Source organism: Centroberyx affinis, unplaced genomic scaffold (genome assembly GCF_046629955.1).
Source record: "Centroberyx affinis isolate AG114_WGS23_722 - 3 ecotype Tasmania unplaced genomic scaffold, CSIRO-AGI_Caff_v1 ptg006371l_1, whole genome shotgun sequence".
Lineage (NCBI taxonomy): Eukaryota > Metazoa > Chordata > Actinopteri > Beryciformes > Berycidae > Centroberyx > Centroberyx affinis.
Window position 1 is genome coordinate 1 of NW_027283234.1, and position 72,089 is coordinate 72,089.

Below are 72,089 nucleotides of genomic sequence, written 5' to 3' on the forward strand. Positions count from 1 at the left end.
GTATTAATTTATACATTATTTAGTAGTCATCTTTTTAAACTATTAAATAATGTATGAATTAATACCTTAGTTAACATGAACACCATTAGTAAATTACACATTAGTTAACTGTTAATTAAGGGTTAGTTAATGCTTATTAAGCATTAACTAACCCTTAGTCAGCATTAACTAACCCTTAACTTAGTGACCCTTATTGTAAAGTGTTACTGAAATTATTCAGTGAGATGCTGTGGACTGAACCGAAGCCTGAGTCGGGGCAACGTCAGCGTGGAGCTCAACAAATCACTTGAGCTTTCTGGAGGCTAATTCAACTAAACATCTGTGGGGGGAAGTGCCTTGGTAACCCTAATAACGTCCCCACCCTGACTCACCCCCTCTCTCTTATAATATCCAACCCAGGTTTCAGTGGTGGAAAGTAACTAAGTACATTTACTCAAGTACTGTAATTAAGTACAATTTTGAGGTACTTGTACTTTGAGTATTTCCATTTTATGCTACTTTGTACTTATACTCCACTACATTTTAGAGGGAAATATTGTACTTTTTACTCCATTACATTTATTTCACAGCTATAGTAATAACTAAATAACTATAAAATAGCATTGTTATAGATTAGACTACCCAAAAGTATAGCTAAATTGTTAAGATTAGCTTCATGTTGACAACTTTAAAATGCTGCTTACATGTACATGTACATCAATAAATCAGTATTAATATTCTAATAATTTATGAAAAATATAACTCTCTAAATGGGGACAGTTTGCATAATGAGTATGTTTACTTGATACTCTAAGTACATTTTGCTGCCAATACTTATGTATTCACTTAAGTAAGATTTTGAATGCAGGACTTTTACTTGTAATGGAGTATCTTTACATTGTTGTATTGCTACTTTTACTTAAGTAAAAGATCTCAGTACTTCTTCCACCACTGCTAGGTTTCCACGTAGGCACTCACTCTAAACAACACAAGGCAAAGGAAACATCAGATCCTGTGTAGTGGTAAATAGCATTTGTCCATGCAGCCAGATTTCATTTCACCTCACATAAATAAATATTGGAAAGGAGAGCCTTCATTTATAATTAAAACACATCTCATCTAAAAGGCTCACTTCACGCGATGACTTTTTAAAGAGGGTTAGCGGTCTCAAACCGTGTGATGAATCCATAAGTCTCTGAATTGAAATGGAAACGAGCCCCAACCTAGATTTCTACTGCTGTGTTCAGGCAGGCAGTTTAGATTTTTATACAAATCACAGAAGCGTTTCAAATGAGTTTTACTGCTGAGTGAAGAGGAGATGTCTACTGTGAATGGCTCCGTATGTAAGACGATCAAGGGTTTAATTACCAGATAAGAAAGAGCATTAATCATTCAAATCAATAACCTGAACACAATGCAACTTAACTTCTGTTACGCTGAAATGTCTCCTGTGCAAGTGAAAAAATAGCAATGTCTTTGGTGTCCTCCAACCGTTTCTTCAGTATCATCATTCCCTTCAACTCCATTGGAGAGGTGAACACATATGAGGAGGATATATAGTGTATAAAAATGTACTGAAATGGTATCTTCCTCCCAGCAGGTCCACTTTACAGTCTGCTACAGTGGGGGAGTCTGAAGTGAGGAGGGGATTCGTCCCTCATGTCGATCTCAGATAAAACTCTGATAGCTGCAGTTCAACCGCCTCGTCTTTACAAACAACCAAAAGAACAGTCCGCTGGTGGTGTGTGTTTTCTGTCCTCATTGTCTGTATCACACACACACACACACACACACACACACACACACACACACTGCTAGGTTTTCACCAGTGGCTGTTCTGAAATGTCCTCCGGTGTTTTCTCTCCTTCACGAGACTTTTTCCTCTTCTTGTGACCTGAGAGGACAAGGAGATGGGAATCAACAGTCAGTCAGTCAGGGTGTGATCACCACCTACAGTTTGTTTGCTTTGGTCTGAATCATAGTGGATATGTTTACTCTGTTGTATTTTTGTATTTGGTTCATTTAGTTTCACACTCCCCAATTTCAAGCAAACTAGGACTTGTAAACAAAAGTCACATGACTCACAAGCAGCTTGTTCATTGGACAGAGTTTTGGTCACCTGTCATCCTGCAGGTTAGAGATTTTGGGGAGTCAAACAAATCAGAATTAAAAGATGATAGAGAGTTGAGACAGGCTGAGTTCCTCAGGCAGAGGGAAGAAAGCAGAGACTGGAAGCTGTGAGGGTGCCAAGTGTGTGTGTGTGTGTGTGTGTGTGTGTGTGTGTGTGCGCATGTGGTTGTGAATGGAAGCCAAGGAGGTCAGAGAAGAGCTTTTGGCAGAGAGAGAGAAAGAGAGAGGGATAGAAAGGGTTCAGTGAAAGAGTGGTTGCTGGGATACCACTCTTCCTTAAGCAGCTACACACACACACACACACACACACACTCATTAAAAAGTATGTGAGAGGCCCTGTGTGCGTGTTTGTGTCTGTGTGTGTGTGTGTGTGTGTGTGTGTGTGTGTGTCAGACTCACTGAGTTTGAGCAGGAGTTTCTTGCCCAGTGTGTCCTCTGAGCCGCTCAACGACAGGGTGCTGATGAAGGGAGACGTGTCCGTTTCTATGGGAACAGAGGCCGACTCTGAGAGAGAGAGAGAGAGAGATTTTAGATTTTCTTGACCCACTTCAATTTCTGTTGGGGGGAAAGATAAAAGTCCTGCATGACTTGCAACTCAGTTTGTCTACAAGGCAAAATAAGTACAAACAAGGCTTACAAACAAGAAGGCCCATACATTCTGTACAGTCACATGATGCATTTGCACCAATAATGTAAAGATTTTTCTGAAAACAAGAGGATTGTGGGAGCTGTTTTAAAATTTGCAGCTAAAATGTGAAGATTCCTAGTTTAAGTTACATTTTTACAATAGTAGAGCCTTTACTTCCTTTTACTAAAGTGGTAACCAGGACAATTCCTGTTTTGTTTTTGTTTTTTGTCTCCATCTTTGGTACTAAGCGTTCATTGCTGCGGTGTTTCTGCACTGCACTGCACCTGTCAATCAAACAGTGTGGGGGCGGTACTGTGATGTCTTTTTCCCTGAAATGATCTGAGTGTGAGTTTGAGTGTCTCTGGGTGGCGCTCTCTCTTCCTGTGCACCAGAGGATTTTTCCCAGGAAAGAGCTGCCAGACAGCGGCTGTTTAGAACAGACAGTGGAAAAGCTTCATGAACTGGATACAGGCTGAATCACTATTTTGTTATATCAATCTGCAATAGAGAGTAGCAAAACAAATGTCACAGATTATTACTTTAATTAGATGCTGCTCATGTAAACCTTGATGAAGTTTGACAGTTCCCAGCTAAAAAGGAGTGAAGCATCTCATCCTGATGACCAGCTATCAACATGCCTTTGTGACAAAAAAAAAAAAAAGATAAGATCCTCATCTAGCCAAAAAAATTGGCCTAGCAACCATTTCAACACGGGGAGCTATGCTTTATTTATCATCAGCACAGCTGGAGCGCGTCTTTTTGACCAATCAGATTGCTTGTCTGAAACCAGCCGTCCTACCGGTGTTTCCATCGCTCTCTGAGCGATCCTCTCTGATGTAGGGGATCTCATCCATCCTCAGAAACACTGAATCACTGGGACTCTTCTGGCCGTCCGACTTACTGCCTGCAGTGGAGACAGACACACACACACACACACACACACACACACACACACACACACACACACACACACAATTAAAATACATGTGATGACCTTATATTGGCTACATTCAAACCCTAGCCACAAAACCTCAACACTACATTCTTAACTTTTTACTATTACTGTTACTATTTCCTAAATGGAAATGGAAATAGTAACAGTAATGTCACAGTAATAGTAAGAATAATAATAGTAAGTAATAGTATTAGTAATAGTAAGAGTAAGAGTAATAATAACAGTTATAGAAATAATAGTAACAGCAATTATAATAGGAATATCTCTAACTGTAAAAGTAATAGAACAGTAATAGTAACAGTAATAGTAAGAGTAATGACAACAGTAATAGAAATACAAATAGTGATACAATAGTAATAGTAAAGTAGTGTAAATAACACCAGTTCTCTGTCAGGGTCCAGGTGACTTACGGACGATGCGGTTCTTCTCGTTCAGCAGCGAGGTGCTGTGCGGGACGCTGGACTGCTGCCCCCGGGTGCGGGCGGAGCCGGGCCGGCCGGGCTCCCTGGGGGGCATGAGGGTGGCGTGGTGCTCCGGGGCGGGGGGGTCCGGGGTCGGGGTGCCGCCCTCGGCCGCCCGGGCGTCGGCGTCCGGCGTCTGAGGAGAGCTGTCCATCCTGGTGGCCGTCAGAGCGTTCTGGTAGTGGCTCCGCGTGATCTGATGCACAGGAGCAGAGGATTGTGGGTATTATCAGGGGTGGAAAGAGTACCGAAGTAAAATGTCATACGCTCCAATATCGATGATTTTCATGTTTTAAGTTCAACTGAAGGATCACATGGTCCTCGAACTTTGGGCTTATGAACACCTTCCATTGGATAAACTCAAAACATGGTGGTCAGGTTAAATACAAGGCTGTTTATTGTTTATTGTTTATTGTTTATTGTGGATCCCCATTAGTCGACGCACAAGCGGCAGACTAGTCTTCCTGGGGCCCATTTTAAAATATCAATACAAAACAGTCAAAGTTATTGTATGTACATGTACAGTATTGTGCAAAAGTCTTAGGCACATGTAAAAGAAAAAAAGTAAAGCGAAGATGCTTTCAAAAATAATTAAATGAAAAGTTTCTAAATATCAACAAATGTACTATAAAGAGCAGTCTACTGACACACTAATGCAGAAAAAAAAAGAATAAACATCTAAGACATAATTTATATAAAAACTCTTTGGTGCCTAAGATTTTTGCACACTATACTAGATTTTTGTACTGTATATACAATTAGAATTACCAATTACAACAAGACAACTGTTACTACCATAGTTACAGCAAACTTATTAGGACATACAGAGTCCTTCAAACTGTGAGAGACAATACACTGAAATCACATAATATAGAATACAACACGAAACTTGAACACTAAAAACCCAGTACACAAATTTTAAAATGAACAATGGCAGGAGTTTGGATAACTGAATAGTAGTGTAATGGTAAAAGAGGTGCAGACTAGGTGCAGTCTCTTAAATTCTATCTTCCCAGGAATGTTTCGAAGATACAGAGGAAGTTTTTTTGTTTTTCTTAGCTCTTGAAATGTTGACATTTTGGAGATTTTAAGTGTGAACCTGACAGCAGCGATATTTACATATTATTGATATGATCTTTCCCATACAATGCAAAAAAAGGACGACAGGACAGAGATCAACAGGTGGATTTCACATCGCTGATTAGACCAGGGGTCCTTCAGGGCATTCCAGGGGGTCCCCAGCAAATTGATGAATTGTTAAACTTCATTATTTCATTTATAAGAACAATTATAGAATGTAGAAGAATGACTATTTTGATCAGAGTTTCACTGTTATCTCTCTACCTACAATTCAGATAGTCATGAAATTCTGGACAAAATATTTAACAATAAAAAATATTCTCAGATTTGGGTCCAAGAGAGAAAATCTCATCAAATGGGGGTCCATGGCCCTAATGTGGACTAAATTAGGGGTCCTTGATATGAAAAAGGTAGAGAACCACTGATGTAACACACCCTCTGGCAGCCATATTGGAGGTCCTCAGCTCAGACACGCTAGACAACCATAGTAGGTGGTCAGCTTACCATTACTGACTTGTAAACACATCTGAATTGCGCACTAGTAAATCTAGTATCTAGTAGAAGCAAGTATGTTAACATTAAGTTAGAGGTTGAGAGTGTCTTGAAGTGGCAATGGGGAGTTTTTTTTTCCCAAAACAGAAAGTGCGTTTTGAGATCTCAGCAGCTGGCAAAATAATTGTTGAGTCACTGGTATTGAGTCATTAACCCTCCCAGATATATTGTGGTCATTTTGTTCTATGTGGCAGTGAAAATCTCATTGCCCCATTTGGACAGTAAAAATATAATATATATAAATAACAGCAGTGCCTCCTAGCTGAGGTGAAGTGAGGTTTAGGCGTTACCTTGATGACCTGCAGGTGTGTGAGCTGTCTGACAGAGTAGTCGGGCAGGTAGACGCTCCCCCCTCCGTTGAGCTGGCCCATGCTTCCCCCGTACAGCATGGAGTCGGAGCGGTCCAGTCCACTGCTGCGGGACGGGGATCTGTGGACTGGAACAGAGACACACAAACCAAGAGATGTTGCTTCATTTCCACTCCTCTGGAATGGGTTAGGGTGTATGGGGGGGATGCTGCATTCATGTCATGTGGGAATAATCGGTTGACAGTTACAAGAAACAGTTTTTCTCACACACTTTAACTCTTTGAAGCTGTTAAAATGCCATGATTGGAGATTTCTGTAGACCTTTCACCCTTACTGTAGTAAAGATCCCTATTTTCTTTCATTTTTCCACTTCCTTTCCTCACCTGCCTCACTTCCTTTAACTCACTTCCTTTACCTCACTTCCTTTCCTCATCACAAATTGTTTCAGCCTTACCTGATTGAGTTCACCTGATCACTCCTTATTTGAAGACTGCACTCCCTCTCAGAACTTTATTCATCCTTATTTCTTTAAGATGGACATGTGAGACTAATTTGACCTATTGTGTTAAGTTTTAATCTTGTATTTGTTTTCTTTCAGATTCAAAAGCCCATGTGTGTTTTTTCTCCCTTATGTTCATAAATGCAATTCCTTTGATTTTGGAGAAATGAAACCTTGGTTCAGAGGATTGAAGTTTCCTGGCTTTATTTCCATGCATTCTGATCCGATGCCCACGATGATAGTCAACTTTTCATTCTGAACCTCCTAATTTACACTTAACATGCATGTATGAATGATGTGATGAAATGTGTGCATTTTGTTTTCTTTTGTTTTTAATGAATACATCATTCCCTACACCTGAATACAGGTGTTTTCCTTGTTGGTGACGTCAGAATTGAGAAAGTCGGAGAAAGTTGGGTTCCCAAATAGTGATTAGATGTGAAAAAGGTATTTTCAAATGTCTATCATCTTTCTCATATGACATGAATTCAGCATACGGTCATAAGTCTGTGTGAGCATCATATGGTTAACACACGCCTTTGTTAGATTTCTGCTCAGCTGTGAACACTGAGAATAATATTGCATGCATCAGGATCTATAAGCACTACAAAGAAGACTAACAAAAAAACTGACAAAATATCCCATTGTTTTTCATGTGATATTGAGATAGCCGTGGGTTGATTTCATTGTACAGTAACCTAACTATCACATAAAGTAATGTAAATCCAGGTTATTGGTGGAAATCGCTTTAATTCAAACCGTGTAAACGCTTTAAACAAGCTATCACCTTAATCTGATTACTCACAGGAGTCATGGCTTTGTGTGCATATACAGTAAATGAACCCAGTGATCCTGGTATTCATGCAGATCCTCCCTCACAAACAGGCACACATAATGTGCTCACGCCTGCAGCACACCCACACACACACACACACACACACACATATATTCACCCACAAGCAGTAATTCTGTCTTAAAACATATTTAATCTGTTTTGTTTCAGTCTTTATTTTTGTTTTCTTCCTTCTTGTGTTTTTTACTAATTTGTAAAGCACACAGTATGATGAAATGAAATAAAAGCCCTTTAGAAAAGGTGAATTTAATTTGGGTTTGTGTGTTTCTGTATGTGTGTGTACGTTTGTGTATATGCGCATGCTTTTGTGTGTGTGTGTGTGTGTGTGTGATTTATATGTTTCTGTCCTTATGAGAACCACTTTGAGTTTTAGACCTTCGGCGTGCGGATGTTTTAGTCAGTCCTCACTCCTTCAAGGGGCTAGGGGCTAGGACTAGGATTGGATTGAGGGTTAAGATTTTAATTAGGATTAGGTGTAGAGTTATGGTAGTGGTTCCCGGGCGTCCTGGTGGCTCAGCTGTCTAAGGCATGTACCATGTAAATGCAATTTCCCGGGCTCACATTGGCTCATTCCCAATCTTTCATGTCTATTTCTACTTTGAACTGTTGAATAAAGGCAGAAATGCCCCAAAAATAAGCCAGCTCCAGCCCTCAGGACCCCGAGCTGATGGTTGTCATTCTAATTGTCTAATATGGACTGATTTACACCAGGTGAAGGCAATTAACTTAAGATGGTAGGATAGAAAACCATAGTTGGGAACTACTGGATTAAGGTTAGGAGAGGGTGGAGGTTAGGATTAGGGTTGGGTTTAGTCAATGGAAGGTCCTCATAAGGATGCAAGTACAAGGATGTGTGTGTGTGTGTGTGCATACCTGTTGGCATGATGGCAGGCACCCCATAGTAGGCAAACGCTCCGTTCTCGAACCTCAGCGCCTCCTTACCGAACTCCACCTCAACTCGGCCCTGAAAAACACACCGGAGAAAAACCACATGAAGCCACCAGCCTGTCTGCTGGAGACTATAAAGACTGTTCCATGAATGAGTAAAGCCATTTGGGACAAGATGGGGAACTTTTCTCATATCGGCCTCATTCTGTGCTGTTTAATATGCGGCCATATCACAGACTTCACTGATAGAATGATGCCTCTCACCGCTGCGCTGCTATGCCATTCATTTGTTTGTCTATGATGATCGTGTCTGAGACATCACTGATTGGATTTTGACAGAATTTGGGGAAATTATGAATCTCACTGCTGCACTCCAGCAGGGGCGCTACAATTACAGGTCAAAACAAGGTGACATCTGCTGCTGGTTGGCCCAGAGGGAGTCTGGGCCAATCAGTCTGGGCCAATCAGTCTGGACGTTTGTGGGGGACGACATGTTTACTGTTGCCTTGCTTGAACATGAGTCAAAGTGACCAAATTGGTTAAATCAAGGTTAATATAAAGGAAATAATCATTCTACACACTTAGGTCTAGGGCTGGGTATCGCCACTGATTTCCCAATTCAATTTGATTTCTGATTTGATTCGATTCGATTCAATATCGATTTGGTTAGGGATATTTCAGTTACAATATCAGTTTTGCTTGGATATAAAAGAGATTCTCAGAGAACTAATGCTGTAAATTGTACAAGGAACCCTCTAACCTGGTGTATTATTAAAAATATTAATGTTTACATTAAGAATTGACCCCAAAGCAGTTATATTAATGTACATGACCAACACACTATAGCAGTCAACACAATATAGTGGAAGTTATGCAACTCTACAGACTCTACAGGCATATATTGGGCATATATTAAGAGATCGACCTTGGGATTTTATGAATCGATATCGGATCATTCAAATGAAGATCGATTTGAATCGGAAAATCGATTTTTTTAAACCCAGCCCTACTTAGGTCCATGCATTTTTATTGCAGATTTTTTTAGTCTAGCCATCCTTCGTCAGGATCTAAAACCAAAGCTTATAAAAGCAATAAAATTACATTAAAAACCACATGGATCAAAAGTTCCATTACTTTATTATAAAGTTTACTGGACCTCTAGGCACCATACACAAAGTTTGGCTGGGTGAGCATTAATTATTCTACTAAACAAAACTTTATGAAACTAAGAAAGTACAGGTTTCTAGTGTTTTGCAGCAAGGCGGCCTAGTGATTAGAGATAGCATCCCATAATGGAAATGCCACAGGTTCAATCCCCCAACAGCCAATGTCCATCAAGAGCTCCTGTCCAAGTGTCCTTGAGCAACACAGTGAACCTCTACCTGCTCACTAGTTGTAATTCCCTCTGGATAGGAGCGAGAGTCAGATAGATGTCTAATGTGCCGTACCTGCAGCACCAGGATGAAGTAATCCACCGGTTTGTTGCGTTGGAACAGGAAGTGCTGCGGCGCTCGCTTGTTCTTCTCATCAAACTTGAGCTCCTGAACCACGCTGGGGTGTTTGATCAACCGCAGCAAGATCTTCTCTGACAGGTGAGCCGGCTTAAAGGGCTCCACCTCTGATGGAGGGAGAGGAGAGAGAGAGGGAGAGAAGAGAGAGAGAGTGAGATGGAGGGAGAGGGTGAAGACACGTACATATTACTATGTTTGTGAGGTCCTTCATTGACTAAATTCATTCACTTACCCCTAACCTAAACCTAATCCTAAATCTAATCTTAACCTCTTCCACTATCATTACAAACACATGTTGTGCGGCCAAGCTTTGCTCAAACCCACAGAACTTTATTTTAAATTCTAGTCAAGATCCCAAGGTTTCCAAAGATATCAAACATGTCAGGCTGAATTACAGGAAAATGTGTAGAAAATGAAGCACAAGACATCTAGATTTTTTCCATTTGCTGTAATGGTGCAGCCATAAAACAGTGGGTTTGAATATTTTTCTCAGTATAAGCATGCTATAGTTTCAATGAGGCGTTGGAATGAGCAGATTCAGAATATATGTGACATTGCTGTACAGTATGGGAAAATATTTAAGGGGAAATTTAAAGGGAAACTCAGGGTGCGAGGGGTTAAATCTGAACCCAAGTGCTAACCCTAAACTAGCTCCTTAAAGAAGTCACTTTGGAGGATTCCTTTCCTTACAAGATAAGACTCACAATGTGCATCTAAAAGTGGGAGTATTTGTTGTGTTCTTTTATCTTTCTATTTTTCTTGATTTGATTCTTTTAATGCAGTGCAATTTGCTTGTTCTTTTATATGAATTTGATCTTTTTATCTGTCTTCTATCTGCCTTCTATTGATGTAAAGCACTTTGAGCTGCATGTTGTGTATGAAAGGTGCTATACAAATAAAGGTTATTATTATTATTATTATTATAAGATAAGATAAGATAAGATAAGATAGCACTTTATTAATCCCCTTGGGGAAATTAAGGCTATCTCTCTATCCTTGTGAGGACATTTTAAGTAGAGCAATACTAGACCACACACACACACAAACACACACACACACACACACACACACACACACACAGAGAGAGCAGCGTGCTGATTGGTTGTTACCTGTGGAGAGGAAGCGGTGCGTGGCCAACAGAAGCTGAGGAGAAATCTTCACTTTCATCTCGTTCTCTGACAGCTTGAAGATGGAGAAGTCCTGCTGCTTCCGCTCATGGTGGGAAACACGCCGCTTCGTACGGTTATCAGCTGACAGGACGGACACACACCAACACACACACACACACACACACACACACACACACACACACACACACAGTGAGTGTGTTCGAGTCAAACAGCAAACATTTTGACGTTGAATACACATTGATGGGACAGCCTGCACCAATGGTAAAATGTATGTAAACATAACAGCAAAATGAAAATCGTCCACAGCTGCTACATGCATAGTTTTGTATAACTGGGACCTAAAAATCTCTCTGATATCAGTTCAAAACAGTTTCCAAAGCTGCTTTAATGTGAATTAAAACAGCTTTGGGTTTAATGTGAATAAAAACGGTGCCATAATTGAGGTTTAACTCAACCAGTGAGATTATGTCAGAGCAGCTCTGCCTCTGAGAAATGTTTGTAGAACTAAACCTCTAATCTGTGTGTGTAGAGGGAGTGTGAGTGTGTGTTCATCTACGCGTGTGTGTGTGTGTGTGTGCGCGTACTGTAGAGGTCGGTCTCGTCCAGGATCTCGGACTTGATGATCTCCTCGATGACGTCCTCCAGCGTGACGATGCCCATCACCTCGTAGAACGGGTCGCCCTCGCCCTCGTTGTTCACCCGCTGCACGATGGCCAGGTGGGACTTCCCTGGACACATTTTACCCACAATGCATTCATGTTACTGCAAACTGTATGTCTAGATCTATATTCTACGCCAGGATCCCACGTGTTTGGATGAAACTGAGCAGATGTGGTTATCGATTTTAGTATCGCAAGGTACATTTTCATTGCAACTTTGATTCACTGTGGAGATGATTTCATCACATCACAGAAAGCCAGCAAAAGAGAATAATTATGCATGAGATGGATGAAGTAATTTATCATTTATGAGTCACAAGCCAAAAAGGTTGAGAACCACTGATTTAGGAAATAGCGTGGCAGTGTGTCTGAGTGGCTGCTAACATCCATAAAGTCACAGGTTCAATTCCTGCAACATTAACATCCAGAAGCAACTTACAATGCATGTAACAGTAGAATAAGCTTCAATTCCTAACCCTAACCCAAAATTACACGCAACCAGTAGTAAGGAGGTCAAGGGTCAGAGCCATAATGCCCTGACAATATCCCTGCGATCCTTAATTGGTCATGTAATTGAAGGCAATGTGCACGACAACAAACCGCTGATTCCTCTGGCGAAGTGTGTAAATGTGTCACAGAGCTATATCGTGATTTTAATGCCCTAAAAACAACTGCATATGGTTTTATTCCAAAGTGAAAAATGTGAAAAAAATGGCAGCCTTAATGAAAGTAAATAAATACACAAGTTATTTGCCTATCACCACAATAGTTTTGCATATTAACTTTTGCATATTGCATATATGCTTTTGCATATTAAATGTATTCATCCAGGGACGGTTGACTGAGCATGCTTTCTCTTTTTCAGCAACAATCTGCTTCACATTCATACAGTAACACACATTCACACTGGGAGCTTCCCAGTACAACACAGTCTTCTGCTGTGGGCCACTGAGCAGCTCCACTGCAGCAGTTATGGTTAAGTGCCTTGCTCAGAGGTACCTCAGCAGTAGTTACTGAAGCAGGTGAGAGTTTCTCATTCACTTTCCCCACACAGATTTTTCCAAACAATCCAGAATTCAAACCAGCAGCCATTCAGCCAAACCAATTTCAGGAATATATACTGTATGTAAATGGATGTTTTCTTGCATTTCAGGCAGCACTTTTTAAAAACTGATATATATGATGTAGATGTAGACATAGACATACATATTTCCAAATGAGATTTTCATTTTCCTCTCACAAATATGACTCACAGATATGAGTGTGAGTGTTAATTAATGTGTGAGTGAGACTGAGCAGATGTGCAGCTTGATGTTCTATAAATGGAGCAACAGCAGGAGGTGAATGGTCCGGAGCAGCAGGGAGGTTAGACAGCTCAACACAAAACACACAGTCTGAACATGCAAAGACACATAACATAAATATAGATACCTTCAAGTTTTACATCCAGGTTTCTACAATGCTACTGCTTAGGGCTGGGCGATATGGTTGAAATCAATATCATGATAATCATAAGGATTTTTCTTGATATCAATATATATCACGATATGGTTCATGTATGCAAAATCACGTTAAATAATCAAACTAATGTTCATCTCATCGAACCGAATGGTAATGTGATGTCAAACAAAACAGAAATATTCAAATAATATTCCTACCATACCTCATTTTATCAGAGTTTTTAAGTAAAATTTGCTTGTCATCATCAATTCAGACAGCAGAAATGTGTGTCACGATATTAAAATATCTTCATATCATCACGATATGATTCCACTGAAAGACAATAAACGATAATATTGAATTATCGCCCAGCCCTACTACTGCTGTATTAATTTTGACGATGATTGAGTGTGTTTTGGGAGGTAAAATGCAGGGCGGTTTTAAAAGATAAATGGAATAATTAATAATCCATGCACTGCTTGCAGCAAAGCTCCCTCCATTCAGGAGGAGATTTTACAGAAGAAGAAAAACAAAGAGGCTGTTTCCAAAACAGCTTTTACAGGATCTGCAGTAAATAGGATTTAGACATGAGGAATGGAAGGTGGGCTGGTTCAGTAAATGGGGCTGGAAAGTCAAGAAGGAAATGGGTTAGCGTGTGTGTGTGTGTGTGTGTGTGAGTGTGTGTGTGTGTGTGTGCGTGTGAGAGAGAGAGAGACAGCCAGAGAGAGAGGGATAGAGAGAGAGAGAGAGAGACACTGCACTGCAGGCACCAGCAGTTGTAGATTGCATCATCCATCCAGTTACATAATTCAGAGCTCCTTTACAGTTGGGAAGTGTGTATACGTACGCACACATACACATACACACATACACTCAAACGCACATTCTCAGACACATGCATGTTCACACACACGCACGCACCCACCCACACACACTCACACACACACACACACACACACACACAGAAAACACTGTGAATCCTTGTCGGTATTCACTCCTCCTCAGCAGTTTGGCTCAGATTCAACTTCCTCACTGACATTCTCTCTCTCTCTCTCTTCTTCTACCCTCTCTGCCTGCCAAATAGTACCTCAGAGACATTACCCCCCCCACACACACACACACACACACACACACACAAACACACACACACACACACACAATTCTGGCAGCGCTGCAGATAGCTAAATGGGTCAGCCTTACATACAGAATAGACAGAGAGAGAGAGAGAGAGAGAGGGAGAGAGAGAGAGGGAGAGAGAGAGAGAGAGAGAGAGAGAGGGAGCATTCACAGCTAACGTCATTCCCTAGCATTGCTGTGGTCTCTCTTTTAAACAGTGTGTCAGCTTTAAGAACACACACTCTGCTTTCTGTTTCTCCTTCAGCATCTTCCTCACACTCCTCTCTCCCCCCTTTCCACTTTCTTTCTCATTAGTTCTTTATTTTATTGTTTTTTTGAAAAATGGGTCATTCCTGGCTATTGGTGACTTTTCCGTCCCCAGGAAATAACTCTTAATATTTTACTTAAAATAAATGAAATGTTTATTACGAAAGGCTTTTATTATAGATTGAGGTCTTCTTTATAACATTAACACAAAATAATGCATGTAAAATATATTTTTTTTAATTTTAATTACCTTTTTTTTTTTTTTTTTGCACATACACTCCTTTTTACGATGTCCCCAAAGCAAATTTTCAGTTTCAATGAGACACATTTGCAATATAATTATAAATAAATAGAAATATGCCTTTATTATTGTATAGATCAAGTTAAAATCTCTCTAATTATAAATATATATCAATGGATACAGTTATTATTTATTATTTTTATAATTTACTGTGTGTCCCCGAAATCACGTTCCAACCTGTTCGTTTGTGGTTTTTCGCCTTCTGAACAAAAAAAACTACAATTCCCATGAATCCACATTCAGGAAGTGACATCACTCTTTTGGAAGGAATTCAAAAGGAGCAAAGTGAGGTGAGCACCAACTTTCTGTCTGCCTTTTTTTTTTGCAAGTTTTATGATATCAACCTGTATACAGAAGGGAAAGAGGGAGGATGGATGACACGTGACAGAAATCATAAGCTGGAGTCAAACCCACAACAACATCTCAACAACAAGGTGTATTTTCACATAAACCTCTTGCCTGGTGCAGTCAGTCCTGGAAAGTGCTGACCAGCAGGTTGTCTCTCCAGGCCCAAGGAGTTGTATCAAATAAATAACGCTCTATTTCTGCCAGGGTTTGTAAAAGAGGCGAGCTCAGCACCGCAGAGAAACAGAAACACAGCCATTAATAAAATGGCAGTGCCTTCTTTTCCAACAGCGACCCACACAGAGGGCAACACAAGTGAGATAAACATAACTAGCAAGATACACACTTGTCTTGCTTTCACTGATTCCCAGATCCAAAGAGTCAGCGAACCAAATTAAAACATTTGACTGTATTTTTGTCAGCCTTCATGATGATTTAAAATATCCAGCAGACTGTAAAACATTAAAAACAGACGACTGTGATGCTGTAGAGCCTGGAAGCATCTGGATGGTCTGCATCTAACCTTAAAGCTTACCTGAGATCTGTTGCACATGCTGCTAGACCCAGGTCATGAAGATGGCAGCCAGCTAAAGGCTGACATGATCCAGTCCTCCAGCCCCGTCCCACAATGCAATGCATTCCCAACACCTCTTGACTGGAGGAAGGGAATGTTGTCGCTTTGCAGCCATGATTTTGATTGTGGACTAATGGATCTTTTTTTTTAAAGGGCAATAAATAATCTAACCAGTAGGAATTGCAACAACATCGACAGATTTCTGGCACAGGTTTCTGGCCTGTAATTGTCATAAATAATAAAGTCACATTCTTTATTCACTTTCCCCACCCATGTTTTTAAGGGAAGACATTTAAATTGACGTTATAGACATAAATAACATAATCTTATGCATCTTGTAATACTGTTTACAGATGATGATAATAACACCATTCAAAACAGTCTGTAAATTGAAGAAAACTCTTCATTTATCTACATCCTTTCAATCTACTTTGGAGGGAAAGGTGGACGAATGTGTGATGTGTAAATACATCAAACTAGCAGACTGCCATCTTCATGCAGCTGATCATCATGTGGTGGCACCACCGACTCTTATTTCTTTACCTGGCACTTCAGTGGCACAGGAATATCTTGTCAGGGTACTGTGGTATTGACTGCTGCACTCATAATCGGTCGCTTGTAATGTTTGCGATGTAGGAATTATTCTACTGTTGCATTCATCAAAAGTCGCTCTGAATAAGAGCATCGGCTAATGGCCAAAATGTAAAATGTATTTATTGTATTATTATGTATTGTATTATTATTATCCAATTCAGCTAAATGCCTAAAATGTAAATGGAAAAGTAACTTCTGGGCCAGAGAGTTTGTACTTGATGTGTATCATTGCAGTGCTGGTAATCCCCACAATAGCCATAATTATGTCCTGTTGAAACCTGCTTGAGGAAGACACTCCCTGCTCACTCACTGTAAATTGCTTTGGGTGTTGACATATAGAAATGTTAAGTCAAGACTGTTTTATTTACAGAGCACTTTAAACACAAAACAAGTTTGTCAGAAAGTGATTTACAGAAAGGCAACATACAAAAGAACAGACAGAGCAAAAATGACACATATGGACAGACAGAGAAGAAAGCAAATAAGAAATCAGACACTATTAAAAGCCAAAGAGTAAAATAGGTTTTCAACTGAGTCTTAAAGATCTCAGTGGATTCAACTGTTCTGAGATTATATGGAAGACTATTCCATAACTTGGGAGTAGCTACAGAAAAATGCTCGGTCACCCATTGATTTAGATTCAGACCACTGTGGGACAGATAAGAGATTCTGATCAGCAGACCTAAGGGATCTAGATGTACGATATGGGCACACAATTTCAGAGATATACAGCAGGAGAAGACCATTTAAGGATTTGTAAACAAATAGTAAGATTTTTATTCTATAACTGACAGGGAGCCAATGCAGAGATGCCAGTACAGGTGTAATATGGTCCCTTTTCTTTTTTTTTTTTTTAGATCTAGTTAAGAGCCTGGCTGCAGCATTCTGTATCAGCTGGAGGCGAGACCGAGAAGCTTGACTCATACCAAAATGCAGAGAGTTGCAGTAATCAAGGGGGGATGAAATAAAGCATGAATGACTCTTTCCAGATCTGGATATGACAGAAAGGACCTGATCTTGGATAAGATTCTGAGTTGGAAAAGGTTGGATTTCACTGTGAGTTTACCTGTTTGTCAAAGCTGACACCAAGAATTTGATGAGATTTGACATATGAGAACAGATGACCTCAGGTTCTGTTTAATGTTTGTACAGTTTGTGGTGCCAAATAAAAGAATCTCTGTTTTATTCTCATTTAGCCAGAGGAAGTTGACATCCAGAATATCTTCGAGGCATTCTAGGAGATTAGTTATCCTGCTCAGATTATTGGTCTTCAGCAGCAGGTAAAGTTGAGTATCGTCAGCATAGCAGTGGAAAGAGACGCGATGTCTCTGGATGATTTGGCCAAGGGGGAGCATGGATACAGAAGAGGATGGGTCCAAGTATGGAGCCCTGGGGAACACCACAGGAAATAGGTTCTGTGGATGGCGAGCAAACTACTACAGTGACTGAGAAAGACAAGTAGGTACAGTCTCCACTATCAGCCACCTTTGTCATTCGTAGGTGTACGTTGTCAGATTTAGATGGACTTGCGTTAGATTTAGCTGTACTTTGTCAAACTTAGATGGAGTTCATCAGATTTAGATGGACTTAAGTCAGGTTTAGCTGTCTTTGTCAGACTTAGATGGAGTTTGTCTGCAATGGAGGGCAGTGCTGGTGTCACAATCAAGCGTTTACAATCTTTCATCCTTTGTGCACAACAGATTGTGCGGGAAAACAGGAAAGAAATCATTTTGAATTAACTGCAGTGATTCCGTTAAATATGATTCATATTTGGATAGTACAGCTCTCACAAGTATTTCAACCTTATCTTAATAATGTGGTATGATTTTTTGGGGAAAAAATGTTGTTCTTAATGTTGATTTAACCAGAGGTAGCTAATTTTTGTGCCAAGTAAGCAACTATGGAATGATGGTAAGTGATTTTCCTTTAAAGATGCGATAGTCACCAGCATCAGTAGCTAAAAGGAGGTAGTTAGTTACCTTGAGAAAGGGCAGACTGTACCCTAAAACTGGATTGGAATTTTTCAAAAATGTTATTTTGGTTCAGGGAAGATGACAACTGAGAAAAAACAACATTCTCTAATGACGATCTATTCATATTCATTCTCTAATGACTACTTGTGCTTACTGTAAGTCACTCAGGATAAGAGCATCAGCTAAAACGTCTAGAATGTAACATGAATACACAGGCCAGATGGCAGGCAGACAGAAACTGAAAGTACAGTGCACTGAATATTTTATACACTGCCTCCTGGGAGACTGTATGGGGACAAGGACAAAGAGAGAGAGAGAGAGAGAGAGAGAGAGAGAGAGAGAAAGAGAGAGAGAGAGGATGGTTATGGCAAGAAAGGGGCATCATATCTATCTCTCTCGCATAACTATTGATAGAACAGGAATTGGTTGTGTGCAAATAATGGAATTGAATTAAATTGAAAAAGTATTCGACATCCCTTGGAATTTTTATTTGTGGCTCACACCTTCATCATCTTTTTGGATAAGTCTCTGTTAACTTTGAGACACCGAGATGGAACAACATTTGCCGATTCCTCCTTGCAAACTCGCTCAAGCTGTGTCAGGTTAGCTGGGGAGCAGCGATGGACAGAAAGCTTGAGGTGTTGCCACAGATTTTCAATGGGATTAAGGTCAGGTCTCTGACTGGGCCATTCAAGGACATCTATTTTCCCCATTCAAGCCAGTCTAGTGTTGCTCTTGCAGTGTGCTTTGGGTAATTGTCCAGCTGAAAGACAAACTTCCTCGCCAGTTTGGACTTTTTGGCAGAAGGTAGCAGGTTTTTGTTCGGGATTTCTCACCATGTAATGTGCACCATTTATCTTCCCATTTATCTCGACAAGATTGCCGGTCCCTGCCACTGAAAAGCTTCCCCATAACCTGATGCTCCTGCCGCCAGACTTCACAGTGGGGGTGGTGTTACCTGGCTGGGGTGTGGTGTTTGATTTTTGCCAGACATAACACTTCGCATTCAGGCCAAAAGTTTCCGCTGTAGTCTCGTCAGACCACAAGGCTTTCTGCCACATCTCTGCAGTATCTTCTAGATGGCGTTTTGCAAACTCTTAGCAGGCAAGGATATGTTCTTCCTTGCAACTCTCCCATCAAGGCCCTTCATGTGAAATGCCTTTGAGATTACTGTCCCATGCACATCTTCCACTGCAGCCACTGACTTCTGTAGCTCGTTCAGTGTCACAGTTGGACTCACAGTAGCTGCTCTGATAACTGTCCTTCTTGCCCGGCAACTAAGTTAGGGAGAGCGGCCTGATGCAGGCAGTGTGGCTGTAGTTCATGCATATTTTAAACTCTAGTTACATATTTCTTGCACGTCTCTACGATGGACTGCACTGAGCTCTGGATGCTCAGTGCCTTGGCAATGGCTGTGTACATTTCCCAGATTTGTGCCTCTCTGTAATCATGTCTCTGGCTTCTTTGGAAGGCTCTTTTGTTTTAATTTTGAGTCTTTTTGAAAATCTCTACCATGCTGTAGGACCTAACAGAGAGAGGCATATTAATATTTCCAAAAGAACTGACAGTGGGTGATCCAATTTCTTACGCAGGTGGGGTCAGTCAACAAATTGTGTGACTTAATTTATTAATTTCTCTTTTTAATTTTTAATAGGCCTAAATTGTGGGAAGATTTTGGAACATTTTTTTTTTTTTTTACATGATCTTAAATATTGAATTGCCCTTAAACTTCAATTCAAATTCACAATCTGCAGCAACAAAGTGTGAAAAATGTTTTGGGGTCTGAATACTTTATCAACAACCAGGCAAGAAAAAGCTTGTTGTGGTGTCGCTGTAGATCCATTCAGTAATGTTCTAAGTAAAAATGAATAATCTGATATGGTAGATGAATCACTAGCTATCATACTGCCTCTCCTATCTCTACGCAACAGAATCATTTGTTCGAATCGTTTGTTTTCCTGCTGCAGCTCTGACAGCATCTGGCCTCACATACTGTAGCTCACTGAGCTTAGCATGGACACACACACACACACACACACACACACACACACACACAGGGAGAATTCTGCAGCAAAATATAGAGATCATACTGGATGGATGGATGATGGATGCGTAAGTGAGTGAATTAACAAACCAGTGAATGCATGAATGAATGAACAAATGGGCAAACGTAAATAAATGCACTGTCTCTCGCCGGTCTCCTTTAAACAGAAGCCGTCCTGGTCAAGGTGTCCTTCCCTGTTTCCCTCTCTTCTCTTCTCTTCCACACACCCAGCAGAAAAAAGAAAAAAACACGCTGACTCGGCACTCTCCCCAGACATGCAGGAAGGCAGCGACAAGGAGCGAGGCCTGTGATTGGCCGGCGGGGACCTCACCCATTTTAACACTTGAATAAACCAGGAATGACAACTGAGAGAGAAAGCCCTCTCTCTCCTGCACTCAGCACAGCAGTGAATAAAACTGTGTGGTATGAGAAGATGTGTTTTTTATTTGACATTTCACAATACTCTGTTTTTAAATGTATTATATTTTCTTATCCAGGGAAAGGCTTTGCAGACCACGCAAGCTCTTTTTCCTCTCTGCCCTGCTTCTCTTTCATACAGTTACATACATTCACACCTTACCCAGTACAACCACAGTCTTCTACTGTGATCTGCCTTGCTCAAAGGCAGATCACAGTAGAAGACTGTTGAGGGAGAGGAGATTCACTTTCCCCATCCAGGTTTTCCCAGTCAATCCAGGGATTCAAACCGGCAACTTTCAGATCACAAGCCTGCTCCTCAGGCTTGTACACATTTTTTTTACTCAAGAAAAAGTGCAAATACTCAGCTAAAAATATACTCTGGTAAAAATTGAAGTATCAAATCCTTTACCTAAATCAAAGTATAAAAGTACATGGTCTTACAGTATAAAAGTAAAAGTAGTTGTGTAAAAAAAAAAGGCATTTCTAATGAACTTGAAACTGGTTCTTTGTTGAGCGTTCCTCTGAATCCCAGATGAGAAAGAGTCTGCTGCTCAAATCACTAACGTTAACTCCATCAGATGAATTCACCAACGTTAATTCTCTGCTCTCTTGTTGCTTCTCTCTTCTTCCTGTTGTTTCTCTCTCTGTCCCTTTCCCTCCTTTTTGGTGTCGCTTTGGTGAACAAGCAGCCAATCACATCTGGCTCTTGATCAGCTGCTTCCTGGATGGAAGCTGTAACGAGTCTGTTTTGAGAGTAGAAAGTATAGATTTTTCTTTTGAAATGTAGTGGAGTAAAAGTAAAAACTCTTAAGTAAGATTTTTAAGTATCTGTATTTTACTTGAGTTTCTTTCACTTAAGTAGAGTAACAAAGTATTTTTACTTTGTTACTTCCCACCTCTGTCTTCTATTCTTTAAACTAGAAGTGTTGTTCCAAGCGCAGCAGGTTTCAGAGCCTCTTCTTTAACAGAGTAGTAACAGCTCAGAGGGTAACGTCTGCTCCTCTGTGCAGCCAGCAGGTTACCATGGCATGTGCACAATCCGAAAACTTTCCCCCAAAATAAAAAAAGAGGAGAAAGCAACCGAGATAGCTAGTTATCGCCTAGGTTACCACAAGACCCGGCATAGCAACCAGCGAGAGGGTCTGCTGCATTAATAGAGTGGCAGACTTTCACACTGACAAACTGGCCTGATTGGAAGGATTTGAGTAATTCATATAGTGAAGCGAGCCAATCAAGACCAAGTTAGTCTGAAAATTGCCTGTAAAAAAGAGTGGATTTTTGAAATGCAATAACTTTACATTCAACCACTCAAGCAATACAAAAATGTAGGCTGCATCTACATTAAACATCTTTGTCCATGAATGTATATAAATAGAGGCCCTTTTGGGACTTTTAAATATATACATGCTCACACATCCAATCTCAGCACCATCTAGTGTCTCATCGTGTGTGTACATCCTCACATACACACATACATACACACACACACACACACACACACACACACTCCTCCAGCACTGACACTGACCAACACACAGAGGACCAGCTCTTATTGAGGTTCTCCATCCTGAGCATCTAATAAAACACGACTACCTGTGCTTTATGGGAATCATTACTTTAACTGGAAAGCATCTTTGACCAATCAGATTGCTTGGCTAATAGCCACCTGCTGTATGAACTGCATCTGTCCAGATCTACAGTAGTCTGATCTCAGGGCAAAGGATCAGTATTAAATGTGACATCATTACATATTGTTGCAGTCAGGTGGAAACCTTGCATCTCCAAAAGAAATACAGCCTTCTTCTTAGCTTGGCTGCCATATATTTTTGAGTTTATTCCATGCTTTTGGAGAGGGTTTCATCAGCCCCAGGGTTGTAGAATTGCCTCATCCCATAAAGGAGCATGTAATCCTTGAAATCACCAAAATTTCAGTTTCGAGGTTTTCACCCGACAGCGATGACATGTAGATTACAGACTGCCAGGCAACGGATACGGGGGCATGAGGGGAACACGCTGAACAGGCCAATCAGGATCCTGCACCCTCACCTGCCCATGGTGACATCCCAAACCCACGGGTCCCGCAGGTTGCCATGGTAACTAAGCAGCCCTCAGATGCCAGTCTCCAGCTGGGTTCATCTCCCTCCCTGCCCACGCCTGACTCTGCTGCTGCAGGTCGGCTATACTGCAGCTTCCTGATGGGAGAATCCTTGGCTGTCTCTGCTCTCAGGAGCCATGATGAAGATACCCCCCCCCCCCCCCACACACACACACACACACACACACACACTTCTGGCTCTGCCCCAGGCACTTCCATAAAGGTTGTTGTTTTCAGATATTTATGATTTAGTACAGAATTGCACAACTGTCTATGCAGAAGGGAGCGAACATCGGAGGAAGTGAAAGAGAAAATATTTTTTTGTATACATCCTAGTTGTTTGAGTGTCCTGTAGCTGAAATGTCACAGGTTTGACCCCAACGGCCATGTGTCCTGTCTAAATGTCCCCCTTCCTGCTCACATTAGAAGTATTTATAGATAAGAGTGACAGCTAAATTCCTGAAAAATGTAATGGAACAGGAAACCCTCCTTCCTCATCAGTCCTCAGGGTCAGTTTCACCTCACAGCAAAACATGAATCATGATAATGAGAGACAGGAAGAGACAGGATCAATAAAGTGTAATATAGTCATCATTATTATTATTATAGGTAATTGGTTGAGACTTTTATCATGATGAATGCCCACAGCATGGCATCTAGGTGTTTGACCTGGGGTTAGTTTTGCAACAATAATAATAATCACATCTCATCTGTTTAATAAGATGAGAGGAACTTTATTGATCCCTGAAGGGAAACTGGCTGATTATAACAGCAAAGAATAGTTGGAGAATAAAGAGTGAAAATAGGTAAGTGACAAAAATTTAAATTAAATTAAATTCAATTAAAGATAGAGTGTCTCTCCACACTGGGATGACTGCTGACATGTTTCAGAATTACAGATGTCTGCAGTTTACAGACTTATTTACTGTCATTTAATATTAATAATATAATATATTATTCATAGGTTATTTATTATTACCTTACTTGAACTACTGAAAGTCTGCCTGATTTGACTCTCAGAAGTGCCTGCAGCAGGATGAGAGATGAAACTCAAGAATGTAAATTTATTCATCTCTCTCTCTCTCTCTCTCTCTTTCACACACACACACACACACACACACACACACACACACACACAGCCTATACACAGGCACATACCTGTACACGCGCACCCTCCCACTCACTGTGCGCGCTCCTCACCTTTCTTGAACTCCTCCAGCATGGCGTCCAGCTTGGTGTCGTTGAAGACGCAGTGCAGCGGGTGTTTGTAGAACTGGGTGATGGTCTTCAGCGGGGTGCAGTCGTCCGGGTCCACGAACGCCAGATCCTTGACGAACAGGATGTCCACGATGTTGGACCGCTCGTTCTCAAACACCGGTATCCGCGTGTATCCGCTCTGCATGATCTCCGACATGGTGTTGAAGTCCAGCACCACGTCCGAGGCCAGCATGAAGCAGTCGGTCAGCGGCGTCAGGACGTCCTCCACGGTTTTGGTGCGCAGCTCCAGCGCTCCCTGGATGATGTTGAGCTCTTCTTTGACCAGGTCGTGGTACGGGTCGGTGACGCGCAGCATCTCCAGGAGTTTCTCCCTGGTGTAGAAGTTGGAGATCTCCTGGTGCAGGATGAGGTCCAGCAGCTTGCTGATGGGGTAGGAGATGGGGAAGGAGAGCACCATCAGCAGCCGCGTCACCCAGATGGTTTTGGAGGCGATGGCGAGGCCGTGACGCGACGCCACGGAGTGAGGAAGGATCTCCCCGATGAAGAAGATGCCGAAGGCGCAGATGACCGTGGAGAGCCAGGTCATGCCCAGGATCTGGCACATCCACACGGCCAGGGAGGCGTTGATCAGCGCGTTGCCCAGGAGTAAAGTGCAGAGGACGTAGTTACCGTGCCGACGCACAGACTCGATCTTCCGCGCGTAGTTCTGCTCCTTGTCGGTGCCGCTGTTCTGGAGGACCTGCAGCTCCACCGGGTCCAGCGCCAGCAGGCTCAGGTTCAGCCCGCTGAACAGAGCCGACAGGCCGAGCAGCAGGACGGACACCAGAACCTGCAGCCAGAGGTCCGGGACCGCCGAGCGCTCCACCACGGCCACCCAGAAATCCCGGGTCCGATAGTGTTCCCATTTGGATCCGTCGAAGGCGCACATGGAGTAGTGTTTGATCTTCTCTCCCCTCCGCAGGTCCTTGGCCAGCAGCTCCACCAGCACCGAGTTTTGGCTGGAAGCCGACTTGAAAGAGCCTAAAACCTCGATATCGGACGTCCTGGCGTTCTTGTCCATGCACATGTTCCGCTTCGGGTGAACTTGTCCCTCTCTCCCGGGAGTTGGCTCCTCGATGAAGGCGATCCAGGGCGCGGCGTTATTTGCCCGAGTCCCCGCGGTGCGGTTGAGCCTCTGCGGGGAGGTGGAGTAGTAGACCCGCAGCATGAAGCGGGTCCCCTCGGTGGCTTTCAGCACCCCGTCCTTCACGGACAGCTCCGCCCCGGTCTCCTCCGGCCGAAAGCCGAGCAAGCCGAGTGCCGGGGCGGGGAGCAGCGAGCAGGCGGAGAGGGAGAGGAGCAGCAGGCGGGATGGAGACAGCGGAGCCCGGTGGGAGAGGAAGGCTCCGGTCCGGGACCGGGCGGCCGCATCCTCCGCAGCCATGATGCGGTGTGAGATGCTCGGTCAGTCCAGAGAGCCCGCGTCACGTGGTGCTGGGCGGTTCCGGTCCATGTGGTACCGGAGAAGGAGGGACCAGCAGCTCTCCGCTACCGACGGTGATGATGATGTTACTCTGCTGAACCGAGGAAGAGATGCGCGCTCCGCCGTGACGTAGCAGCCTAATAATAGCCTCGAGCTCCCTGTTCCTACCACGAAAAATCACCATAATAATCACCGCAATATTCCCATAATAATCCTATAGGGGCATAAAGTGTGTGTGGTGCTCAGTAGTGGCTTCAGTGTCCGGACTGTACTTTTTTTTAATCTCCTATGATATCATGATAAAATTCTTATTATATTCAGTATAATAATCCTATAGGGATTTAAAGTCAGGAAAGTGTTTTAGTCTACTTTATGTTTTGTTTAATCTCCTTTGCCATCACTATAAAATTCCTTTAATATTCCTACGGGGGCTTACAGTGTTTCTATTGTAGCATACACTTTTTTTTTTATAGTGACTAATAGTGTGTCTGTTGTGCTCAATAGTGAGTTTATAGTGGCCTTATTTTATGATGGTTTCTTTTTATCTCCTATGGTATTACTATCAGATTTTCTGTGGTATAATTTGCTGCATGATATCTTAAAGTTTTGCAGTGATATTTGTATAGCATCCATCTATCATATATCATATATATCTAGGTTCCTTTTCAAAAGGGCAAATAAATGACAAATATACATACAAATATTTTCTGTCAAAGGTGAATACCCCGAATTAAATATTCAATTTATTCAGACTTTAGGTCTTATTATGGATGGCTAAACCTGTTGGCAGACATAACAACCAAGCCCATCCTCCTCTGACTGAATAACAGATTCTGTTTTTCTCAAAACAACGTGGGAACAGCTTCACCTCAGTCCTGTCTGACCTTGAGCACACACACACACACACACACACACATCTGACTGGAATGGAAAACAGGAGGAAGAATGCAGATTGTTTCTCTGTTTCTGTTTCTCTCTCTCTCTTACAATTAAAATATAGGAATTCCTAAGTATAAAACCTCTATTTTAAAAAGTGTTCATATGATAAATATGATTCTTGTCTGTCTGTCTGTCTGTCTCTCTCTCTCTCTCTCGCCCCCTCTCTCTCTGTTCAGTTGGCTCATAGTAACACAGATTAACACCGGAAAACACACACACACACACACACACACACACACACACACACACATGCACGCACACACACACACAACACACACAAAGCCATGAAAGATGAACATGTTGTCTCATGTTTGGAGTGGACACTTTGGCTTTAGGACAAACCAACAGAGTTCAAAGGGTCAGTGACATAAAGAAGATATCTGTAGGCCGGAGGACTGGATTCAAACTGGTGATTTCCTCCCTGACATAATACACCATGTGTCCCTATGCAGACAGGTGTGATCCCTGCAGCAGCCATGTGTGCATGAAGAGTCCTGGGGCAACACACTGAGGCCCTGCTGAGTCACTGTGGATGAACCTGAAATGGAAACACACCGGTCAGTCAGAGGTAAATCTCGAGGCATTTAGGCTTACCGTGTTTCAGGGAGGGTTACATGGAAAATATTAAAGGGCTTGTCATTTTCAACACCTTTGGGACAGCAGGCATTTGTGCTACTTTTTATCACATCAGCTAAAGGCTACATAACAACAGATGTTGTGACAAAATGCATTGTTTTCACCATATGTGTCACTGAAAAGTTACATGATGTATAGTCTCACCACAAGGCAATGTTGTGGACTGTTGACTTGGGTTTTTTTTTAGGGGGAATCTATAAGGAATTGAGAGATGAGAGATGTGAAATGTCTGCAAGTCCTACACTTAAAAAAAAAGAAAGAAAAAGACAAATCAATAAATGGTCACAAGCCTGGCAGCACAGGTTGACAAATATAAACCGTAACATCACAATCCAAGATTGTAGATTATATTAACATGTTTTCTCTGAAAGATTACAGAAAAAGACACCAGAAATAAAACTTTGGCATGGCGTTTCCAGCTATTTACAGTGGGATGACACAAAAAAACATCTGTATAAATAACATCAGCAAAACATCTAGACTGTAAACTTTGTTGTATTTTTATTGGCATGTCCGTGTAAAACTACAGTTCTGCTTGTAACCCTAACCCATAGCACTGTGATCAGACTGTGGCTTTGAACCCAGGCTGTTCAGTGTGTCTTCCCACACACACACACACACACACACACACACACACACACACACACACACAACCAGAGTGACGACTCCAGTCAGCCTGATGTCTAAAATACTGAAGCACCAACCAAAACCAATCTTTAAACCAATCTGCCATAACACCAGGTATCAATAACACTCCCAGAAATATCGGTTCAGATAACTTTCTAAACTCCAGTCAGACTGCAGCTGCAGCTGGTTTGCATGGTATTTTTTGTTTTGTGGGAATTTTCCAACTTCCAGCACACTAAAAAGGAAATGTGCTCACTAGCGCCCCAGGGTGGTCACTGATGAACTCCAAATATAAAGGAGGTTAGATGCTGTGAACGCTAAAGGCATTACTGCACTTTATCCAGAGTAAGTCATAAAGAGTCAGCAGGTTATGAGACTCTCTGGACCGTCTCTCGACCTCTGACCCCGGGCTTCAGCTGATGAGCTCTTGTCGAATGAAATCCACCTGGTCAGCTGGTTGGAATAATAAAGTTATATAAAATCCGGCTGACAGTACTTCACTTTAAAAAATCAGGGCATGTAGCTGACACTCTTATCTAAAGCAGCTTTAAGAGAGTGAGGAGTCTGCTGTCCTGCTGAAGGAAACAGTGATGTTAACAGACAGCATGCTGGCAGCTGGTGGAATTGAATTGGGGATTTTCTGGTCACAGTCCTGCTCTCTAACCACTGGACCACACTGCCTGACCAAAGTCTCCAATTGATAACCTGCTGTTGAATGACATCCACCATGTGAGCTGGGTGAAATAACCACAGCTCACTAATAAACACATAGATGCTCTGATACGGAGCCTGCAGCCTCAGGACATTTCTACACTTTCTACTCTTTTCTACACACATCAAGATTTCCTTTGTTGTCATTGTACAAGTGCAATCACAGCTCCCTGAGTTTGATGTATAACAAACTAAACAATACTCAAAAAGTAAATCAAGTAAAATAAGATAAATAAAAACGGACTGCAAAAAACACAGTGTGCAAAATGTATTGCCAAAAAAATAAATAAATAAATAAAACTCAGAGTGACTTAAAAACTGAGGTGAAGCTGCAGGACTCGAACCTGCAACCTTCTGATTACAAGACAGTCTCTATGGAAAGGAGTCCCACCATGTCAACTGTAAACGGGAATGTGGTTGAAAATGAAAGTTCAAACCTCTTCCACTGACCTCAGATCAGTTCAGATTTCTAATGTAAAGACTCCTTCAGTAACTCAGTAGCTCAGAGTCACAGACCTCAGATCAGTCCAGACTGCAGCCTCCAGCAGACCGGTAGTGAACAGAGATTGTGTAGAGGTAAGACTCTCCACTCTGGAGCGTAGGATCCAATCCGCCAGAGAGCAGGAGACAAATCAAAATAAAACGCTGATATCCTATACTGCTAGGCCTACTTCAACCTTCAAAATAAAAGCACCAACCAAAATAACATAAAAAATCACAAAATACATCAACCGAAAAGAACGCAAATAAATCGGGAAAAACAAACTGAAAACAAAATAAAAGCACGAAGCAAAAAAAAAACAAAAACAGAAGACTAAAGACGAACCAAACAAAAACAACTGAAATTAAAACTCAAACAAAAAAACAAACTGAAATCTAAAACAAAAGCAACAACTGCAATAAAACCAAAAGAAAAATCTCACCATCTGAGGTTACTAAGATTTAAATAGCCTATCTTTAAAGTATTTCCACATACCTTTATATTCAACTTTATGTTAAATTATTATTATAATCCTCCAGTGGAGAGTTTTAGTGTCACATGATGGTCTAAATGTCACACACTGTACACACAGACACATATATGTTAACACACACATCATATACCTTTGTACACCTTACATGACACACACACACACACACACACACACACACAGCCACTGCAGGAGTTGCTCCTGCTGTCATGCAAACTACCTGTAGGCTAATTAACCTGTATTCCACACGGGGGCAGTACTGCATAGGACATTAGAGGCTTCCTCAAATCATGACATCACCACCTGTTATATGTGGAAAAAAGGCTATTTTTATCAGGCTCACTTTGCTCAAAAATTGTTAATTAGGAGCATATCGCTTGTTACAGCAACAACTTGACTTCTCTAATGTAGGCATGGTAAATAGTCTTTTTTTTCATAATGTCCTTTTTATGTCCTGTGTCTTTATCACTTATAATTTTGTAGCCTTTGCCTCTTTTTTAATTTTTATTCTCATTTTGTCTCCATTTCCTTATTTATTCATTAATCTTATTGTTTTTTTTAAAGCACATTGTAACGGCTTTTTTTTTTTTTTTTTGAAAAGTACTATATAAAGTTTATTATTATCATCACCATCGTTAGGCTATTATTATTATTACCTGGGTGCTAAGACCTGCATTCCAGCTAGGTCCAAGGAACCATCAAAATTCAATTTAATTCAAATAAATTCAAATCAATTTTATTGTTATTCCACCTGACACAAAAGCACAGTGAATAAAGGAGTAAGACAACTATTGTATGTAACACTGTGCCTTGTATTTGCCTATACTGTCCATACAGGCAACACAAGGCGCAGTTCAATCAACAGCAGTCCATAAAAGTGACTGGTGCTGCACAGAGGTCCAGAGTTACAGTATTAACAGAGTCCAGGATGGTGCAGAGTAAAGTTTAAACTGACTGACTGCATGGGGCATCAGATAGACATGATGCTGCTGGCTGGGTGTAAAGTTCAGACAGGTGAAGAAAAGTTCACTAGTGTGTGTGTGTGTGTGTGTGTGTGTGTGTGTGTGTGTGTGTGTGTGTGTGTGTGTGTGTGAATCAGTGAGTTCACCAATATCATGAAAAAACAGGAATCATAGCTCATCCGGAATCAATGCCAAATTAATGTATTTTCTATCTATCTATCTATCTATCTATATCTATCTATCTAACTATCTATCTGTCTGTCTGTCTGTCTGTCTGTCTCTGTCTGTCCATCTATCTATCTATCTATCTATCTATCTATCTGTCTATCTGTCTGTCTGTCTGTCTCTGTCTGTCTGTCCATCTAGCTATCTATCTATCTATCTATCTATCTATCTATCTATCTATCTATCTATCTATCTATCTATCACTGGCGAAATAACAGAACCATTGGCACTGGTCTCCAAGCACGCGCCATAGAAACCAACTGTTTGGCTGAAAAAAAAAAAAAAACCCCCAAAAAAACACTACCTAACTTGCTTTTGGCTGATGAGCCCTAACGAGCCTGGGCGGAGCTCCAGGATACAGCACAGCTTCAACTCTTTTACAGCCTTTAGTTTTTGTCATTTTAACCATTAGTTATCCAGTCAATTAAAGTTTGAGTCATGCAGTGATCAGTGTGAAGTGAACAGGGGTTTGGACAGACAGACTGCCGCGCGCAACGCACTGAGCAGCGGGCAACGTGGGTGCTGCAGCCCGGCTGTGTGGTTCAGACATTAGGTAACCCGGCCGTAAGTAGGTTAACATCATTTGGGACGGTTTCAAAGTTTGTTCTAAGCACAAATTTTGGTCAATATTTACAGAGGGGGGTTAGTGATTAACCGGCAGACTTGCAACATCTGTGATCAGTCCCGGCGCTCCGCACTCTGCGCCGCAACATGCTCAGCGTCCGGGCTTGGAGAGCTGTGGGTCCGCTGTGCAGAGGAGGTCACCTCACAGTATGGACCCGGACCCGGACCCAGACCGCTGCTCCCAGGCTGGACCTCAGCGGCATCTACCCGCCCATCGCCACTCCGTTCACCGCCAGAGAGGACGTGGACTATCAGAAACTAGACGAAAACCTGCAGAAATATGCGCAGATCCCGTTTAAAGGTAACAGGCCAGAACATTGCGTAAGGCAAATAACAGCAGAACATGAGATCACAACACCAAATGTATATTGAACAAAAAACGAAATTGGTGTTTTACATGCTATCTTGCAAGTCCTGACTAGCCCAGTTGAGTGAGTGGTTCCCAAAGTGTGGCGCGGGGACCTCCAGGGGTCCTTCAAAGGGTTCCAGTGGGTCCCCATCACAGTGAGGAATAGTTTAATGTCACTATTATTTCTCTCCTATGGGTTTGGACAGTGAGAGAACCAATAGGGATACAGTTGTTAATCAGGTTTGCAGTAGGCTACAGTACAGTCAGTCAGTTGTCTGTTTAGGGAGCTGCCGAGGAGACAAAGTTCACCACGGAGGAAAAAACGCAAACTTCCCACCAGGCCTGTAGGCTCCTGTAGGCAGAGTATGGAGGGAGTGTGTCGCCCCCTGGTGAATCCTCATCGTAACTGCAGTTTACCCAGGAGTTTCCTCTCAGGATTTGCACTGTCCACTGTTACAAAGCCCAGTCAGCTGCTGCTGCTACTAGCCTACTACAATTACTACTACTACTACTACAATTACTACTACTACTACTACTACTACTACAATTACTACTACTACTAATGCTACTACTTCTACTACTACTACAATTACTATTAATCAGAATCAGAATCAGAATCAGAAATACTTTATTGATCCCCGAGGGGAAATTGGGTTACATTGCAGCTGCTCACATTGTAGAGGTGAATATATACAAGCGTAGAGAAATTATAAGAAATTATAAGAAAAATAGAAATACGAAAGTAAGAAATATGTAAAATATGTGCATTATACTACAATATATAACAATGAGAATAAAAATAAAATAATAATAATAATATAGAAATAAGAGAAATAAGAATTATGTACAATATGCATCATACTCCAATATATACATACACCAGTGTAAATAATTAAATAATTAATAAGTATTGCACAGTTGAATTATTGCAGTTGAATTATTGCACAAAAAAAAAAATTGGTATTGCACAGTTAGATATAAGTTATAAGTTATGGGTTGTAACTGCTGACAGGATGAAATAAGTTCAAGAGCCAGTCTACTGACTCAGAGTGTCTGACACTCTGAGGGAGGAGTTGAAAAGTTTGATGGCCACAGGCAGGAATGACTTCCTGTGGCGCTCTGTGGTGCATCTCGGTGGAATGAGTCTTGCACTGAATGTGCTCCTGTGCTTGACCAGCAAGTCATGGAGCGGGTGGGAGACATTGTCCAAGATGCCATGTACCTTGGACAGCATCCTCCTCTGTGACACTGCCACCAGAGAGTCCAGCTCCACCCCCACAACGTCACTGGCCTTGCGGATCAGTTTGTTGAGTCTGTTGGCGTCTGCTGCCCTCAACCTGCTGCCCCAGCACACCACAGCAAACAGGAGAGCACTGGCCACCACAGACTCATAAAACATCCTCAGCATTGTCCGGCAGATGTTGAAGGACCTCAGCCTCCTCAGAAAGTAGAGACGGCTCTGGCCCTTCTTGTAGAGAGCTTCAGTGTTCTTAGCCCAGTTCAGTTTATTGTCAATGTACACTCCCAGGTACTTGTAGTCCTCCACAGTGTCCACACTGACCCCCTCGATGGAAACAGGGGTCACCGGTGTCTTGGCCCTCCTCAGATCCACAACCAGCTCCTTAGTCTTTGCCACGTTGAGCTGCAGATGGTTCTGCTCACACCATGTGACAAAGTTTCCCACCACAGCCCTATACTCAGCCTCCTCACCCTTGCTGATACATCCAACTATAGCAGAGTCATCAGAGAACTTCTGAAGATGGCAGGACTCTGTGTTGTAGTTGAAGTCCGTGGTGTAGAGGGTGAAGAGGAAGGGAGATAGGACTGTCCCCTGCGGGGCCCCAGTGTTGCTGACCACTCTGTCTGACACACAGTGTTGCAAGCGCACATACTGCGGTCTGCCAGTCAGGTAGTTGACAATCCAGGACACGAGGGGGGCATCCACCTGCATCGCTGTCAGCTTCTCACCCAGTAGAGCCGGCCGGATGGTGTTGAAAGCACTGGAGAAGTCAAAAAACATGACCCTCACCGTGCTCGCCGGTTTGTCCAGGTGGGCGTAGACGCGGTTTAGCAGGTAGATGACGGCGTCCTCAACTCCAAGTCGGGGCTGGTAGGCGAACTGGAGGGGGTCCAAGAGTGGCTTGACCATGGGTCGGAGCTGTTCCAGGACAAGTCTCTCCAGGGTCTTCATGATGTGGGAGGTCAATGCCACCGGTCTGTAGTCCTTGGAGCCAGCGGGACGCGGCGTCTTCGGCACAGGAACGAGGCAGGACGTCTTCCACAGCACGGGGACCCTTTGAAGACTCAGGCTCATGTTGAAGACATGGTGAAGTACTCCACATAGCTGGGGGGCACAGGCTTTGAGCACCCTGGGGCTGACACCATCAGGGCCTGCAGCCTTGCTTGAGTGGAGTCTCATCAGCTGTCTTCTTACATGGTCAGCTGTGAAGCACACTGTAGAGGTTACAGGTAGGGGAGGGGGAGGGGTGGAGTTGTCAGGTTGGAGAGGGCAGTCAGTCTGGGAGCCAGAGGGGGGGGAAGTGGGACCCTCAGTGGAGGATGGGGGGCTGTAGGAGGGGGGAGGGGGGGGCGATTGAGTAGATGTTGGTTGGAGGCAGACGACAGATGAGTCAAGGGGGGGCTGGGCAGGGGTAACTGTGTCAAATCTGTTGAAGAACAGATTAAGTTCGTTGGCTCTGTCCGAGCCGCCCTCAGCCCCTCTGCCGCCAGTCGGCCTGAAACCAGTGATGGTCTTCATGCCGCTCCAGACCTCTCTCATGTTGTTCTGCTGGAGTTTCTGCTCCAGCTTCCTCCTGTACTTCTCTTTAGCCTCCCGGATCTTCCCTTTCAGGTGACTTTGGATTGTTCTCACCTCTTCCCTATTGCCAGCTCTGAAAGCCCTTTTCTTTGTGTTGAGGATGGCTTTGATTTCCTTTGTTTGTTTGTTTTATTAATAGCCTACTATTACTAGCTACTACCAGGTTACTACTACTACTACTATAACCACTACTACAATTAGGCTACTACTGCTACCACTACTACTAATGCTTCTACTAGTGCTCTTACTACTACTAATAAAACAATTACTACCACTACTACTACTACTACTGCTACTACTGCTATTACTACAACTACTGCTGTCACTACTACTATTAACACCACTAATAATACCTACATTGCACATATTACTGATATTCATTGTAATATTTATACAAAGTGCAAGGTGAACTATATGCAAAAAATTGAAAATGTCAACAATAAATGAAGAAGAAAAATAATAAAATACTAAAGTGCAACAACCACAGTCTTCTGCTGCTGGGCAGTGTGAAGCCTTGCCTTGCTCAAGGGAACTTCGACGACTGGCTGAGGGGAAAGCAGTGATGATGAGTGTGTGTGTGTGTGTGTGTGTGTGTGTGTGTGTGTGTGTGTGTGTGTGTCACAGGTCTGGTGGTGCAGGGCTCCAACGGTGAGTATCCCTTCCTGACGGAGGAGGAGAGGGTGGAGGTGGTGAGGAGGGTGAGACGCTGCCTGCCGGCCGACAAGCTGCTCATGGCCGGATCCGGCTGTGAATGTAAGTCTGTGTGTGTGTGTGTGTGTGTGTGTGTGTGTGTGTGTGTGTGTGAGGGTGTTTGAGCACTACATGTGCTAAAGAACAGAGATTATATGAAGCGTTTCATTCCAAAACACTACTGCTATCATTACTACTCCTACCAGAACTACTAAATGTTGTCATGGTTTCTAAGTTAAGGGTCCCGCATAGATAATAATTTCACTAATTTAATAATTTCTTGCTTTCATGTCAGTAATTATGTGTCATGTCAAAACGTGTCATATTTTTCGAATGCAATCTTTTCGAGTGCAAGGCAACTCTTCAAAACCAGAAAAACTGACACGTACTGTGACAAAATTATTGCATGGAAATGAAACTCATTATGGAAACACATCAAAATATATGAGAAGATATTAGCTACTGCAAGAACTTTGACTTGAGAATATCTTTTGGGGGTGGAATCATCTACATTTGTTAAAAATGGAGTAATTAATTATCTAAAAATGGATAATATCGTTTTTTCGAATGAAACGCTTCATATTTTCCCCCCAACAATTAAACTCATTAAACTCTGAGTCTCTTTAGTTGAAGTACGTTACCAATCAAACGTTTGCACACACATTTTTCTTTATTTTTATTATTTTCCACATTTTAGAATAACAGTAAAGACATCAAAACTATGAAATAACACAGATGGAATTATGCAGTGACCAAAAAAGTGTCAAACAAATCAGAACTATCTTATATTTTAGATTTTTTAAAGTAGCCACCCTTTGCCTTGATGGAAAGGCAAAGGCTTTGGAAAGAAATTCATACATTGGATCAACTTCACTATTTATATTTGTCTAAGAAACACATTTCAAGTATTTAAGCAAAAGCCTTTAGATCAAACTGGCTTTAAGAGAATGAGAAACATAGAACATTCACACTTTTGACTGGTAATGTAAATGAAGATTTACAGCATTTGGGAATAATTTTATTCAGACTGAGCTTAGATCTGTACAGAATGAGATAATTGTATTGATTCCTTTATCAAGAAAAAACTGCCGCATAGAGTAAAGGTGTAGATTGGAGGGGGAGATTTCAAAGGTACGAAAGGATAAAAATAGAAACAATGAAACTTTAAACATGGCACATATCTCATATTTAATTGCTGGAATACTCATTTCTCCAGGATATCTATCCACATATCGACAGATCTGCAGATATCGCTGATAATTCAGATTCCCGTGCAAATCTGCATCATCGACTCTCGCCATATGTTTCCAATATGGATTTTAGCGACCTTGGTTTTGAGCCCATTCTGAGCCTGCATGGCGTCATTAATTTTCACGGGCTGATAATTGAAGTCAAATAGAGTCTATAACAGTTTTATGAGCTTGTAGAGCCGTTCAGGTCTGTGGCTTAATGAACGCTCAGAGAGAAGAAGAGAGACGTGCTGTAACACGCTCCACCTTCCCTCTTCCTCCTCTACGTGCTCCTGCTGTCAAAACCTCCCGGGATCTTCATAATTATTTCATATATATTTATTACATAAATATTCTAGGGACACGGGAATATTTGTTACATAAATTGTCTGGGCGCTGTGGCTGGTTCCTGTTTGTAATGCTGCTGATGTCGAAGTGAAGCTCCTGCTGCTGTAAGTCGCTCTGGATGACAGCAAATGAAAATGTAAATGTCAACTTGTTTATTTACATATGTGGAAGCAGGATTTAAATCCAGCATTAATGTTATTGCCTTTTTCTCTTCGTTTTCTCAGTTGTCACTGTTTGGTATTCAGTCTGTTTTCTGCTCTCTCCTCCGGTCTTCATCCCTCACTCTCTCTTTTCTCTCTCCTCTTTTCATAAGCTACGCGTATAAAAATTGTGACCAAGATTTCACTCCATTTATGAAGTGGGTGAGAGAAGACATATTTAAACAGTTGACAGAGTATGAATGGAGCCTCTGTATATATAAATACGTGTGTACGGGTGTGTGTGTGTGTGTGTGGCCATGGCTTTTTATTACCTGTGTTAATAGTATTCCTGTTCCTATACTCATCCCCTCCGCACACACTTATATGTCATTTTTATTTTATTTTTTCCATTTTCCACTGTATATACTGTATATAGTATATACACACACACCCATATTCATACATTCCTACGTATATACAGGTATGTATGTGTGAGTGTATAAAAGAAAGAAAGAAAAGAAATATAATTAAATGAAATAAAAGTGTGTGGGGGAGGGGATGAGTATAGGAATAGGAATATAATGAACACAGGTAATAAACAGCATGGTCACATCAGCATCACACTACATACAGATTCAATGCATTAAGAAAAAAAAAAAAATATATATATATACACTGTATACATATAACAAATGCAATGTGCAAATACACAAAACAGACTAAATGGCCTTAATAAGTAATAGTCCATATATAACATTTTATTAGGGCTGGACATTCAGTATAATCATTTACACTTTATCTAGACAAAAGGTTTTTGACTGAAGTGTCAGTGTAGATGAAACCTGTGTGTGTGTGTGTGTGTGTGTGTGTGTGTGTGTGTGTGTGTGTGTGTGTGTGTGTGCTCAGCAGTGGTGGAAAAAGTACTCAAATCATTTACTTAAGTAAAAATAGCAACACCATAAAAATACTCCAGTAAAAGTAAAAGTCCTGTGCTCAAAGTAAAGGAAAGGTATAGAAGTATTAGCAGCAAAATGTACTGAAGTATTATAGTAAAGGTCCTCATTCTTTCAGAGTGTTAAATTATTGAAGCATTAACCTGTCAGAAGTATTTTAATGTTGTCGGTCTAACTGCTCCATATACTGTTGGGGAGTTTAAACTCTAACAATGCAAGATATTTTCTGAGCTTATCGTATGTTTTGCGTGTAAAACCTTATTCTGCAAAGTAACTAGTAACTCCAGCCGGCGGATAAATGTAGCGGAGGAAAAAGTAGAAAGTCTCACAAAATGTAAATACTCAAGTAAAGTATGTAAAATACGCAAGCAGTACCTCAGAACTGGACTGAAGTACAGGACTCGAGTGACTGAACCTCCTCTGCCTCCGCCCAGCCACCGGCGCCACGGTCCGGATGACGGAGCGGATGGCGGGCGCCGGAGCCGACGCCGTCCTCGTCGTAACACCGTGTTTCTACAAGGGCAAGATGGACAGCCGCGCTTTGATCCAGCACTTCACACAGGTCAGCTTACACACACACACACACACACACACACACACACACACACACACACCGACACAGTGAAATGAGCAGCAACTCTGAGAGACGCAGATTACATTACGTTGACACAAATTATGTGAAGATTACGTTTCTCCATTATGAAAAGATTTTGTGACAACAGCAGGAATTGGACTCAACATTTTCACCTGTTTGTCACATGAAAGCTTTAGCTAATGGTTCAGTTTAGGCAGCAGATTGGGGTGAGGTTAAGGTTTTGCTCATGGTTAAATAAGAAAAAGTTTTACCAAAAATAAAAACTTCTCTCCCAGTAGAAAACTTGTCATGAGTCATGACCTATTTCAATATCAAACTCATTATGTACAAATTTTGTGCTCATTCACAAAATTTCCTGAGACCAGGCCGCACACCCCCTTACATACATACAGGGAATCAGTCCATTTACTTTACCTTTTTGTTTTCAAAATTCAACCAACCTCCAGTATTGTTTTTTAACCATCAGGGAAGGTTTGCTGAGCATTTGCACTCTTTCACCGCAGCGTCCTGCTTTACATTCACACACATCCTCACATTCACACCTGGCAGCTGCCAGTATACTTCATATGGTATACTATATGGTACATGAGTACACATGAGTGAACATTATATGTGTGTGTGTGGGGGGGGGGGGGGGGGGGGGGGACAGAGCTTTACCCTGTATGATTCTCATCCATCTGTGGATGGTGAGGTTTTTGACCAAGAGGAGAATCCATGATTCTCATCTGCCTTGGGCAGTGAGATCTGACATAAATATGAGATCAAGAGTAGAATCAGGAAGGACAGCGGAAAAGAAAATTAAAGAAAAACATATGGGTTCACTCACAATGTGCAGCTAAAAGTGGGAGTATTTTTTGTGTTCTTTTATCTTTCTATTTCACTTGATTTTATTTTTTTAATGTAGTGCATTTTGCTTGTTCTTTTATATGAATTTTATCTTTTTATCTTTTTATCTGTCTTTTATTGATGTAAAGCACTTTGAGCTGCATGTTGTGTATGAAAGGTGCTATACAAATAAAGGTTATTATTATTATTATTATCATTATTATTATTATATGTTATCTATACAAATATATTATCAAATCGATTTTTCTCAAATTTATTTTCTTATGAAATACTACTCAGCCTCTAGGCCTCCTCTGAAAATGAATCAATTGAAACAACCTGAAAAGGTCAAATCATTCTTTGGTCAAACTGTTCACCACCTGTGACGGCATTGCTTCATTTTCAGGGGTCACCAGCCAAAAAAGTTGAGAACCACTGGTCTACTGGTGGCCAGAGTTGGGGGTTACGTGCCTTGCTGAAGGGCACCTCGACAGGGATTGTTGAGCAAGGGGAAAGCATTTCTCATTCACTTTCCCCACCCACATTTTCCTAGCCGGTTGGGGATTTGAACCGGGAAGGTTCCAGTCAACAACCAGTTTCTCTCACCATGAGGCTGTTAATTGTCATGTAGTGTGTTGATGTTTTTCACAGATATTTCTCAGCAGTTGTCTCGCTGTCTTGTTGTTTCTCAACATAGTCTCGCGAGGCCAGACCAACATCAGCCAAATCTGATTTATAGCTGCGATAACCAAAATTTTCTGACCACTAGAGGGCGACAGAAACCACAACACATTTAAATAATGCTAATAATAAATAACACACAGCAAAGCCACTGCACTACAGAGGCCTACTAAGGACATGCATTGCAAAGCACAATGCATAAAGCCTAATATATTGGATATTGATTTATATCATTATGTCTCAATGAAATCTCCAGGTAGCACACATTAGTTTCAGGATTGCATGACCTTGGTATTATAAGGTTCTATCTGACCTTTTTGTCAAAACTGAGTTAGTCGCATGAACCTATTCTATGGGTGCCTGTTGACATATGTGTGGTGTTATTTTTTGAAAATAATGATTTTTGAGTCTGTAATTTCTAAAACAAAATGACCCATCTCCATTTAACTCAATGGATGCTGAAAACTTTGAAGCTCAATATATCTCAGAACTATCCTGAAGGCAGACAGAACCTTATAATTCTAAGCGTTGCAGGTTTAACAGGGTTTCTCGCTTGCATATTAAACCCTTATAGAGGTCGTGCTCAGCATCGCTCCACAGTAGCTGTCGAGGAAGTGGACGGTGTTATTCAGGGGTTGTACCCGGGTCTCTCTGTCCCCCCCTGCAGGTGGCCGACAGCAGCGCGGTGCCGGTGGTCCTGTACAGCGTGCCGGCGAACACGGGGCTGGAGCTGCCGGTGGACGCTGTGCTCCGCCTGGCCCAGCACCCCAACATCCTGGGCCTCAAGGACAGCGGAGGAGACGTAAGCATTCAGAATCTATTATTTCTCCAGGTACCGGGAACGAATTTGGAATTTGTACAGTAAAGGACTTAGTTTTGGCGGCTTTGACAGCTAACAGTAACAGCTAAAACATACATTCAGACAGGAAGCAAGATGGATTTTTGCTTTACTTCCATGAGTTTCATCAACTGACTTCACTGATAAGTTATAATAATGATAAAATTTGGTGTGACGACATGCAAGCAGGTTAAAAACATGTGACACAACCAAGGATGTTATAGTTAACTGAAACTAAAAGTGTAGGCATGAAATATAGGTATGAAAAAACATTTTAGTAAACTGAAATCAAAATAAAAACGAAACCTAAAAAAGAAAATGAAACTAAACAGAAAGTCTCCTGAAATAAAATCATAATGAACCTTTTGAATATCCTGTAATTGTTGCTGTTAGTTTTCCCAAGAAAAAAAAAAAACAACATTTATGAAGTGTGAAGTTTTTCTGTATTTATTCTTCCTCGTCACTTTAACATTATGAAACAAGCCCACGAACAAAGCATTTATTTGTTCAAATGCGATTTTGCAATATAAAAGAAAATCACTTTGGTTTAATCCAAACAGGCATTTGCACATTGATTGAACTGAACCCTTCTGTTCAAAGCAAACGATTATCCTCCTTTTACGCATCGCACCTCTGTTCAGTCCAAACAATTATCCTGTTACTGAAATAATTACAACGCCTACCTCTGTTTATCCCTGCAGAGGCAGGAGCATTTATAGTTACCTCTGAACAACACACATCCCAATAAAAACGGTCATGAACACATGAAATATGACATATTAACACTAATTATTTTGTTTCTATATTTGTCACAAAAATGTATGACATTGATTAAGAAGACAAGTTTATGGAATTAATGGATTTTAAGATACTGTCTCCTGTCCTCACAATACTTTCTGTTGGATTAATAACAATTATCTGATTCCTTAAAGTAATAATCAACATTTTCATAAAAATAGATGACCATTTTGCTACTCTCTATCACCGATTCTCTAACACAACAGTGATCCAACCTACAGTATATCCAATTCATGAAAGCTTTTGCTGTTCTAAACAGCCGGTGTCTGATACCCCTTTTCGACCAAGGCAGTTCGAGGGCCGGTTCGGAGCCGGTGCCTAATCTCAAACCAGTTCTTCGCGTTTCGACAGCCAAAGAACCGGCTCTCGGCCAGGAAAACTGGTTCCAGAGTGGCACCGACACTTTGCTGGTCTAGAATAAAGAACCGCTTACGTCAGGGGCTGGGGGCGGGATTATTGTGACCAACCAAAACCAACAAGACCAAGAAGACCGCCAATTGTTAAAAAAACAGAGCTTCATGGACATGGACTTGAAATCGTGTTTGGATGCCAGTGAAGGCTCGCAAAATCAGGAGCAACACTTGTAGAGAGACATAGTCCGCCACTAGGTTCCAACTGGTGGAAAGGGGGTATAGACGCACAGGAAGTGATGCGTTTCCAGTTGGCTTGTAAGAAACAGAAGAATAAGAACTGGGTAGTTAGCATGAGCAGTGATAGCCACCATGGCTGAACAGACAAACAATAGAGAAACTCAAACTGCATCAACAGAAAATCCAAGCTCCGCCCCCACACTGTTTGATTGACAGGTGATCTGTGGGAAGTGCAGTGCAGAAACACCACAGTGAGGCTGAGGGACAAAGATGGAGACTGAATAAAAAAAATAATCTTTAACATTTCAATATAGAAGAATTAACAGCATCAGGACGCAAACGAATACAGACAGAAACTCTTCGCACCACATGGGGAATTAGAGATTATGTTTATGAGTTTCTCCAGGATAATAGACAACGATAATGAGGCTAATAATAAAGGCTAATGGGTAATAATGAGTATTTTTCTACCACCGGGGTGGACAGTAGCCTCTGCTGTGATGTTATTTTTCCAGCGGAGAGAGCTGTATATCTAAATAGCTGGGGTACTCAGGCTTTCATGAGCGCCCAGCAGGAGCTCTTATAATAACCTGATTGATTGACTGATCAATTACAGTGCTGTGTGTTTGAAATGACTGATAGGGGGAGACTGACTGACACCCGGTGGTTAAAAATAGACCCTCCCCAGCCGCGGCGATGGAGACCGAAACCGGAGGCTGGAGGTTTTCCCTGCGGAGTTTCATCTTCGTGTGGAGGAGAGTTGGGGGGAGGAAAAAAGGAGTCGTCTTTCGCTCCCTTTGAACATTTCAACATTTCAGGTTTATTTGGATACGGCCCTTCATATCCGGATTGACAAAAGAGAATGAAAAAAGGCAAACAAAATAGGGAGCCCATCAATTATTCATGAGCCTCTCCCATCCTCCTCCTCCTTTTGAAGTTGCCTCCTCTTTTTTGTTCTCACTTGGGACTTGTCTATATTCTCTCTCTCTCTCTCTCTCTCTCCATCTCTCTTTCTCCCTCACCACCTCTCTCCCCCCCAAAAAAACTTCAATCCTGTGAAGAGTCAATGCTCGTCTCAATTTGAGCGATTTGTTTACCTTGTGAGATGTTGGGTTTGTCGTTCGCTCTGTGACGGCCCCCCCCCCCTGGGACTGAAATATTATCAAATATTAGTCCTGACAGCAGGGAGGAGCGATGACAAAGAAACGCTCCTCTTTTTACCTTCTTCTCTCTCTCTCTCTGTGTCTCTTTCCCTTTTTCATCCATTCCTCAGATCACACGGATCGGCCTGATTGTTCACAAAACCAGAACGCAGGATTTCCAGGTGTTGGCCGGCTCAGCGGGGTTTCTCATGGCCGCCTATTGTGTCGGTAAGAACCGTGAAACAGAAGACCAACCGCTCTGTAGTTCCTCAGCGGGAGGGATCGCTGCCTGCAGGTGCGATCACACCTCCGGTTTGTTTTCTTTGGTCTGAATCAGAGTGGAAAAGTTGACTTTGTTGCATATTTGTATGCGGTTGATTTAGCTTCACGCTGCACAATTACAAACAAACCAGATCTTGTAAACAAAAGTCACATGACTCACAAGTATAGCTTGTTTATGGGACAGAGCTTGGTAACCTGTCATCCTGCCAGGTTAGAGATTTTGGCGGTAGAGGAGTCAAAACCACAGAACTTGAATGGATAGAACGGTCCTTCCATTGTTTGCCATGGGGTAATTGGGCTAGCACAGCATAGAATGGCAATTATGGAATTTTAAGGGTTAGTTGCTATGGCGACAACACGGTCTGGGCATCAAAGCCGTAAAGTCTGTCACACTTGCTTGAGAACTGTGCAGATGAGTCTATTAGCAAACTGTCAAAACTCAACTGAAAGCTAACGTTAGCGACGAGGCTAACGTAGCTTTATCACAGACTGGACTTCTCTCTCTAGCTCTTCTAGTCAACATTAGCATGTTAGCAATCCATGGCAGCAAGTGGACAGAGAAGCTGCTTTGGCTCTTGCTGTAAAACCTCTCACCTGGCTGTAAGTCGGTTTATACAGAAGCTATATATCCCAATGATTCACATAAAAATGGCTGCCGCTCTGACCGTCCTGGAACATTGATTTAAATGGGAATGACCGTTCTATCTATTCAAGTTATGTGGTCAAAACAAGTCTGACTCTGTAATGCATGATGGACTTGTCTGTGCTCTTTGCTGTAATTTCCCCTCTCTGGTGTTCATACTAGGTAAGAACACATGAAGAAATAGCTGAATATGAGCATCAGTCCAGACTGCAGTTTGTTCTGCTAGGCTTTCTAAGCATGAGGAACTACTGGCTATTAGATGTCAACATCAGTCTCCTTAGACCCATAATCCCTTGCGTTTTGGGGTTGTTTCCTCTAGTTGGTTGGATTATGTTCTCTTAGTGAATACCTTAGTTCTTTATTCTTTATTTGGATCCCCATTAGCTTCCACAAAGTGGTCGCTAGTCTTCCTGGGGTCCACACAAAAACAACAACAATAAAAAGACAATTTGAAATCACACAGTATCAACAAGAAAAAGCCATATAAGCCAAATATAAAAATCAGAAAATAAATGAAATGACTCTACACATAAAACAATAAATAGCAGTAACCTATAATGGAAACAAAAGCAAAATTGTCACAAACACACGGCACCAAAAAAATAAATAAAAACAAACAAAAAGGTTCCAAAAGAGCAACAACGCAATAAATTTGAGATTCGTCAATTTTTAAAGTTCTCTTGTCAGAGGACTGAGACTCGCATTTCAGACATAAAAAATGTAATTAAATGACTGATGTTTGTCTGATTATACTGTAAGAAAAGTTGATATAATGGATTTATAATCTGCTTGTTATGCATCACAATGTACTTCAGGTACAGTGTTTCTATATGTTTTTCCCCTTAATCTCTCCAGAGAGAGTTTTTACTGGAGGTGAATGTTCCTTCTCATCATCGACCTGCTTCATAGCGTTCATAGCGTTACACACATTCAAACCCGGTGGCGGTCGAGTCGAGTGTCTCTGGGATTGGAACCAGCAACCCTGCGGACCTGAGCTTGCTTCTGTATCTTTAGCTTAGAGAGAAACACGTTTGGTCGCGTTTCGCCTCACGACTAGAGAAGACGCTGTAGACGACGGTGATGCTGTGATGAATTATGATGTGAGCTGTTCTGAATTCTCCTGTATAACTCACCTGCTTGGTATGTCAGCCACGTTCGATGTACTGTAAGCACGGATTAGATAACACATTGGGGGATAGGCATCAATATGATGCTCAGGAACCTAATGAGTCATGTTCTCCCTCTCACAGCCCTGTCAAACACACCGTCACACACACACACACGCACGCACACACACAGTCACACACGCATACACACATGCACACGCAGCTCTCTGATCTTTGCTCCCTGACGTGTTCTCATCTCCATAACTGAAATATGGGAGTAATTGGCTGTATGTGTGTGTGTGTGTGCGTGTGCACGCACGTGCTTGTGTACTGTATGTATGGGAGTGAGTGAAAGGTAGTGTGTGTGTGTGTGTGTGTGTGTGTGTGTGTGTGTGTGTGGGAGAGTGAGTGACTGACACAGCTGATGCAGTGCGAGGATCTGCAGAAAGGTGGAGTAACAACACTGATAGATTGATGTGATAATATGTCCATATGTGTGTGTGTGTGTGTGTGTGTGTGTGTGTGTGTGTGTGTGTTTGATCAAGTTTTGATGTCTGAATTCGCACTCTCAGAACAGCCCCCCCCCCCCCCCTCCCTCCCTCCCTCCCTCCACTTCCCTGTTCCACCCTCAGGATGCGGGCAGGAAGGGGGCGGGCCGTCTGTCAGTCAATCAAAACATCCAAATGGAACGCGAGGGCCTTAAAAGCTGTCACTGGACGCGGAAGTGGGTGGGGGTGGGGGTGGGGGTAGGGGTGGGGGGGGGGGGGGGGGGTCTGCTGGCCTGTCAATCACCAGCGTTTAAGGCAAGCTCTCTCCCCGGCGGGCCAGAGAGCCGGCCCGCTGCCTCTGTGGACTCAGACAGCAGATCCGCCGATCAGCCGCCGCCGCCTCGCTCCAAGGCCACGGGGGCCGACTCGCCGCAGTCTGCGCTTTCCACCGGCAGACAATAGACGATGAGATGTCACTCTGAAAGGCAACGCCGCCGTGCCGGCTGACAACAAGATGTTATTGAATCTTGCTCTGTAAATAAAAAGCCTGTGTCCCGTCTGTCAGGGAAACAGGCAAAACGAGAAAGAACGCCGGCGGGCTAGACTTGTTCATTATTCAGATGCTGCAAAATGTTCATGTTTGATAATGTATAGTGTATTGGTGGTAAATCATTTATGACTGTGTGTTGACAATAGGAATGTAACTCCTAGGAGAGTAGTGGATGCGAGTTTTGCTTATAATCAGATAGAAGATGTGTCTCAGTCCATCCTGTTTCTCATTATCTGGGTTTCGGATCTTTCTACTCTACACCAATTTAAAAATATGTTCATAAAACTCCACAAGGCTCAGGCTTACTGCGCGCATTTCCAACTTACTGTTATCTGATGGGTTTTTGTTCCATTGCATTGATGGACTATATAACACTAGGGCTGGGGGATATGGTTGAAATCAATATCATGATAATCATAAGGATTTTTCTTGATATCAATATATATCACGATATGGCTCACATGCAAAATCACGTTAAATAATCAAATGAATGTTCATCTCATTGAACCGAATGGTGATGTTAGGTGTGATGTCAAACAAAACTGAAATTTTCAAATAATATTCCTACCATTCCTCATTTTATGAGAGTTTTTAAGTCAAATTTGCTTGTCATCATCAATTTAGACAGCAGAAATGTGTGTCACGATATTAAAATATCTTCATATCATCACGATATGATTCCACTGAAAGACGATAAACGATAATATTGAATTATCGCCCAGCCCTATGTAACACACAGCCCAGTGAGCAATTTTACGTTGATTAGATGTTTAAAACACATCTAAATGGCCCATAGCCGTCTAGGCTAAATTAAGTTTAAATGGGGTTGAAAAGTGAAAGTTTATTAGATGTCTATACATAGACAATATTATCCTGGACTATATTAGAGCTACGCATAGACGCAATGTTGAAATTACTTCTTGTGCTCAGATAATTATCTTGTAGGCTAGTCTACAGGACTTCTCTTGTGCATATATTTGGTATTTACAGATGTTTATTCTTTGTAATAATGTATTTACTGCTTGGTCTAAAATAGGTCTGTACATAGCCGTAATGATCCTGGGCTATATGAGAGCTAAAGCATAGACGAGACGTTGAAATCTTGTCTTTTGCTCAGTGGGAGCAGTTGTTGTGTGAAAACCTCATTACTTGAGTTTAATGTTTTCACATCAGTTGAAGGGTGATTCCTCTTTTGGTTGAGAAAGCTCTCCGACCTCTTGGGCTTATGAGACTGCTTTCAAATCCCCAGTGGATAAATTCAAAAGTGCGTTGCCATCAAGCTAAAGACGAGGCCGCCTCTAGCTTGATGCTCCCAGAAGACAGTGTTGATGTCAGTGACTGTATGAAATATTCTTTAAACAACACGGCATCTGAAGGAAAACACTGTCTTTTGTGCTTTTGCGCGTTGTTGCATCTTGTTTGTTTGCGACTCTTATGCTTCTCTTGAGGCTCTTCTCTCTTGGCTAGGTCTCCCTTGAAAAAGAAATTCTTAATCTCAGTGGGTCCAACCAGATTAAATGAAGGTTATATACAGATACAAATTTTCAGGGCGCAAATAAGCCTTCAGATCGACTTAATAGTGTATGATGACAAGACTGGCTGCAGTTTCACCTGAGTGTATCCAGTGTTTATTATGTTGTCATGGTGGCGTCTGTCTGTTTACACATTCTTGTAAATGCAATAACAATACATGATAAAATCTTATGATATGATTAGAGTTCATATTAATACTACCCATGTATTTCCCACCAATGATCAGACATGACAGAATTTAATTTTGCAAATAGTGTGAATCTACAGCATCTCAATTAGAGCAGATAGGAGGCTCTTCTCTGTCCACCTTGTGATTTATGCTGATAAGACAGTTGGATTTTAACAGTAAAATCTTCTCTCTCTAGTGCAGTTTTCAAGAGTAACTAAACACCAAACCCAAATCTGTGTAAATCCTTACATCTAATGGTAAAAAGCATGCTACTGAAATTGCCATCTGCTATTGGCTGATCTCAGATGTCACCTACTATAGAGAAGAACAGGTTTTCTATCATTTATATTTGCCTCCTGTAACTGTTGACGGTCCGGTGTGTGTCCAGGTGCGGTGGGCGGTGTGTGTGCGCTGGCCAATGTGCTGGGCCGGGAGGTGTGTGAGCTGGAGCGTCTGTGTGTGTCCGGTCGCTGGGAGGAAGCCAGAGCCATGCAGCAGCGCCTCATCGAGCCCAACGCCGCCGTGAGTAACATCTGCCGCTACGCTTTCAGCCACAGCAACTTAGCAAAGCTCCTCAACCTGTTCAGCCTGCGACTCGATCCCACAAACAGACTGACGTTCTACAAACATTTCTCTGAAGCAGAGCTGCTCTGGAGCCAGAAATAATCTAGGGCTGCAACTAACGATTATTTTCATTGTCGATTAATCTGTCGATTATTTTCTCGATTAATCGATTAGCTGTTTGGTCTATAAAATGTCAGAAAAAAGTGAAAAATGTGGATCAGTGTTTCCCAAAGCCCAAGATGACGTCCTCAAATGTCTTGTTTTGTCCACAACCCAAAGATATTCAGTTTACTGTCATAGAGGAGGAAAGAAACCAGGAAATATTCACATTTAAGGAGCTGGAATCAGAGAATTTTGACTTATTTTTCTTAAAAAATTACTCAAACCGATTAATCGATTATCAAAATAGTTGGCGATTAATTTAATAGTTGACAATTAATCGATGAATCGTTGCAGCTCTAAAATAATCGAACTAGTTAAGTAATCGTCAATGGGCGGAGCCAAAGAACCACAGTTTTTCTAAAAAATGTTAGACTGAAGCTCAGTGAAAAAGTACTAACTGAAAAGATACTAACTGAAAAAATACAATCTATCCATAGTAAGTTATCTAGGTTCAAAGTTCAAAGTTCAAATTAGCCAAGTTCAAATTAGCCATACTAGCCTATAGCTATCTAGGTAAGCTAGTAGCTAGCTGCTGACCTTCAGCATCAGAATCAGAATCAGAATCAGAAATACTTTATTGATCCCCGAGGGGAAATTGGGTTACATTGCAGCTGCTCACATTGTAGAAGTGAATATATACAAGCGTAGAGAAATTATAAGAAATTATAAGAAAAATAGAAATACGAAAGTAAGAAATATGTAAAATATGTGCATTATACTACAATATATAACAATGAGAATAAAAATAATAATAATAATATAGAAATAAGAGAAATAAGAATTCTGTACAATATGCATCATACTCCAATATATACATACACCAGTGTAAATAATTAAATAATTAATAAGTATTGCACAGTTGAATTATTGCAGTTGAATTATATTATATATTATATATTCAGCATCATAAATGCCATGGTCATGACTGAATGAAAAAAAGAAGTCATTGCTATTTATAGGTTTTATTTATTTTTTGACCAGAGTTCCTTCCTTGCCATTCAACTAACTAATGTTAACTTGCACTCCGAAAAACTGTGGTGCTTTGGCTCCGCCCATTGAGGTTTAACTTAACCGATGACTTTATTACTGCCTCAAAGAAATTTTTGTATAACTAAAACTCCAATCTGCCCAAAAGTGAAGCAGTGCCTACTTGCGATCCCTCTGTTGCAATGGCTTTTATTTTCATTTTTTATTTTTACTTTATCAATTATTGATAGATGAAAACCTTACATCTGCAAATGATCAACTTTTTCAGAAAATGGAAATTGAAATAAGAATTTCAAAGCGAGATATCCACCATTTGAAAAAAGTAACATCGACTTTGACAAATGATAGACAGCACAAAATTAACACAAATGACGGTACTTTTTAAAGGAGAGTAGGTAACTGAAGAGACAAAATAACAAAGACTGAATTTTAGAGATGTAGAATGATGAACTTCAGGTAACGACTTACGCTAAGTATAAATGTGTTTTGGAGTAGCTCTCCTCATTAACTTTCACATACACTTATTTTATGTCAGATTGCACTGCCCTATGTTACCTGAAGCCATTCAGTTCATTCATTCAGCCTTAGATCACTTCTTAGTCTACTAGTGGGCAGTTAATTTAAGATCTATGAGGAACCAGCACCTCATAATCTGCCACTTCCGGATAGAAACATGCCTGTGAGCGCGGTGGCATTTAACAGACCTTATGAATGCTATATTGAGACGCAGCATCAAACCACCTTACATCCACTAGGCCGACCTACACTCTGATATAAGGTGACACATGGTCGGGGTGTAAGTCAGTAGAAAAATATCGATCACAAGTCATAAACGTGGCTGATTGCAGTAGATTTAACTCTGCATATAACCTGCTCATTAGGGGCTAGGCGGGTAACAGCTAGATATCAATAATCAAACCCATCATCTCCCTTTTGTCATAAAGCCATTCACAGTGTGTTAGGAGAAATGTGAGCGATGTGTCTTTGAACCAAGCCTGCAGTTCTGATGGTATGGAGGCTGACTGGAGCGCTATGTTGCTAGGTGACCAGGAAGTTGGGAGTGCCCGCCCTCAAGCAGGCGATGGAGTGGTTCGGTTTCCACGGCGGCGCCTGTCGATCACCTCTTCAGCCACTCACGGAGGCCGAGGTTCAGCAGCTGAGGCGGGACTTCTCCTCCAATGGCTGGCTGTGAGGAGAGTGTGAATGTGTGTGTGTGTGTGTGTTTTTTTTTCTGTGTGTGTTCTTCATTGCAGGCAGAAGCTATCAGATCACACAGTACCTGAAAGCATTTTTTTTTTGGCCCTTCAGCCGTTCAGTCTTATGATCTGTCAGTGTGATATGGGTCAATAATTGGGGTGGGTGGGGGGGTGGGGGGGTGTAACACGAGAAGGAAGCAAGATCTGTTGCAACCTCACACTTCTCCATAAGAAGTGAACTTGAACAAATCAGTTCAAGTAGTCAATTACAATTAGTCAGTTGTATTTCATTGTAAATCCAATTAATTGATGCCAACAGCCTTTATTGGGCTAAATCACAATGCAAGTTTTACTATACGTATATAATTCTGTTTCAAAATTAAAAAGTGACACAAAAAGACAGATATCACAAACTTATTACAATTTATAGTTCTTTTCGAAGGATAGTAGGTAACTTAAATCCTTGGTTGACAAAATGATAACAGCTTTACAGACTGCATGGGTCATCTAGATTTTAGAGATATGTGGAAGCAGAGCTGCTATGGAGGCAGAAATAATCTGATTGGTTGTGTTAACCCTCAGTGGGCGGAGCCAAAGGACTACAGTTTTTCTGGCATTAGTAACATTAAACTGAAGCCCAGTGAAAAAGACAAGAGGTAAGAGAGGAGGAAGCTAATATTATGAAGCCTAGCACTCTGCTGCTAACTGAAAAAATACAATCTAGTCATTTATTTAGATTAGCTAGTTAACCTAGCTAACCTTCTGAGTTCTGTAGCCTATGCTGACCTTACATCATGAATGTCATGGTCATTGCCGTTTATATTTTTTATTTGTATTCTGACCAGAATTCCTTCTTTGCCATTCAAGTTTGCCAGTTAGCTAACTAGCACTCTGAAAAAAAATGTGGTTCTTAGGCTCCGCCCACTGAAGTTTAACTCAACCAGTGAGATTATTTCTACCTCCAGAGCAGCTCGGCCTCTGAGAAATGTTTGAAGAACTAAAACTTCAATCTGCTATGCACAGGCTTCAATCAAAGATGGCCACCGCAGGCCGCACTGACCAATAGTCTGTCGATAACGGTTCATACGACCGATACGACGATGTCTCTACAGAGACCTGCTGACCGCCTGGACCACAGGAGAGGTTGGAGGTTCATCTTGTCTAAAATACAGATATAGTATCTGTTTCTACTGTGGGATTTCAACCATGGCATCCATAGTTCTGTAGGTTATCATGTGAAAGTAGGCCTGTTGATGATATTCATACTTTGGAGTAAAATGAACTGTAATTAATCTAAAATCAACTGTGTCTCCCATGGCACTCTTTGATGTGTGAAAGTCAGAGGCCTTGATTGCCATGGTAATTACAGCAAAGAATAGCAGGTAGCCATGGCAATAAAGGCTTTCAACCTTTGTACATAAGAATTCCTTGGCTTTCTTCTACCCTTGACTCCAATAAGTACCTCCAATTAGTTACTGGCTCACAATAAAGGATATATTCTGCTATCCCCTATCAACTTGCCTGTTTCTATTTGACATCCACATTGTGAAAATTTTGACTCCAGAAACAGACGAGTTAACCGCTCGACTCTCTCTCGGCACTGGGGTCTACGATCAGCCGTTGCAAACCAACATGTTGAATGTGGAAACCGTTGCCTAGAGATCGAAAGGCGGACCACCTAGATCACCAAGTTGTGAGCCATTTTTCCTGTTTTTCAGAGGGTTAATGTTAATCCCCCTCCCCCTACCCTGAGGTGCCCTAATGAGGGGAGTAGGGGTACTGATTACCCAGGGCCCCAGACGGACAGAGGGCAGCTGAAGTGTCGGGACTAAAATGCCTTTTGTGGTCCTCAAGTTTATATTTCTAAATCTTTTAAACAGGGTTTGATTGAAATCTACAAAACTGCAAACAAAACGTTCTCAAAAATATAATGTAGCAACTGTTATGTCGTCCGAGACAAAGCAGAACAAACTAAGTAAATACATAAAATTTGTCTTGGTTTTTCCTGTGCAGACTAAAACAAAATCGTCCCCACTAGACAGATTTTGAGCAGGGGACGGCTGGTGAAAGTTTGGTCATGACAGCTGATTAGAGAACAAAACCCATCGGTTCAGTCGGGGATGTGTCCGATATTTGATCAATAACTGAATGTGTGGAGTTGTGTTTGAGTTGTGGATGTGTAGACGTGGATGTCTGTCATTGATGGAATAAAGGTGGTCGAAGAGGAAAGTGGCCCGCTCCAAGGCTGCGTGTGGGCAAATAAGATACAATACTGCAATACAATACAATGGGAGCTTACAATATGCCATTGTGGTTGTATTTGTCATTGTAAAAGAGTGTCAAGAGGCCAAACTGCTACACACTGCCTTATGTGAAAGCTGCTGTACCATGGGAGAGGCATCATGTCTGTGCAACACTTGAAAAAAAACATATAAACCTTTTTTTATGTTAAGCCACCTGTCCAAGCATTTCCAATGGCATGAGTTGAATTATTTTCAGTTATTCGTCGGTAAAAGTTTCCAAGGTTGGTCTCTGGCATTGGTGTAGTGCTTCAAATTTTTGACAAAGAACAAAATAAAGAAAAATTTCCAAGAACATCTTCAATGCCTGTGCCGTTATGTTTCATACGCTGCTTATCTTTTTAAGTGCTTTCCTTCCAAGGCCAGCAAGAGGGAGAGAGAAAGAGAGAGACGGGGAGAGAGAAATAATTGTGGCATTTCTTTGCTATTCTTTATCATTTCATATCACTGCTGCTGCAGACAACACACATAACTCTTTACTGATAAAATTTTGACTTTCCTGTGTAACTTAAATTTACTGTTAACATTATTTGTATGGCATGCCTTGACCCTTGCACCCCTGAAGCTGGTTGAAACCCTGTTGTGTGATTTCAGCAGTCTGTAGGCAAGGCAAGGCAAGGCAGCTTTATTTGTATGGCACATTTCATACACTGGGGCAATTCAAAGTGCTTTACAGAGTGATAAAAATACAGTAAAGGTAAAAGATTTACAATTTAAAAAGTGCAAAAGTACAGACAAGAGATACAAAAGATAAAAGACTTAAAAAGTAAACTAGTGCGGTTCAAATCAAATGAGATAGAAAGATGAAAGAACACAACAAATACTCCCACGTTTAGATCCACTTTTAGGCATCAAGGAGAAACATTATATGCTCTTCGTTGCTGAAAAACGTACTTTTTGTAGCTAACTTTTGAAACCGGTTTGCTTCAGCATCCACTCCATCTGTCTCTGTGCTGCAGTCGCTGCAGCCCGCCACACGGGGGCGACGCGCCCCAAAACGCTCCTCCTGCACTGATTGCTCTGCGTCAAGGGCATCCCTTTGATCTCAATTAGAGGATCTAAAACCCTGGGCATGTGATGCCATGGCCCTGGCAGGCATGTGGGGGGGAGGATGGGGGGATGGAGGAGGAGGAGGAGGAGGAGGAGGGATACATCTCACTCCTGCTCCTGGGCGAGCGAGTGGCGAGTCAGCAAAGCTGCCCTCTGCGCTGTAGAGTCACAGGGGGCAGCGATGACATGGAGAGAACAAGACGATGACACCCCCCCCCCCGCCGCCGCCTCCCCCTCGCTGTCCGTAACCTCTCTCCTCTCTCTTTCTCTGCATTTCATCATTCCTCCACACCTGACAATCTCTCCTCGGCCTCCTCCGTTTTCTCCTCCCCTCCCCTCCATCAATCCTCTCTGCTCTTGCATTCGTTTTCCTCTTCCTCCTGACTCTCTCTCTCTCTCTCTCTCTCTCTCTCTCTCTCTACATCCCTCCCCTCTAGGCGATGTGGTGACCTCTCTGTGTAGTGTAGCATGTAACGCCCAGTCCCCCTCTCCCTCTCCCTCTCCCTCTCTCTCTCTCTCTCTCTCTCTCCTGTTCTGGCGCCCCAGATTAAAACCATGCTTAAAAGATTCCCAGATCTCTCCCCCTCCCCCCTTGCCTTCCCGTCTCTTCCCTCCTCCCCCATCCTCTCCTCTTTCCTTCCCTGTGGTTAGCTGCCTGCCTGACTCACATTGGCTGCCAGTGACTCTCCACTCATATCCTCTCTCTCTCTCTCTCTCTCTCTCTCTCTCCTTCTCCTCCAGTCACTTCCAGTCCAGCACACCACACTGTCACTCCTTATCCCTGACCCATACAGGGCGAGAGAGAGAGAGACAGAGAGAGAGAGAGAGAGAGAGAGAGAAAATTGAGGAGTGAAAAAAAATCATCTGCATGATGGAGAGAGAGGGAAGAGGTGTGAGAAGGCTGGTGTGCAGGTCAGAGAGAAAAAGAATGTGTTCAACAAAAGGCAGACTTATTGAAGCAGTGACTGGTGATCGGAGGTACAAGAGGAGCGCTGATGTTTGAAGGGAGCGGGAGAATACAAGGCCGGATGTGGCAGAGAGGGGAAAAAAAAGCAGAAATCAGCTGAAACCCTGGACTCTCTCGCTCCTCAATTAACCGCGGCGCTTCGCTGCCTTGCCACTCCGAGACCTCGGCATTGCTTCGATGCACCAGCGTGACCTTATGGGTATAAAAGGAAGAATGACAAATGAAATGGAAAAAAAACATTTTACATGTCATGTCCAGATATTTCCAGCGTGCTGCGATGGGAGTTTGATAGCAGAAAATGTTTCAGCGATCTAAAGCATCAGCAGGTAAACGTCAGGTTTTTGGTGTCAGTCCCTCAGAATCAAAGAGGCGAGGGCTTCTTTCTAGAGCCGCCATTTTGCAACCAAGAGATGTTCAACAACCACACAGGGAGAAATCCATCGTAGAAGAAGAGAGAGACCAATTTCTCCACCCACAGGAGCAGCAGAGAGACAGGTTGTGTTGTGTTGACTGGAAAAACCTTTCTGCTCTGCTATCATTATCGCTCTCTCCACCTGCATGTAAAAACCCACAGCCGAGAGCAACAAGTTCACACACCCGTTCTCCGGGGGTTGTCGAAAGGCATTCTGGGAAACGTAGGAAATCACTAAGTAAGACGAGGCAAGTTGAGGGGAAAGCGGGAACACACACACACACAAAAAAAAGTAAATTACAACACTTCTTTGCAAAATAACTCCTGGAAGTCGCTGAACATCACAGACTGATGGGATCTGACAGTGTAAAGAGGATCAGAGGGACTCAAAATGTTGAATATGTAGATCATGTCTTCTCATCCCTTGGTACACTCTCATCCCCTCCCACCGCTCCCTCATTTTCTTGGGTCTGTTGTGTTACTCCCCCACTCCAACTACATTTATACATGCAACTCCATCCCTCCCTCCCATCTCTCTCCCTCCTTCGCTCCATTCTTCTTCTTCTCACATTTTTTTATAGGGAGGCTGGAGCGCCCGAAGGGGGGGGGGGGGGCTAGGGGTATAAGGCAGTGGCATGTTAAAATGTCGAAATACAGCCATAAAGCTAATGTGTCCTGGCATTAAAATCAGCGAAAGATGCGGCTTGACGGTTCGCCTGAGGGAGACCTGTAATAAAGACTTGACTTTTACATCCAGAGAGGGGAAAACGAACGCTGAGCCACAGTGTGTACCAGGGTTTTGGAAGACTGATAATATTTTTAGACCCAAGTCACAGATAGTCGACATATTGTGCCAATTTTCAATACCTATCTTTAAATTTGAATATTTTGTTGTAAAAAAAAAAGTTAAATATTCAGTGTTTTGCCCAGAATTTTCTTATTATTATGGTGGAAAAGCCTCTGAAACAGCATTTGGAGCATCATGGGACACTAAAACTCTCCACCTTTAGGTTTAGCAGCTCTTTATGGCAGCGCAACCCCCCACTCCTATTCAATGAAACTCTGGAATACATTGGGCCTTTGTATGAAGAATTAATTAAAAAAACCAAAACAATTAAATTAATAAAGAAAACGGGGAAAATAAAATACAATTCCACTGCGGGTTTTCCAGCCTGTTCTTCTGCAGCTGTGGTCAGGAGGAACCTCCATCATATCAGAGGTGGACGACACTGACAGACTGATATGTGATATTTAATAAAAAAAGCCAATATCAGTCTGATATATCAGTCTAAGCCTATAATTCACATCCTCTCTGTATCCAGCCTGTGCATTATGCAGCGGCAAACAGTGGAGGAGGAAGAGCTGCTGTGAGAAGTATAGAGAGATTTATTTAGCTGATGAGCACACCTATTATATACTGTACCTCCCAGTACACACACACACACACACACACACACACACACATACTCCCAAATGTGCTGTCTTGAGAGGTGGGAACCCAGAGCAATTAAAATCTGGCAAAATCCAGGCAGGATTTTTTAATTTATTTATTTGTACTGCCAGTTCTATTTTTTCCAGTTGCAGTGTGTACAGTGACAGTGTGTCTCTGTGTGTGTGTGTGTGTGTGTGTGTGTGTCCCTGCAGTGCCGGGCCCCGCGTTATCAGTATGCCGCGTGCACTTCCTCTCTAAACATGGCCAAAGCTTTTGGGAGCCGTGAAGCCTCACTGATAAGATAACAGACAAAGCCTTCTCTCTTTAAGGAAAGCGTGAAATAGAAAATTGGAGATCCTTCCCCCGTGGAATAAGAGAGAGAAAGGAGAGGGAAGAGGAGCGGGGAGAGAAATGATATAAAAAAAAAAAACTAAAAAAAAACGAGGGGGCCAAATAAGAACCCCGGAGCTGGGGAGGAAGGGATTCATTTTAGTGAAGGAACAATAGAATACATATACATATACACACACACACACAGATACTGTACACACACACACAGCTGCCACTTCTGGTCGGTTAGGTGAAGACGAGCTGCAGAGCATATTTAAATACTTTGCCATGGCAACAGGCTCTATGATTAGGGGCAAACAGGCAAAACTGCTGCAGCACTTGGGATTGAGATGATACAAATTAAGGGAACTCTGGACGGTTGCCAAGGAGACGCAATAGGCGGCGGGGTTAAAGTCCAACCTAAACACACCTTAAAGCTATTTTAGTGACAGGAGACGAGAGAGAGAGAGAGAGAGGGGGGAGGGGAGGAGGGAGTGGGGGTTTCTGACAGCAGAGCTCCGCAAATAATCACTAGACCTGCCAAGATGTATGATCAGAGTTCAAAATCCTCTCCATATACGTCTGTCTCTGTGTGTGTGTGTGTGTGCGTGTGTGTGTGTGTGTGTGTGTGTGTGTGTGTGTGTGTGTGTATCCTTCATTGTTCTGAGGCTTCGGTGTTGCGTCTTCCCCCGGCCGCTCGCTCCTCTCCTCTCCTCTCCTCTCCTCTCCTCTCCTCTCACACACTGAATGAAACCACAACAAACTGCTCGCAATTCAGTTCGATCCCATGCAACGTCTTTATTGTTCCTCTGTGAGTTCATTCCATTTAAATTCCAAATGCTGCAATTTGTGACATCATCATCGTCGATCACTGCGACAAATTCATCAGAAACGACAGAAGTGATATTATGGCTTTGTGACAACAGTGGGCCTCAGGTATCAGTGTGTCTGTGTGTCTTCAGGGTTTAAAGGTGCAAAAATACAGAGAACAAGGCCCATGTAACACACAGAGTGTGAGTCAAATGTTTGGCAGAGATCCAACGTTTTCTAGACTTTATTTTGTTGAAATGTTTTCGATAATATGCTGCGACAGATATGCACAACTGCAGATTCTTGAGGTCGATACCAGACTTGCCATGATTAGGCCTCAGCACAGTGTTCATTACATCTCCTCAGACTGAACTGAGTTCACCTTGTGTGCGCATACCACTGTGAGACAAGAAAATACTGTAGCTCTTATTTCTCTTATAGGTGAAAAAACAACAACTTTTTAACAGCCAAGCTTCAAGTCTGAAGTTTCAAACCAGCTTCCAATTTTGAAAGTTGGTTATAAAATCAGTGCTTTGTAACGTTAAATGTTACAAAGTCAAACTCATATTAAATCATATTATGATCTACGCTTCCACAATTAATATTAAACCTCCTTTTATAGAAATTTTAAATTTCCTCTATATACATATTTGATCAAAGATATTTAATGAAGACATTGCTAAAATTAGATTTTGTTTGAGTGGTGAAATTTTAAGTTATTGCATTTTCAAAAATACTTTTTTACAAGCAGTTTCACATTAACTCCAGGAAATACAGTAGGACTCGGCCCTGATTGGCTCCCTCACTACAGAAATACTAAAATCCACACAATCAGGCCAGTTTGCAGCATTTTAACTGGAAAGCCTCCGCTCAGCATGTTGACCGCATTTGAATTAGAGGAGCTGCTGCTGTCGGCCAATCAGAGTCCAGGATTGTGACGACTTACGACTTACTTACAAATTCATTCAAATACCCATTAAACTAGACTACATTTGTTTACCAAACATCATGAATAATTTATTTTTCTTGTCGAATTTATTAGTCTTATCCGGAGCCATGTTATATTTGAAAACAAAATTGTGAAAACGGAATAATACGGCGCCTTTAATTGATGAATTACTATTAGCATATTGACAATACTGAAACATTTCATTTCTTTTAGAATCTATTATCATTGAAAATAGTCCAAACCTTTATTGTAGAGCAAAATAGCAGCCCTAATGTAAATACTATGGTAGTTTTATAGTTAAAATTTCTCCATGCTTTTTCTGTTTTTCTGCATCTTGGCAGATACATGAGGCCCAGTGTTTGTGATCGAAGCGGTTCTGGTGTTTCTACAGCAGAGTCCAAAGCAGAGTGAGAGTCAGTGAGTCGGTCGTGTCATTAGAGTTAATAGGCTATTATCCCACCAGCATGTAATGTACTGGTCAACCACTAACCACTGTACTAGCTTGTACAACCCCCCTACCCCCCCCCCCCCCCCCCCCTCCCCACCCGCTCCCTTTCTTCATTTTCCTTCATTAGCCAAAGAAAATTCAAATAGTGTAAAAAAAAACAACAAAACAAACTCTTAAGAAAAAGGGTGTAAAACAGTCGTAAAACAGTCAGGCAGTATTCAAAGTATTCAAAGCACAGTAGAGGTTTTTGTTCAGGCACTCGTTACACTCCCACTGTGTCGTTCGTGTGTGTTTCTTTCTTTTCTTTTTTTTTTTTTTTTTTTAGGTGTTTCTATTTCGCATCCACTTTTGGTACGCTCACTTAGGGAACAGCAATTATAGAGCCATGGAATGCTCTTTCCATATTTTCTCATTACGGCGGTGATTATGTTGATGGGTTTGGTTTTGCTTGTGCAGTACATCAGGCCGGCACAGGCTGGTTTGTGGGTTTGTGTGTGTGTGTGTGTGTGTGTGTGTGAGAGAAAGAGTGAGTGTGAGTGAGAGTGAGAGAGAAGCACACCATGGAAATAATGAAAATAATGACCTTGATTACATCTATAGTCCTTATGCGTGTGTGAAATGGGTGACACAAGTAAACCCTTTTTTTCCCAACACAGAGCTTAGTGTTCCAGCTCCCAGAGATACACATACAGTAGAAACCAAAATGTACATTCAACTTAAGACTGCAAAAAACAAAAAAAACAAAACAGAGACCCGATATAAAATAAACAGTCATATAGCCTCAAGAAAAAGAAACATCAAGAAAACTTCTAAGTTGACTTATTTTGTTACAAGAACCCACCCAAAAGGCATTGAGTCTCATCAAGACTGCAGGTATGTAAAGGGAAAAAAATCACCTCTAAAGCAGAATATTCATATGAAGAGTTTCATGTCAGAGCTATATTGAGCTATACATCATTTTTTTAGGGAAAAAAATCATGACGTTAATTTAATTTTTCAATATGTTTAAAACATATGGAGAAAGCGTAAAAGTGTGTAAAGGATTTAACATTTTGTAAAGCGCGTTATTTACAAATTTAGTTTTTCTTGTCTTTTTGCTATCAGTCATTTCATCTCATTTTAGATATCATTCATTTTTCAAATGGAGGAAAAAAATGGACTCTTCATATGTTATTCCAGTGATCTTCGATAGTCCGATAAACATTTGTGAACATTAACAACCGCATCCCAAAAAATACAAACGAGACAAACCGGCTCTGCTCTGTGATGCCCTGCCCTTTTGACCGTGAATTTAAATTGGAGGCCGACTTTGTGGCTTTACTCTGCGCTTGTTTGAATTTTTACACCCAAATGAGCTTTCTGTCATAGTAGCGCTAACAGCTGAAGCGGAAAACGTGCCAATATCCCTGGAAAAAAAAACAAAAAAAACACACAGCATCCACAAAATCGCTCTCTCTTGTTCACGGTCAACGGAGCAGCTCCATAAAGTGTGTCACCATTCGGCATCCCAGATTAAAATCTCGTCTCTCTTGGGATCTAGTTTTCAGAGTTTTGGTGTCCGCTCAGCTGTCTGTGAATCCTGTTTTAGGGTGGATTTCCACTTTGACCGCTGAAACCTGCGTTGTTGGCCTACATGGTGGAGACGCATCACAATGACATCATGAAATCAGCCATTAACACATGATATCGCACATCGGACAATATTACGCTTGGTGACTTTGCTGCTGTCAGGTGAAAACCTCATATCCTAAATTTTGAAAAGCAACATGCATTTTTAAAGGAGAATACCAATGTCATTTAGAGTTATAGCCTGTTTCCTACTGTCTAAGTCTAGTTTACATTTCCCCAATTATTTTGCAATGCATGCCATATATAATTCGATTTTCTAACATTTACTCATTTTTTAGCATTTTTAAAACACAAACTTTACAATTTTCAAACCTAAATGGACTGCAGCCCCAGCTAACAAAGACGCCCTGAATAAAAAGCCGTAGGTGTGATAATAAAGATTTAGAGGCGACATGTTTTTGAGGATTATTTCCTGGAGGAGACTTTAGTTCTTCCTGTGGTGTCAGCTGACTGACAGGAAGCAGAGAGGAGCGTAACCCAGCGCTGAGATGAAAACACTCGACTCAATGAAGCTCAATGAAATAAGGAGAAAACAGAAAGTTTGGCTTCATGGATTCTTTCGCTCTGTGGAAGTTGTTTTTCATCCTGGACAAGAATGAATGGCAGCTAATGGCTTCTTCTGAAGGGAGGAAAACGAGCGCTGATATCTCCGACTATGCTGACTGTGTGCAGAAACAGAGAGGAAGCTGGACAACTGGCATTAACGTAAAAAAAAACACTAACATTATCCTTTAAAATTTTAAAGTGCATTTCAAAAGTGTTTTATAACATTTTCTCAATCTAGAAATGTGCATGGAATCATTGAATTCAAGTGAAAACATTTTTTTAAACAATCACTAAAATTGGAGTCATGAGGTTTTCGCCTGGCAACAGCAGACTGTCCTCGGCATATTATAGATATTTAAGTGCATATTGACCTGCGCGTTTATCTCACGCTGCCCTCTGAGGCTGAAAAATCCCCTCAACTGAGGCAAAGGCAACATTCAACCCAATTTAACAGCGTCTCTGTTTGCATCCACGCGCCAATTAAAAGGTGTGAGTCGCCTCCGTCAGTTCGAGCGTCTTCGATGCCGCCGTCAAATTGGTCCGTAGGGAACGCATCAGCCACACGAACCCCATCCCAAATTAATCACACTTAAGAGATAATCACATAACCAACAATTAACTCCATTTCACGTTAAGCACCCCACCGCACCCCAACCTCACCCCACCCCACCCCGACCACGGTACACATACATATGGCACGGTTACACACCAGTCTCATTACATAGACAGATTCCCAGCAGGCACGATACACGCGTGAAATGTGTGTTAGCGCTAATCACAAGGTTTGTTAAGTTCACAACAGCAACACTTTCACTTCTTTCTTTTTTTTGGGGGGGGGGGGGGGGGCGCACAGACACTAAACATTAAAGTGACATCATTAATCAAGGATGTGAAAAGTAGAAAAATCAGGCCGAGTGCGTGTTCACCTACCCGGCCGAAAGTGAAAAGTGCTCTGGGTGACGGGAAGAGTTTCATTTCAAAAAGACAAATGATACATTTAAAAAAAAAAAAAAAACACCTTCCGGTAGAAAGTGGCATGAACGTAAAGCACATTACGGGTCACTGATAAAAGTTACGAGTCATCTTAAGACCTTTGCTTACAAGGTAGTTGTGTTCTTGAGAATAGAACCATCGACGGTTGAATTTAAGGTGGCAAAATTGTTCCTTTCCATGTATTTTTGGAATGAAACCCTTCAGGTTCAGAGAGTGATTTGATATCCGGCCTCTAAATCACCAGATGAGCCTCCGTTTTGCTTTTCCCGGCACAACAGCCAGCTTCCCTCTCTCAATGTAAAACCCACAGAAAGGGGAATCTCGCATCCCCAGGCGGAAATTGCACGTTATCATCAAATTGCACCCCCAAATTTTAAATTGCACTGATCAATTCAGCCTGCAAAACTGCAGGCGCTTGCATTCCCCTCCCCTGTTCATCCCAGCCCCCTCCCACCCCCGACACCCCCACCCCCAACACCCCCCCCCCCCAACCCCCACTCCTCCTCTCATGACAAGCCACTGACTCCGGATCAGCTGCAGCCTCTTGGCACTGTGTGGTTGGCACTGAGGAGGGCGTTCCAACTGATCTCTGATCAGATTGAGCCGTAGTGGCACTGAGTGAAAAAAATACTGATACTCTTTACATTTACTCCAGCCAAATTCTCAATCCTTTTGACATTTTGCTAAAGGATAAGTATGGCTGTTTTGGACCTATATATAATTAGTCTCTTCCATCCCTGTAGTACTTGGACCCACAGACAATATTGGCTCCAGAGTCAGCTGTCAGTTGAAACTCTGTTGCCTCTTGCTGCTAAATATTTCCAAAAAAGCCGTGTGTGGCTCCACAGGGGAGTTGAGAGTAAACATGGCACAATTCCACCATTACACACACTTTGACTAATCACAGAACTATTTTTCTCTGATGCAGCACAGACCGCTGTGGGATGAAAGGCGGTTCCTGGTGGAGTGATCTAATTTTGGACGGTCAGGTCAGATTGTAAACAGTAGAGTTCGGTAGAAGACGATCCACTGAGTGGAAACGGTGCGGTGCTGCTGCTTTCCGGGCCGTGGAGAGAAATATGTTGGTCACTCTCCAGATTACAGACTGGCTTTTTTGGAGATATTTTGACAAACAGTTTGGACTCTGTAGTCGCGTTTCCATCAAGCCATTTTATGCGAAAATTGAAGTTTCGAATGGGAATAAGCTGAATGGAAATACCAAATAAAAAAAAAATACTCCCCAAATAGCGCTGCAACTAACGATTATTTTCATTGTCGATTAATCTGTCGATTATTTTCTCGATTAATCGATTAGTTGTTTGGTCTATAAAATGCCATAAAATGGTGAAAAATGTGGATCAGTGTTTCCCAAAGCCCAAGATGACGTCCTCAAATGTCTTGTTTTGTCCACAACCCAAAGATATTCAGTTTACTGTCATAGAGGAGTAAAGAAACCAGAAAATATTCACATTTAAGAAGCTGGAATCAGAGAATTTTGACTTATTTTTCTCAAAAAATTACTCAAACTGATTAATCGATTATCAAAATAGTTGGCGATTAATTTAATAGTTGACAACTAATCAATTAATTGAATAATCATTGCAGCTCTATCCTCAAATATCGCAAAAAGGTTTTGACGTTCACTTGAGGTGGATTTGTTGGTCTGTCGATAAAGAGGTTATTCAAAAAAAAACAACGCTGGAAACGTATTTTGCGAATTAATAATAACGAACTGTTGTTGTTCTGAATTCTAAAGTGTTGCACCCAAAGGCTCTCCATAAAATGCGTTTGCACGGTGACCTCCCAGAATTGTTTTGTGTGTCTCTTTCCCCAGATATGGCGACCGTCATTGAATGGCATTTCTCCTGTAATATTGCCCATAATATTTAGTCTTTGCCGCTGGGAAGAAATAAATATAGCCACCAGCAGATTACATGACAGAATAATTATTACTTCTCCTATGGAAACGCACGCAAACCTACTTATTCGGTTAAAAGCCGTTAATGGAAACGCACCAGATTCGGATTTTAAGATTGACAACTTTTAAAAAGTTCGCTAGAATTTGGGTAAAACCTGAATGGAAACATAATTGTAGTTGCAGCAAGAGGCAATGGAGCTTGCTGTTTCAACTGATAGCTACCTCTGGAGACAATATTGTCTGTGGGTCCAAGTACTACAGGGAGGGAAGAGACCTTATCCTTTAACTAACACAATTTATATTCTTACATTAGAGCACCAATAAGAGGTCACAGGTCATGACAATGTGTCCTTTAGCGGGAAGGCAGGAGAACGGCCATATAGAGTTTTGACTGCAGAGTTGTGGTTTGTTGGGTGAGCTGACCCTGAATCAGGTTTAGCACCAGTGTGTAGACTGAACAGGAATAGGGGTGTGGGTTTGGCTCAGCTGATCCTGAATCAGTGGCTTCATAATTGACTGTATTAGTTAATGTTCCTCTCGTCGTCACAAACTTCCTGGAGCCACTGATTGGTACTGTAAACTCCAGGGAATACTGCAGGTTACAAGGCATAAGTAAATAAAGTTCATAAACACAGTATCTGGATAATTATGCACAAGCAATAGCTGCTGGTAAAATAAGAAAATACATAAAAAAGAACGAGTCTTGAAAAATAACCTTTTGATATGCTAAAATACAGCGGTAAAAAAATTGGACGGGAGGGAAACCAAAGGAAAAAAGAAAACAAATCTCTTCCATAGTAACAAAACAGTTTAAACCAAGAGGAGGACGGGAGCGGTCTCCTGGCGCCGGGGCACTGTGGGTAATGTAGTCGGGGTCACATGGCCAGGGCGCGGGCCTTGGCGGCGGCCCCCTGCGCCCGCTGCACCGCCGCCTGGCTGCCCTCCCTCCTCGTCAGCTGGCTGGTCTCAAACAAACCCTCGTGGCTGCCGCCGCCGCCGCCGGAGCCTCCGTCCGCAAAGGTCAACACTCCTGCAGCAGACACATTCCTCTTAACGCCTTTCATCAAAGAAAACAGTCGCTATGTTTACATGCACAGAGTCACACGACTACTGGACACTAGGGCTGGGTATCATTTAAAAAATTACGATACCAGTACCAATACCAGTAGTCATTTTTTTCTAGATTAGATCTGTGTACAAAAAGTATCGAATACAGGTATCGTTTGACTGGAGAAGTTTCGATACTACTTGGTACTGGGTTATTTCGGAGTACTGATACCCAGCCCTACTGGACACACTCTGCTCTGGTTAAAGGCAGAGATTTAGATTTGGATAGAGAGAAAAGATTCTTACTGCCCCATAGCACAAAATGACCATAATATATCTGCCGGGGTTGACAGGATTTTTGCAGGGGCGGTCTTAGCATTAGGCAAAGGTAAGCGACTGCCTTGGGCCCCGGCAGCTAGAGGACCCCACAAAAGACAAGAACAGAACTAATCCTACTATAAAATGAGGAAAACTCTGTCTGTCTGCATCCATTTTGCTCCTCAATGGGTTGGCCAATCAATCTGAAACTGCACATGGGCATTGAGCATCGGCATAGGCAGGGACTGACGAAGCTGAATTTTCCATTTTCCCAAATTTACGCTGTTTATGCGCATTTTTGGCAAGTCTGCGCAGAGTTATGGCACACGCATCCCCGGGTATGGACTAGTGTAAACTTATTTTTAAGAAATGTACTTACTGAAATACACCTCTTTTATTTGTTACAATAAATTACTTGAATCATGAGTCATGGTCACCTCCCTACTTAGTCAGGCTATAGTGGGCTATTCCACTTCTAGTGTGATTTTGGCACTTGACTTTAACAATAATAATAATAATGATAATAATACACTTTATTTATATAGCACCTTTCAAAACAAAGTTACAAAGTGCTTCACAAGACAAAATAAAAATGGTGGACAACAATAGTAAAAACAATTTTAAAACAGTTTAAAGGTTATACAACAATGGGAAGGAAATATAGGAGCAAAATAACTACATATGAGGAAGAGTATAATAAGTAAAATAAAACATTATAAAATAATTAAAATAATCAATAAAATAAGGAACAAGAGAATGACTTTGTATAATAATAGTTTTTAAGAAGTGACTTTAAGCTCATTTTCCTTCCCACTGCATCAGTAGCTGAGAGAGAAGTACAAATAATGAAATAAGCAAAGCTATGCAAGTTTATGTATAGAAAGGATGGATTAAAAGGCGAGAGGGTTGGGTTTTTGATCAATAGCCATGACTCAATAATTACATGGCCAGCCGCTGAGATTTCTGGCTTTCAATACTCACTTTCTGTCCCACACACTGTTTTGTGTTTTGGAACAAAAAGTCCCCACCCAGAGTTTCCACCCCTCCCAATCAACTTGAAAAAAATGCAAAAAGATGCAGCTTTGAGCTTCCCTCTTTGACTGAACGAGAGTAATAATCATAATAATGATAATAATCTTTTCTTTATACTCTTTATACTCCCTTTTCTTTTTTACAAACTGCTTTACAGATAAAAGAACAGGAACAAAAGGAACAAAACAAAGCAATAGCATCAGATAGACATCAAAATGTAGCAAAATGCTGTGTGAGTCTAAGTTTGATTTACTCCCATATTAAACTGGTTACTGTGGCAGAGGAACAGCTTACTGCTTCAACTTCTGGTTTTCACTGTCACTCAATATTAATGGATGATATTTTAAGAGCTGCCTTTTTTTTGTCATGTTTCCAGACATCTTAACCACGTTTCTCCTGATCAGAGTAGGACTTTACTCAGGTTCTTCTAACCCAGTTAGGACTTTTACATACATCAACCAAATACCAGGTTACTTGTGTAACGGGGTTATGAATAAAATTCTCTGTGCATGTAAACGCAGCCGGTGACAGATGTGTCTCCTGTAACAAAGCAGATTTGAGTCTGCGGGGGAGACAAAACCTGCGCTTGAGCAAACCCTCCGAGAGATATTTCAGAAACCTGCTGCGAATTATATTTGCAAATCATTCTTGTTGCTTGTTTGAACAGCTTGGGAGACGCTGGAGGGTGAGATTCACCACAAAGGACAAGATTTGTCACAGAATATTTTGCCCCGCAGTGAAACACTCCCTCCTGTCACTTTCTGGGAATCAGTGGATTTCTCTATAAGGCAAATCCTATTTGTTTGGGCCCAAAGCGGCTTCAGCAAACCATAAAATAATTGTAAGAGTTTGATTCCAAAGTGAGACCTTACCCTGTATGGCACCTGTATTCATAGTTAATGCCTGCATCTGTACAATACCTATATACTTGCTAACTCATACTTTTGCAGAGTTGTAATGTTCCATCACCGTAAGCCTTTATATCACATGGATATTGGCCTTTTCTAGGCCTTACATAAGGCACATTTTTCTAATAATGGAATGTGTATTTCCAAATGTCCTGCTGTATGTTCATTGAGAAGCTGCTGTCAATTATTTGTTTTTATCTGTTTTTTTTGGGTCTTAAATCAGATAAATAAAAAACTTGTGAAAAATGTGACACCTACTTTTTACTTTTTTTAAGTAAAATAAAATTACTGTGCAATATTAACAAAGTTCTTAGCTATTCTGACGCTTTTACTTGAAAAAATAACATTTTATAGACTGTCATCAGCTGTGTTTTTTTTTTTTCAATCGAGCAGCAAACATAAAATAAAATGCAGAAATCACGTTTAGGAATGAATGAAACCCTTCATTTGCAATTACTGTTTGGCCCAGGACTGATTTCATATTATGAGATCTCAGACAAGGCTGTGAGTGAAGGCTTGTTTATATGGCATCTCTATTTTTACAAGCAAAAAAAAAGAAAAAAAAGAAAGTAATTTCCTATCAGCCAGTCGTCACGGCGACACATTGCCCCTCCCTCGCCACCCAGCAGCCTTCAAATAGAAACGTGTTGATTACCTCTAGAGACGCAAACCCAGAGCCACAGGGGAGCGTTACAGCCGGAGCACAGAGAGATAATTAACATGTTTCACTGTTTAAGATAATTAGAAAGTATTAGAAAAGTTTGGTGTACACAACAAGGGAATTGAGATACTGTATAATACTGTAAAGATGTGAGATATTAAGAAGAATTTCCTTCAAAATTTTAAAATGAGATTTGAGAAATTTCTTTGAAATTGACACCTACTCTTACAAAATTATCAAATCAGCACAAATCTAAACAAATGATGATACTTTTTATAGGGAAGTACTGCCAGTAAACATTTTTAAGCAAGTCACTGATTCGCAAAATTTACAGATCCTATCCTTTATATTTTAGATATTGATTTTATGAATTTTTTTGAACAGTTTCATCAAAATTGGACCTACGGTGTCTGATATTACATTTGATCTTAAAATTATGGGTGTGTGCTGAAACTTTACCGTAGCCGTCCACGCAGCCGCTTTTAAACTCGCCCTCAAACTTCATCCCGTCGAAGCGATTGAAGACACCGGCGCCTTGGAACTTCCCCTGGACAAACTCACCTTCATACCTAAATAACCCCACACACACACACACACACACACACACACACACACACACAGAGAAACTTAGAATTGGTGCAGGAGTAGAAAAAGCTTAAATTCCTAGATCGCTAAAATAGAGCCAAGGCGTCCTGTCAAGTAAGAAAATATTCCAGTGACCCTTAAATGATCAAGTTTCACAGAGAAGTGATAGGGAAACGAACCGCTTGACCTTTGACCTGTACCTTTCTTAGTCTGGAGTTGTAGCGGGCCTAAAGGGTTGACCAGAGGTATGTCTTTGAAGAATGGTTACAATGAGGAAGATGTTTATGTTTGAAACTCTGTAGAAACGTAAAGGGTGACAGGTTTGAAGGTCGGACCCCTCCCATCCCCACCGGCATATTTGCTTTAACAAGGTGTTTCCTGCCTGGGCTCCTCTCAATACAACCTGTTGCATCATGGTACAATATCATGTGGTTTCAATACAGGAGCTTTGTAGGAGGGAATTTGTACATCATTTTAAGAAAGAGTCTTTTAAAACATATGGTGTCCAATTAAAAAGTCTTCTAATAAAATATAGTGTTTAAAAAGGTGTAGTTTATTTCATTGTGTAACATGATGAGGTTTAGATTTGCTAAAATGGATTGTGATTCAAAACAGGGTTAAAATACTCATTCACACGGTTAAACTCAGGAAGCTAAGGGAATAGAAGAGAGATAGGGATTAAGTTTGGCTTTGTGTTGGGTACATTTCTTTCTGAAGTTTAATTTTCCTTGTTTCTTTTCTCTCCCTCGTTTTTCTCTGTTTCACCCTGTCTCTCTTCTACATTTCCTATAGAGGTAGAGTTTCTTCCATAACATGATTAACAATGTATATTAGGAGGATTAACAAGAATTCTGGTCTGTGCCTGTGCGTACTGGGCATATTATATACGCTCATGTTCTGAGCATATAATATTGCTGAGATACAAGCTGAGAAGAGAGGTAGGAAGGATTCAAAACAACAAAAATTATTGTCCTATTATTAAATATCAGATATCAGACTGGAAAACCTGTAAATTAATTCTTCATTTAAAGACCAATAAATATCCCAGAGTTCCCCAACCATTCAGTAGGTGTGGTGGGTCACTCTGTCTTAAAGAGCAGCTGACACTAAAATAATTTCATTAGTTTGGGTTTCAGTGGACAGTTTTAGTGTCACATGATGCTCTGAATGCTGTTTCAGAGGCAAGAAGAAAATTCTGGGGGGGAAACACTGAACCCTTGTGATTTTTTTGGCATGAAAATGATCAAATTTAAAGATATTGAGCATCTGCACAAAGTCACACAGCCTCAGCATTCATTTCAAATTCTTGCCTGACAAAAAATTTAAAAAACAAAATCAGCCATGAAAATCTGTGGAGCAGAAGTAATTGTGTGATCTGGAATGACCCCAAGCTGTGGCAAAGCAACTTTAAAACCAATTTTTCATACAAAATACTTCTCTAATAGACTATGACAGCAGATGCACACAGCAAACTCAGAGGTTGTCAATGTTAGTTTTTAGCGAGTTGTTTTTTTTTTAACCGCATACAATCTGTGTGGTTTTGTGTGATAAAGTGTGACAGATCTTGTTTCCTGCTCCAGTCTGCTGTCTTACTTTCCTCCGCAGTTTATTTCTTAACATTAATTACTTTTCTGGGGCTGCTGAACTTATTGCATCTCAGCGTTCAGATTCCCCACTGAGTTGTGGTGTTATGAGCAGGGATGTCGTGGAGGTTAACGCCGCCTACGCTCACTTTACCCACCTTTTTATTTGCAGAATAGAGATTAGCAACTTTTTTTTTTTAGGCTCAACATTAATCTTCATGGCTGAAATTCATAGTATGCATCATGGTAAGTGGTATCAAACGGATGCAAGTCACAAGATGGGGTTTGTTGAGGAGAAAAAGGCAACAGTAAAACGTCGTCCCCCCACATATGATGCAAGCACCTCTTGGGCCAATCAGTGACGAGCTTTATCATCCCTCCAACTCAAAATTGGACTGGTGATTTTGCGAAATTTTGACCCTTAATTATAGCGCCTCCTTTCACAATATGATATTATGGCACAGTAAAAAAATTGTTTTATTGTTTTGAAAACTGTTTTGAACTGATATCAGAAGGATATTTAGGTCCCAGACAATGCCCAAACTTTCATTTTGCTGCTATTTTTACATGAATTTTCAGTGTTGGTGCAGGCCATCGTATCAATATCTATTCAACGTCAAAAAGTTTTGCCGGGTAGTTAATGGTAAAACACTGGAGAGGAGGAAGAAACAAAAGGAGAGAGAGTGTATGTTATGCGTATGAAGCTATGTATGTACATATAAATATTTGTGTGCATACATGTGTGTATATGTATGTATGTGTATGGATGAATATGTAATTACTTACAATTACTTTTTTTTTTTGTTTTGTTTTTCCTTTCTTTTCTTTTGTTTGTATCACCGGGTGTATAAAATACAAAAAATGAAAAAAGTAATAATAATTGCAAGGACATGAAAATACACTGGACATTTTGGATTGGTTGTACTGATTTAATTGCAATAAAAGTATGAGAAAAAAAAAAAAAAGTTTGCCGGGTAGCTAATGGTAAAACACTGAAGAGGAGGAAGAAACAAAAGGAGAGAGAGAGTGGAGGGATCTTTCACTCAGCAGTAGGAGCCAACTAGTTTCACAAGTGTCGCCAAGATCGACAACAACAAAAAGGACCAAAGGTGGATTTTTTTGTTGAGAGGCTTTCAGGGAAAAAAAAAACTGCCTCTTCTGCTTTGAATGAACAAGGTCAAAGGTCAGGCAAACATGAAGTGAGGCACTGACCTGGAGCCATCGGGGAAGACCAGCACCCCGCAGCCGTTGAAGAGGCCGTTCTCAAACTGTCCCGTGTAGCATGTCCCATCGCTGAAGGTCAGCTGTCCCAGGCCAT

The 72,089-nt window shown here is 41.6% G+C and overlaps 3 protein-coding genes across 3 annotated transcripts in view; 1 reads left to right on the forward strand and 2 right to left on the reverse strand.

The window, feature by feature from the left end:
* Positions 1-1,793: 1,793 nt before the first annotated feature.
* On the reverse strand, positions 1,794-25,443 carry LOC139638457 (metal transporter CNNM1-like). Its single transcript, XM_071512596.1, has 10 exons — positions 24,003-25,443; positions 11,559-11,702; positions 10,954-11,094; positions 9,782-9,951; positions 8,319-8,409; positions 6,076-6,221; positions 4,103-4,349; positions 3,537-3,641; positions 2,509-2,613; positions 1,794-1,873 (listed from the first exon to the last, which is right to left on the reverse strand). Exons 1-10 carry the CDS (start codon positions 25,441-25,443, stop codon positions 1,794-1,796), a joined length of 2,670 nt encoding a protein of 889 aa, XP_071368697.1.
* Positions 25,444-31,001: 5,558 nt separating this feature from the next.
* On the forward strand, positions 31,002-51,050 carry hoga1 (4-hydroxy-2-oxoglutarate aldolase 1). Its single transcript, XM_071512597.1, has 8 exons — positions 31,002-31,106; positions 31,190-31,478; positions 34,969-35,097; positions 38,139-38,266; positions 40,473-40,607; positions 43,305-43,401; positions 48,333-48,466; positions 50,700-51,050. The coding sequence occupies exons 2-8, from the start codon at positions 31,265-31,267 to the stop codon at positions 50,847-50,849; spliced, it is 987 nt and encodes a 328-aa protein (XP_071368698.1). The 5' UTR covers positions 31,002-31,106; positions 31,190-31,264; the 3' UTR covers positions 50,850-51,050.
* Positions 51,051-65,512: 14,462 nt separating this feature from the next.
* Positions 65,513-72,089, reverse strand: part of LOC139638459 (MORN repeat-containing protein 4-like) — a 15,247-nt gene continuing 8,670 nt past the window's right edge. The window contains exons 2-4 of the mRNA XM_071512598.1: positions 71,984-72,089; positions 69,063-69,172; positions 65,513-65,667 (exon numbers count right to left, since the gene is read on the reverse strand). The exon at positions 71,984-72,089 is cut by the window's right edge and continues 9 nt beyond it. Of these exons, the coding sequence (XP_071368699.1) occupies positions 65,513-65,667; positions 69,063-69,172; positions 71,984-72,089 (371 nt within the window). The remainder of the gene's footprint in view (positions 65,668-69,062; positions 69,173-71,983) is intronic.

Excerpts from the sequence above, each read along its gene's own strand:
- LOC139638457 (XM_071512596.1), bottom strand. The coding sequence starts at position 25,443 with ATGGCTGCGGAGGATGCGGCCGCCCGGTCCCGGACCGGAGCCTTCCTC. Across the intron at positions 11,703-24,002 it reads GCTGGAGGAGTTCAAGAAAG|GGAAGTCCCACCTGGCCATC; the intron begins GTGAGGAGCGCG and ends AAATGTGTCCAG. Across the intron at positions 6,222-8,318 it reads GCCTGCCATCATGCCAACAG|TCCACAGATCCCCGTCCCGC; the intron begins GTATGCACACAC and ends TCTCTGTTCCAG.
- hoga1 (XM_071512597.1), top strand. The coding sequence starts at position 31,265 with ATGCTCAGCGTCCGGGCTTGGAGAGCTGTGGGTCCGCTGTGCAGAGGA. Across the intron at positions 31,479-34,968 it reads TGCGCAGATCCCGTTTAAAG|GTCTGGTGGTGCAGGGCTCC; the intron begins GTAACAGGCCAG and ends TGTGTGTCACAG. Across the intron at positions 40,608-43,304 it reads TCAAGGACAGCGGAGGAGAC|ATCACACGGATCGGCCTGAT; the intron begins GTAAGCATTCAG and ends TCCATTCCTCAG.